The 71,189-nt window shown below is 46.0% G+C and overlaps 2 protein-coding genes across 3 annotated transcripts in view; both read right to left on the reverse strand.

Moving 5' to 3' along the window:
- Positions 1–4,283: 4,283 nt before the first annotated feature.
- Slc6a4 (solute carrier family 6 (neurotransmitter transporter), member 4) lies at positions 4,284–39,902 on the reverse strand. Of its 2 annotated transcripts, XM_013016387.1 has the most exons (15): positions 39,875–39,902; positions 30,996–31,174; positions 30,741–30,917; positions 27,737–27,871; positions 25,453–25,672; positions 22,845–22,983; positions 22,073–22,207; positions 21,177–21,280; positions 18,369–18,496; positions 16,428–16,540; positions 15,723–15,854; positions 14,193–14,292; positions 12,607–12,707; positions 8,498–8,665; positions 4,284–4,865 (listed from the first exon to the last, which is right to left on the reverse strand). In XM_013016387.1, exons 2-15 carry the CDS (start codon positions 31,081–31,083, stop codon positions 4,791–4,793), a joined length of 1,815 nt encoding a protein of 604 aa, XP_012871841.1. In that variant the 5' UTR covers positions 31,084–31,174; positions 39,875–39,902; the 3' UTR covers positions 4,284–4,790. The 2 variants fall into 2 exon arrangements, with proteins under 2 accessions (XP_012871841.1, XP_012871840.1); XM_013016386.1 differs by having other exon boundaries at positions 30,741–31,174.
- A 16,913-nt stretch (positions 39,903–56,815) lies between these two features.
- Blmh (bleomycin hydrolase) overlaps positions 56,816–71,189 on the reverse strand; it is a 49,417-nt gene continuing 35,043 nt past the window's right edge. The window contains exon 12 of the mRNA XM_013016549.1: positions 56,816–57,760. Coding sequence (XP_012872003.1) covers positions 57,609–57,760 — 152 coding nt within the window. The 3' untranslated portion in view covers positions 56,816–57,608. The remainder of the gene's footprint in view (positions 57,761–71,189) is intronic.

Below are 71,189 nucleotides of genomic sequence, written 5' to 3' on the forward strand. Positions count from 1 at the left end.
TGGGATCAGATTTGTGGTACAGATTCTCAGGTTTCAGCCTGCTGAGGAGCTAGGATTATAGGCATGAACCACTAGCATCTAGCTTTATAATTTAAATGCTTGAAAGAATGCTTTCTAGCAAACCTGAAGTCCTGAGTTCAGTCCCCAGTATAATAATTAATTTATTGCCATTGGAGAAATAATTGAAAGATAAAGTCCTTAACTTTATTTTTCAGATACCCATATTTAACATTGCACTGTTTGCTTTTTTTCTTTGTCAGCCATGGGGCTTGAACTTGGGGCCTGGGCACTGTCCCTGAGCTCTTTAGCTCAAGACTAGCGCTCTAGCACTTTGAGCCACAGAACCACTTCTAGTTTTCTGGTAGTTAATTGGAGATAAGGGTTTCATCGACTTTCCTGCCTGGACTGGCTTCAAACTGCCATCTTCAGATCTCAGCTTCCTGAGTAACTAGGATTACAGGTGTGAGCCACCAACACCCAGCAGCACTCAAGGAAAAGTACACTTTTAATTTTAGAGGGTAAAAGTAATGTTTCAAATACACTTCACTTATCGTTTAGCATAAAGATGAGCTATCGATAAATACTTGTCATTTAGATTGTCAGTGTTTGTAAGTTAGCTACTATAGTTATGAATTATCTACTATAACTGGTGTAGAACTGAAGGACTGATAACATGTATTCTCTCCTGCAAATAAATTTTTCTTAGTATACATTAAACTTTATTTCTGATGAGATAATCCACCAATTCACCATGTCTCCAAACTCTGATTGGCCAGTGAAGAAAATCTACTTTTGATGTTTTTTTTAGGTAATAACTAGCATTGGTGGCAGAGCAGCTTGATACAGATTTTATGATGTGAGAATTTATCAGAAATTGCACCCAGCATTCTAATTGAAGTATATTGTGAATCATTTCCAACAAAAGAGCCTTTTAGAGATGTGTTCTCACTAACTTTTACCATATTACACCTCTGAAGTAGATAGTAAATCCAGGTGTGAGCCACCACACCCTGCTATAAGTTTCATTTTCAATATGCTTCTCAAGCAAATTTTTTGGTGCTAGTCCTTGGGCTTGAACTCAGGAATTAGGCTCTGTCCCTGAGCCTCTTTGTGCTCAAGGCTAGCATCCTACTACCTGAGCAATAGAACCACTTCCAGCTTTTTCTGAGTAGTTTATTGGAGATAAGAGTCTCATAGACTTTTCTGTCCTGGCTGGCTTTGAGCCACAATCCTCAGGTCTCAGACTCCTGAATAGCTAGGATTACAGGTGTGAGCCACCAGCGCTTGGCTTCTCAAACAATTTCTAAGCTCGTTTTCCTAGTTGATGGGCTTTCCTTTAATTCTTCTTGCACTTTAAGATACGTGAATACAGGCTGGGAAGATGGCTTAGTGGTAGAGTGCTTTCTTAGCATGCATGAAGCATTGGGTTCAATTCCTCAGCATCACAGAAACAAAAAAAAGCCAGAAGTGGAACTGTGATTTAAGTGGTACAGTGCTAGCCTTGAGCAACAGAAGCTCAAGGGAAGTGCCCAGGCCCTGAGTTCAAGCCCCAGGACTAGCAAGGAAAAAAAAAAGATACATGAACTCCATGATGAATTTAAAACATTCAAACTCTTCCTCAGGAAATGATTCTTTTTCTTTTATGTGTTGGTTTATGAATACAGAGACATGCTAATAAAGAAACCAGGGTACCACTGGGTTGCTGAGCACCAAATAATGTAAGGTAAGTCATTGATCGCATTCCACAATGTTAAGCTTTGCTTTGATGGTGCAACTGATAGTACGTTTAAGGTTAATCTTTCCGGGCTGGGAAGGGGGCTCAGTGGTAGAGCACTTGCCTTCATGCCTGAGGCCCTGGGTTCGATTCCTCAGCACCACATAAGAAAAAAGAAAAAAGCCAGAAGTGGCACTGTGGTTCAAGTGGTAGAGCGCTAGCCTTGAGCTGAAGAGCTGAGGGACAGCGCCCAGGCCCAGAGTTCAGGTCCCACGACCGGACCCAAAAAAAAAAAAGGTTAATCTTTCCTACTTAGTAGAAAAAAAATGATTCTAATTGCAGAAAAATATAGCCTCTCCTAAGAGAGGAAAGCAAGTTAAATGAGAAGTCATACACCAGCTTTGAGATTGGTAGATCAGACTAGCACACTTAGTGAGAATAAGAGGGTGAGTAACTTTTTGCCTTATTTAGTGATTCTATTACTTGATTTTGGAGTTTTGTTGAAGATGGTCTTGTCAAGATCTTTGCATTCATCTGCAGATGAGGAAGCCAGGACAATGAATTTGGGCCATGTATTCTAGCTAAGTTTACCGCTAAAGGATGAATTATTTGGACTGTGTTGTATATCAATAGAGGAAACAACTTCTTATAGCTGAATTGCCCAGGAAATACTTGCCTTGTAACTTTCCTGTTTCTTGTTGGTCCCCCACATAACATGCTTGGGATTGAATCTAGAGCCACAGTTATACTCAGCAGTTTTGTACCACTGAGCTACTTTCCAAACTCATCTTTGTTAGGTATTACTCATAAAATCACAAGAAAAAATTAACCTCTTAATTTCATACTTCAATTCCATTTCTAGTTTTTAGGTGTATATAAATGATACATTAGATATAAAAATTTCAAAAGATTGTTTTGAGATCTGCTTTAAATCTCCTCTTAAATTAATCCTTAAAAACCCACAGTGGTATTGATAAATAAGTTCAAATAAATGTGAACTATTCAGAACAAATAGGTATTTTTTTTCAATGTATAATTTTGGTATACTTAAACTTGTCTAGATCCTGAAATCAAACTCCAGTACTGCCAAAACAAATAAAAGGGAATCTTAGGCCATGTATAATGGTGGTACACACCTGTTATCCCAGCTACTTGAGAAGTGAATATAAGAGGATGGAGATTCAAGGTCAGTCTGGGAAAAAGTGAGACCTTATCTCAAATACAAGTTGGGAGTGGTAGTGCATGCCTGGAATCCTAAGATACTTGGGAGCAGAGGTAGGAAGATTGTGGGCTGAGGTTTACCAAGGCAAATGTGAGACTATCTGAGAAACTAAAAAAGAAAGGACTGGGACTTGGTGGCTCAAATGGTAGACTGCTTTCCTAGCAAGTATGAAGCCATGAATTCAAAACCCCAGTACTAGGGTGGGGGGAAAGAATCTTGAAAGAATATAGTGTATGAATGTTTATAAAGATAGTTCTATGTTTATATACTGCCACTGATACAACTTCTCTTTTTAGCTAACTAAGCAAAGCAACAGGAAGGAAAGAACAAAGATAAAGTGATATGGTGCCAGATGATTAAGATCTTTTCTTGTTTTTTTGGGGGGGTTCCGGTCGTGGGGCCTGAACTCTGGGCCTGGGCGCTGTCCCTCAGCTCTTCAGCTTAAGGCTAGCACTCTACCACTTGAGCCACAGCACCACTTCCTGCTTTTTTCTTTTTGCTTATGTGGTGCTGAGGAATCGAACCCAGGGCTTCATGCATGCAAGGCAAGCGCTCTACCACTGAACCACCTTCCCAGCCCCAGATTAAGACCTTTTGTCTTTGAGTTTATTCTCTTTAAGAGTTTGACAAGTCTCACACTACAAGGTAAAATTTGCTTCTCTTACCTAAGCATCATAGTTACAAGCCAGCAAAGGCCAGATTTCCTTATCTGAATTCCTAAGGGCTTTACATGCAATGAATGGTCACTCATTTAATGCACCATTCTCAATAGCCTTACTTATATTCAGTCTTGAAAATCATCTGAACTCACAATCATGACCACCAGGAAAAGGCAAAATGGAGGGAAGGTCATTTAAAGCTAACTCAAGGCATTCCGATTGAGACTCTTGGTTTTGGCCATATACCGGATCTGTACACTTCAGTGCTAAGAGAAAACTGGATTAACCCTCTGCACAAAATAAATTAACCTAAACAGTTAAACTCAGTCATTTGAGGTAGAGCTTAAACGAGACAGCCAGCAAAACACTGAAGTTTCAGGTGTTCACAATCCATCTTAAAAGGAGTTCACAGCCAAGCCAGATTTGCCTGTGGAATCTTATCCTGATGTTTAGGGGAAAGGAGAGGGAAAAAGGAAGCTGTGTGGGTTGAAGTAGTGCCACTGGCAAAGGAAAAGGTAGCATATAGTATGCTGTGGTTAATTGTCCTCTCCAGATAACACACATGCACATTTGAGTAGATAGAACTCATTAATGTAAGAAAAAATAGAGGAAAGTCATAGTTTGTAACAGGCCCAAAGTAGTGGGATTGAAATAAGAACACACATACACAAAAGCTCACACATACACATTATTTTTTCAATTTAGCTTTTTACATCTTTCCTGATTCCACAGCAGCACATGGGTTAGAAGGTTCTAATAGATTCCAGCTATAGTATTCTATGCTACTCGGAAAATATATGGCTAGCAAGACAACATCCCTGTTTTGTTTTGTTTTCATTTTTCTGTAGATAGTGAAGCAAATGGGTGGTAGGTAACAATGATCATACCAAAAAATGATACAGGAGACTTTCACTAACTATTCTAAACTAATCTTAACTGATGTGTAGGTATTTTCATCACCTCCTTCCCCACCTCCTCACATATCCAGGCCAGTTCAGCTGGGTCACAGTCCAATATAGGAGTATGTCCGGCAGATTTCATGGAAGAAGTGGCTGAAAGCCACAAAAATCTGGGCACCATAGTCTTCTAGGACTGTGTCTCTGTGAAGAAGGTCCTTTTTATCATCAGGCTTTGCTGGAAACTTGTTCATTTAGGGAGGAGAAGACTGTACTCTTCAGAGCTGGACTGGTGTGTGTTACACAGCATTCAATCGGATGTCCCCACAGGGAATTTCTGTTGGTGTTTCTGGAGTAATACTTTTAATAATGCGCTGTTGGGAAGAAAATACAATGTTACCAATATTAACTACAAAAATATTTCCACATTATGTTAAAGCTTAAATAGTATTTTAATGACTTTTTGTGGTTCTGGGGATTTAACTTAGGACCTCAAACTTGCTAGGAATGTGCTGTACCACTTGAACCATGCTTCTAGTCTTTTTGCTTATAGTTTTTATTTTAGATAGGGTCTTATACTTTAGCTTGGACCAACCTAGACCATGATCTTCCTACCTCTGCCTCCTGAGTAGCTGGGTTTCGGGTTTGTTCCCAATGGCATTTAATTATAAGATGAGTAAAAATACCGTATGATACTAATGGAAGGAAATTAGCCTTCAGTAGAACCTCTGCTGCCCTATAGCATGTCTTTGCTGTTTGAGAAAGAGCATTTTTTTTCTAGATAAAGTAAGTAGGTTCCTCATGGCCACACAGGGCTTAGAAAACAGAGTAGATACTGGATTTTGTGCCCCACATCTCTCGGTCTGATTCCTAGTGCCCTGATGCAAACTACAGCTACAGGGCCCAGTGCCATTACAATGACCAGGATATTACTAATGCAATGAATCCTCCCTCCTATGAAGACTGCAGGAAATTTGAAGAAAGATGCAACCATTTAAATCACCATTTCTGAAGCAGTCTCACACTGATGTAATACTATCACAGAGAAGCAGTTGAGTTTTTTTTTTTTTTGTCAGTCGTGGGCCTGAACTCTGGGCGTGGGTGCTGTCCCTCAGCTCTTCAGCTCAAGGGTAGCGCTCTACCACTTGAACCACAGCACCACTTCGGCTTTTTCTGCTTATGTGGTACTGAGGAATCGAACCCAGGGCCTCATGCATGGGAGGCAAGCACTCTACCACTGAGTTACCGTCTCAGCCTGCAGTTGAGAATTTTTATTGGCAGAGTAGTATGAAGCAGCTCATGGATTTGGAGGAGGAAAAATAGCAGTTCTGCAGAGGCTTAAAAAAAACCTTACTATCTGGGCGCTGGTGGCTCACGCCTGTAATCCTAGCTACTCAGGAGGTTGAGATCTGAGGATCACGATTCAAAACCCGGGCAGGAAAGTCTGTGACACTCTTATCTCCAATAAACCACTAGAAAACTGGAAGTGGTAGTGTGGCTCAAGCGGTAGAGCGCTCACCTTGAGCTGAAGAGCACAGGGACAGCGCCCAGGCCCAGAGTTCAAGCCCCATGACCAACCCCCCCCAAAAAAACCAGAAAAACCCTTACTAGGGCTGGGAAGGTGGCTCAGTGGTAGAGTGCTTGCATGCATGAAGCCCTGGGTTTGATTCCTCAGCACCACATAAGCAGAAAAAAATGGAAATGGAGCTGTGGCTCAAGTGGTAGAGCGCTAGCCTTGAGCTGAAGAGCTGAGGGACAGCACCCAGGCCCAGAGTTCAAGCCCCATAACTGACACACAAAAAAAATTTAAAAAGAAAAGAAAAACCCTTACTAAAATTCTTTTTCTTTTTTTTTGCTAGTACTGGGGTTTGAACTCAGGGCCTGGGTGCCATCCCTGAACCTCTTTGTGCTCAAGGCTAGCACTCTACCACTTGAGCCACAGTGCCACTTCCAGCTTTTTTTTTTAATAGTTTATTGGAGATCTCACGGGGACTTTTCTTCCCAAGCTGGCTTTGAACGGAGATCCTCAGATCTCAGCCTCCTGATTGTTACAGGTGTGAGCCACTGGCATCTGGAGCTACTGTACTTTATATTCTGGATTGAAAACATTACATAGTACACTTCAAGTCTTTATGGCTATTTTCTTTTTCTGGGAATTTATTCCTTAAAGAATAGGGTCTGCTGGGCACCAGTGGCACATGCCTGTAATCCTTGCTACTCAGGAGGCTGAGATCTGAGGATCGAGATCCAAAGCCAGCCCGGGCAGGAAAGTCCATAAGACTCTTATCTCCAATTAACCACTAGAAAACCAGAAGTGGCACTGTGGCTCAAGTAGTAGAGTGCTTGCCTTGAGCTGAAGAGCACAGCGACAGCGCCCAAGCCCAGAGTTCAAATCATGCTGGATCAGCTGTTGATATTCTATAGGACTACCACTTTTACAACAATCTTTAAGAGATCTGGCAGTCCAGTGAACACTTTTTAAATATGAGGAGACCAAGGCCTAGAAGTGGAGAGTGACTCGCCAAGGCTGACTGTGGCCTACCTTTAGTCCTCGTTGACAGGCAAAATCATTTCTGGTAACCCACTGCTCCCCATCTGGTGGCCAATGGTGAGCATGGCCCCACCCTCTTATCTCTACTGCCAAAATCTTGCAGCTCTGTTATTTAAAATACCTTTGGATAACAGTCCCTTGTTACCAACTGGAGGAATTTGCAAAAGCTGACTAAAGATTAGTGTCATAATTAACCTAATTAGAGTCCCACCTCAGACCCTGAACCCTGGACCATCTCAGCTGCCATAAAGTACAACTTGAAAGAAGGAATTTAGTAACTCTGGGTTTGAGAGTGAATTACAAGCAACACCAAGGCCCAGTGCTCTTTGTAAAGAACAAGGTCATGTTAGAAATTAGTGAGAGCTAATTCTTTCACTATTAACTCTTTTCAACTATTTGGAAAAAGAAATGAATACCATTGTTCTCATATTTCACAAAATGAGTAATATTAATGTAATTATCTCATGTCTGAGTTTTGCTTATTATACCCCACAGACTAGATCACCAGGATTTTCAGGCATTATAGAGTACCTTCTGACTTTCTGCCCTTTGTTTTTGAGCTCTTCTACAAAAATACCCCACTACAGATTTCACAACTAGACAAGCCACATGCCACATGAACCTTTTTTTACTCTGTTAATGTGAAGGATAATACCGCTGTGAATCTAGTGGCTGAGCCACTAACTCTGGCAGCATGGATGGAAAATGACTACTATTCTATCCCTGACCTTTTGCACCAATTTCTGTATGGCAAACTCTAGACATGAAGATTAGAAGGAAACTACTCTTGTGAAAAGAACACTGGGACCCCAAGTTCTGTAATGTGTTTTCTCAGACAAATCACTGAATAAGGGCATTTTGAACAGGATTATTCCCAGCCTCAGGTCCCCATTTGCCTCACAAGGTATTTTAATAACAAATAAGATAATCTACAGGAAGATTCTTTGGAAAGGATGCATTTTTATACAAATTTTAAGGTCCTATTATTAAATTATTTATAAAAAACATTCATTACAGAAATGATCTTTTTATCCTGGCAAAAGATTTATTCCAATGTCTTGAACTAAAACTAAGTTATATGTAACATCTTTATTTTGTGATGGTTTTCAAAATAATGTTGCAGTCAGCAAAGTGGCTGTCTGCTAAGTTTGCAAAGCTAAACACAGCCCAAACTGAATGCCTCAGCAAACCCAACAGATCAGTTCATTCTTTTGTCGCTGAAATTGGGAGATGCTTTAAATGATGGCTGGGGAAATGCTTTAAATGATGGCTGCACTAGTTGTATAGGTGAACAAAAATGTGTAAGTTTGAGAGTCTTCTGGTGAGTTTCATGTATGTTAATCTTTTGAATAGGACATAAAAGAATTGTCTGTGCCCAAAATACTTACCAGCATGAACACACACACACACATACCCATACACACTCTTACACTATATCGACTAACTAGCACCTACCTCCTTAACTGTCCCTGGAGTGGTGATTAGCCGGTATGTTATGTATATGGGGACACAGATGACAGATGAGGTTCCTATGCAGTAACCCAGGATGACACTCCAGTGAGGATAATTATATTGGAAAAGTCGTAGCTGAGGTGGGCTCATCAAAAAACTGCAAATGATGAACTAAGAAATTCCAAGAAACATTACAAAATCTTCACTATATCCATGCAGATACATACCATAAATAACATCTGCGAAAGCTGAGATACTATTGGCATACCTCCTAGATGATTCAGGATTATCAACATCTATACCAAGGTGCCTTTCTTGGTTTTCCTGTTGATCTCATACCTCAGGGCTTATAGCAAGGAGGTTAGAGCTAAAATCAGGGAAATGGCAGCACCCTCTTTAGCATTACCTCTGGCAAGGAGAGACTGGTATCCATTGGGGGATGGTCAGCAAAGGAATGAACTCTTTTGTATTCTTTTTTTTTTGTCAGTCGTGGGGCCTGAACTCTGGGCCTGGGTGCTGTCCCTGAGTTCTTTAGCTCAAGGCTAGCACTCTACCATGAGCCACAGTGCTATTTCCAGCTTTTTCTGCTTATGTGGTACTGAGGAATTGAACCCAGGGCCTCATGCATGCAAGGCAAGCACTCTACCACTGAGCCACCTTCCCAGCCCCAATTCTGTTGTTTTCATATCTCTGTTGTTTTCATATTTCTGCATTTCTCAATTGTGACTGGCTTTGGTCAGATGGAAGGTGCTTTATATCCAAGAGTGATGATAAGGTTCTTCAAATCCCAGGAGGACTCAAGCTCCTGAGAATGTCTCTTCCCCTCTTTGCTTTCTACACTCAGCACCTTAGCCTGGGATTTCAACAAGGATGGCCTACAAAGAGGCATCTGAGCAAGGACCTTCTGTCTGTCCACATGAAAGGAATTATGGAAGGAAAAAAAAAGCAGCTTGATAGACTTTTCATGTGAAATTTTTGATGAAGAAAAATTTTACAATGTGTTCTCAACACCCAATTTATGAGTTTCAGTTTGGTTTCCAGAGATTGTAAATATCAGTTTTTTGCCTAGTTACCACTGTGCTAAAGTCATTATTGATTTAATTTTATTATTTCATGGGCATAAAAAAAGACAGTAATGTAAATTAACTGTGTGGTTAAACATCTATTTATATCTTTTTTTTCTTTGTCTGCAGGTAATAAAATGGGAAATGGTTCAACACACATTCATATTCTGAGCAGAGTTATCCTAAGTCTGGAAGGAGGCCTTGGAAACAGGAGTTGGGTCAATAGCCAGCCGTTCTCCTGCCCAGTCTCATCTACTAAGGAAGGTAATGTGGGAACAAAGAACAATAGGGTGTGGTTAGGAGCCAGCCTCACCAGAACTTAGTTCCTCTTGATGTCAAGTGTGCAAAATCCACTTTCCTCAAGGAGGGATCAAACTTCAGAAACCCCCTTCATCCCACTCACATAGCCCAGCCTCTCCTTGCTCATACACAATATTTTCTGTTTTTGTAACTTGGCTTCAGTGAAAAAGAATATTTTTAGTAAGTTACACATTGTTTACCTAAAGCAGCCTTAAAAAGCCCAGAGCAAGGGATCTGTTATATAAATGTGGAGGGGAGTAAAGCAAACATCATGGGAACTATGAGCAATGTCCCGATACCCAAATCCATATATGGGTCCTGCCTAGGTAAAGGGACTCTTGGACAATGCACTATCAGAAATGAAAATGTCCAAAGCCATGGGACTAGAATGTAGGAGAGGTAGGTAAATGAAACCTCAGAAACAATATGTAAGAGAAGTCAAAATTTCAGAAACTAAGGTAATACCTTAGTACAATCTATAAGAGATGGATCTGACAGGGCTAGATTATTGGGAGACAAGAGACAACTGACCCTGTACAGGGTCAGTTCCTGTATTTGGTAAAATACTGTTCATCAAGAATCTTTTACTTTTTTAAGAAGTGGAGATTTGGGGATCATAGTTTGAAACTCGTGCAGACATGTAAGTTCTTAAGACTCCATCTCACTAATGGCTGAGCCCAGGAGCATAAAGCCTGTTATTCCAGCAACAGTGAAAACACTATGGCTATATGGCTATATATACTATCACTGAGATAACAGGCACACACAGGGAAGCACCAATAGGAGAATGGCAGCTCAGGCTGGCCTGGCACAAAGCAAGACTCTGCTTTGAAGATAGCCAACACACACAAAAAAGGTGTGGATCAAGTGGTTATGGGGTCTATTGTGCAAACTCAAGGCTCTGAGTTTAACCCTCAGTACCACACATACACACAGTTTTTTGACACTTTTTTTTGTGCCAGTCCTGGGGTTTGAACTCAGGGCCTGGGCGCTGTCCCTAAGCTTTTTTTTTTTTGCCCCGGGTGAGTGCCTTACTTGTCTCATCCCACTCTGTGCCCTGGACACCATTCTCTCAGTGTGAGGACTGCAAAAGTAAACAAACATGCTTCTACCCTCAAGGAATTAATCCAGCTCCCTTCTTCCTTTGAAAAACAAATGAAAGAGTTTAAGTAGATTATCAAGAAGCACTGCTTTTAATATGAAATAATAACCTGTTTATGTCAGGACTTTGGCTTCTGGCAATGGTAGCCAGGCAATTCAGTTCAAAGCTCTTGCTGAAACTTGTAGATCAGATAGATAGATAGATAGATAGATAGATAGATAGATAGATAGATAGATAGATAGATAGATAGATAGAGCCAGGCAAGGGAAACTGGGGCAGAAGGATTGCCTGGGCTCAAGTTCAAGACCAGCACAGGTAACACAGACCCCACCCAAAATAGTTGATTTTACTTAAGAGTATCTGCAAGCTGCTAAAGTACTAGACCAAGATTTAAGGAAATTCTGGAGCCTAGTGTTTACACTTGTGCCCTGGGAATGTGTCTTGCTTGGTGCATATATTGGTTTGATTTTAAAAGCCTCTTAAGTCTAGGAAAATGGAAGTCAGGAGGAGTTTCTGGGGTAGGGAGAGACATGAATTGTCACAGACATGAGAAGAAATGTGAGTACAAAAAGATACGAAAAATATAAAGAGCTGTCTCAAAATCAAAATACAATGCAAATGGCTCTTTTGAAAGGAAGAAGGGGTAGCCATATGGTAAAAAGAGGTCCTGACACAAAGTGGGATGTTCTCACAAGCTTTCTGGTTCTAAAAGATCAGCATCCCCTCCAAAAAAGAATTACAGATAAATGAAACAACTGAAGAGTTTTCTCTGTTGATGCATACAATGTGGGTTTTCCAGGATACCTTAGTGCACACTGTCAGTCAGCAAGCATTATTCATCTTTGGACAAAGGTGTCTTCATGTGGATACCAGGTAAGATAAAGTGAATATTAAAAACACCTTGACAAATGGACTAACCCAGGTCCAGGTCCTTTGGCAACAGGTGGATTCTCCTTTTGATTTGGACCTATGCTTGAGGGGCCTCTTCAAGAAGACGCATACAGTATGCATGGAAATGTCTCAGTGAAACCCCCTTGTATAACAAATGGATAATAATGGATGCTAATAAAAGCATGTATGTGAAAATAAAACATGAAATTGCTAAGACTCTTCTCGGGAGCAGCATAATCTCTCCTTTATCTTAGTTCTTTCTTGCTATGTGACTTTAATGTCACTAAGCCTCAATTTCCTTAAATGTAAAATCAGAGTATTAGCATTGTAACTACTTCACAGAATTATCATAAGGATTAAAAGAGCAGTACATTTAAAGCAAAGTCCACCCTCGTAGTTAGTGTTCCATAAATTGTATTTATCATTATTAGGCAATAAGTGATGATGTACTAATGTGACTGAAGCCAAGACTGTTCTGAGGTATTAGATGTCAGAAGAGGAGTTTCTGAAGTGCTGACCTCTTTCTGTTTCTTGACATGGTTTGGACTACATAGTAGTACTTAGTTTATAAAACACCTTTGAGATCTATACTTATGAAAGGGAGGTGCTCTGTAGTTGTTCACCCAAGAGTTCCTGCAGTTCTTAGGGCAGGTCTGTATATATGTTCTGTATATATGTTATATATGATACATTTTTTAAATGTGTCTGGAGGCAATTATTTCCCTAGACCACAAAGGAGATAAGAAATAACTCACCAGTAGAAACAGAGGGCTGATGGCTACCCAACAGATCCTCCAGAACCATCCAGGGCTGAAACCAAGCATTTCTTTCACGTCACTGCAGAACTGAGTGATGCCTAAAATCATCCCAAAGAGACACTAAGTGATATTCTCCCCCACTTCTCAGAGCTAGTCAGAATCACTGGGATCAGCACTGGGAATGACTAGGAGGAAGGCAGTTGAAATTCCTGAACTGAACATGTATAATAGCTCTAAAATGTCTTCACCTGAGTGGTTCAAGGACACACAGCTATGTACTTTTATAGCAAGCAAAGCTCATGGTGGACATTTGGAAAGAGACTTGAAGTTCCCCCCACCTCCCATTGTGCCTACACTGTCTTAAGATCTCAGCATAGACTTGATTTTACTGCTATTACAGGAAAGAGTTGAATTTTATTTAGTAATGATGAGCCAGCCCAGCAGATATCAACTTTGACCCTACTCTGTAAACTTTCAAGGGAAATTTTTAACCACAATATTGTCTGTTCATATACCAGATCAAGGTTCTTCTATAAAAAGTTACTGTCCCAGAAGTGAGAACTTCCACCAACAGACACGAAACTGCAAAAGAGAAAGTGCTCTGTGGTTGTTTCCTTGACAGTCCCCGGGGCTTCTAGGGGCAAATCTGCTGTGCATTTTGTACTTTGAACTTTGTTCTCTGAACTGCTGACCAGGTGAGGATTTCTTTTTAAAAAAACTAGGCCCATGTGCAATTCACACGAGCCCTTTCCTCTTGTTCATGTGTAATAACTACTACATTAAAGCTGTTTTATTATCCTAGAAAATGGGAAAACAAATTCATTTTTAGAATGAGCTAATTGATTTTTCTTTTCCTAGCACTGGGGAATGAGCCCAGGCCCTTGAGCTTGCTAGACTAGTGCTCTGCCACTTGGCCTCACCCATTGGAGAGATACATCTCTGAACTGGTGGTCTTTGTTTTAATGACCTCCTTCCTCCCCTAGCCATACCAACAGGGTCTTGGCACCTCATTCAGTGGGCCCACATCTGCTTACTTCCTGTACACCTGGTGGTTTCATCCTCATCAAAGCTCATTCCAGGACTAGAGGCATGAATTGGGGAGTTTACTGACAGATAACACTAAGAACATTTTTGCCTCTTGGTTAGAAGATAAGTGACTAAGCTTTGTCTCAAGGGCTCTGGAGGGAGCTCTTACTTGACATACTTAACAATAGGATATTGTACCTCAAGATGCATTCACTGTTCACTAATTCCGTGTTGTCTCTGATTCTTAGAGCCCATCTGGATCTTAAAACACTACTGTAGATAATCTAAACAAACTACATTAGCTGCCCCTACTGGTAAGCATTCATCTTCAGACCTGAAAGAAGTGTCTTCCCCCCAGAGCACAGGCAACCTACTCTATGGAGCACAGAGAAAAAGAAGACAATTCTGAAGAAAGTACTCAGCTGGCATTTTGCATGGCCCTTCAGGAAGTTCAGGAGGTCCACTGCCCTTTCCTTCTGTCTGAGAAATTAGTCCTTCTCTCTGTAAAAGCTGCAGGTAGGATAGAAAGATCTCCACTGGCAGGAGACAGAACTTACCATAGAACCAGGACACAGCGACTGCTTCTATAAGCGCGACAGTGAGTACCGCAGGCCCTGTGGCATACTCCTCCAGCAGCTTCACCACGTAGGCCCCTCCCTGGGAACCACATCACAGATTTGGTTATGGACCCTCTGAGGCACTGCCTCTACTTGCCACCGAGGCTGCAAAAGCTTCTGAACCGAGAGTAATGCTAGGAAATTATCAGCTTGGACCCAGTCTTATGTTCTCTACTGCCTGCCTCTTGGAGTGGCCTTTGAAAGTGGGCTAGGTTTCGCCTCACCAGACTCCTTTGCTTGGAGTACTTTTTAATTTTTTTAGTGGTGCTAAGGATGGGACCCAGGGTCTGGTACACATGAAGCAAGTGCTCCGCCACTGAGCAACTCAGCCCCAGAGCACATCTTTCTTGTTTCCTCTTCCCAAGTTTTAAGAGGCATACTCCAAAGGGCCTCTGGATCTATTTTCAACTTTGTAAAATTAGTGACCACCATCACTGTGGAGAGCTCCCCACCTATAAACACTAAACCTGGGAGAGCCCATGATGCCAGACACATTGACTGCTTTGATCATAGTTTTGCTTTCTATCCCAACTCCTGTTGGGTTCTACATAGCCCCTGGTCAACTCTGCTGACACTCCAGAGCCATTGGATCATGGTTTAAAGAGGTGTATCTGCAAAATCTGCCTGAGTTAGGACATAAGCTTAGGAGCTCAGTGGATACTATCTGATACATACTTTCCCATATTTACCTCAGCTATCAAAAAAAATGGCTGAAGAAGGTCTGACTTCTTTATCATTGAAAGTTCTAGAGGAGACTAGGTAGCATTACGCACATAAGATGCCAGCCTCAGCCAGGTGCCAATGGATCATCCTGTAATCCTAGCTACTCAGGAGGCTGAGATCTGAGGATCTTGGTTTGAAGTCAGCCCAGGCAGGAAAGTCCATGAGATTCTTAGCTCCAATAAACTACTGAGGAAAAGCTCAATGTAGCACTGTGGGTCAAATAGAAAAGCACTAGCCTTGAGAAAAACAATCTCAGGGACAACGTCCAGGACCTTAGTTCAAGTCCCAGGAGCAGCACACGCACACAAAAAAATATGTCAGCCTTCAAATGTTCTGCAGATCAAAACATCAGGGCAACATTCTGAAAGCAGTCCTAAAGAATGGAAATAGACTGGAAATGTAAATCCTAGTTTTTCTCCAAGCATTTTGCCAAGCCTGAAATATAATTGGATCTATATTAAAATGTTAAGAGTCCAGATACCATACACAGATTCTACAAATGGATGCTATCAGACACAACTTGTCTTCTCCTTGGTGATGAACTTTCTTTATCCCCAGTGCTGGGGATTCAACTCTACCACTTAGAGACATCCCCCAGCCCATGACAAATGTCATAATGCCAACAGCAATCTCCCTACACACTTCTTTAGGCCCAAACAAGGGCACTCTGTGATGACAAAAGGAAAACATTTTTTAGCATGGTCTTGCCTTTGAGGCCAAGTCAAAGCCAAGTGTGCTGGTACTTACAAAAGTTAAGGTCATCAAAGATCCAAAGAAACACGTTATGACCACAATGAGCACAAACCACTCCCGGCGCTTGGCCCAGATGTGTGGAAACTCATCCAGCACAGCTGTGATCACCCCTTCCAAGCCTGCAAACTGAGAATACATGCCAAGAGTTACAGGGGAAGCTTTAGGACAAGTCTCTGCCTCAGACAGTAAACAGAAGGAAAGGAAAGATTGCTGAGTGATCAGTCAAGCTGATCATCCCTAGTTCTGCTATTCATGAACACATCTGAAAGCACTAAGGATATCTAGGGAAGAAAACATAGCACAGGGACAGAACTTTAGTGTATAAGGTCTCTTGGGGAGACTGGTTCTGCTAGAAAGGTCAACACCTGGTTTCTCCACACAAATAAGTACAAGGCATTGAGCTGAGTGCTGGCCAGAGCATAAAAGTGCCATCACCTGGTCAAGGGTTAACACAATGAGGAATTCACAATACTGAACCCTTCACCTGTGCCAGGAATTTTCCCTGCATTTTCCTAATAGTGACACTGCTGTCCTAGGAGAAATAGGTGCCATTGCCCAGGAGTGTACCAGAGTGTGGGAAGCAGCAAAAAGGAGCAGCCAATACTGCCGAGAGGGCCAGAGTAGGAGAGATCAATCCATCTTCCTCCTCCTCTTTTCCTCCTCCTCCTTCCAGAAGCCAGTTTCCCTCCATTCACTCACCGTGCTGTCCAAGCCCAGTGTGATTAACATGAGGAAGAAGATGATGGCAAAGAATGTAGCTGCTGGCATGTTGGCTATGGCCTCTGCATATGTGATGAAGAGGAGGCTGGGACCTGAGACAAAGAAGAGGGTGAGGCAGTTGCTAAGATCTTTCCCACAAAGATGTTAAAGAATAAAACAACTACACCAAAAACTGCAGTCCTCTTCACATGACCTTCACCATGAATTGAAATTTGATGGCTACTAAGCACTTCCTCACCTCATCATCCTGGAAGGGAAGAATGAAAATGGTGTGCCCCTAGCCAGGTGCCGATGGCTCACACCTGTAATCCTAGCTACTCAGGAGGCTGAGATCTGAGGATCATGGTTCAAAGCCAGCCTGGGCAGGAAAAGCCCGTGAAACTCTTATCTCCAATAAACCACCAGAAAGCCAGAAGTGGCGCTATAGCTCAAGTGGTAGAGCACTAGCCTTGAGCTGAAGAGCTGAGGGACAGCACTCAGGCCCAGAGTTCAAGCCCCATGACCGACAAAAAAAGAAAGAAAGAAAGAAAATGGTGTGCCCTTGGTTAACATGAGGATGGGAACAAAATCCTGAGACTAGCAAAGCAGTACAAAGTTTCTACTATGTGACAATTTGGTAACTTAGTTTCAGGGCCAGGATTGTAATGTCCTACAGCTTTTTTTTTTTTTCCAGTCAGTCGTGGGGCCTGAACCCTGGGCCTGGGTGCTATCGGTCAGCTATTCAACTCTAAGGCTAGCACTCTACCATTTGAGCCATGGTGCCACTTCCAGCTTTTTCTGCTTATGTGGTGCTGAAGAATCGAACCCAGGGCCTCATGCATGCAAGGCAAGCACTCTACCAATGAGCCACCTTCCCAGCCCTGTCCCATAGCTTTTAAGTCACTGCTAATGTTGTCCCTGCTCTAAAACAGTAGGAAAGGGAACAAATGTCCTTTATTTTCAAGTTCCTTTGTGAATGACAAGTTTTCATGGGCTAGGTAGTGATGCCTTGGAGTATGGTGTTGATCAAAACAGGCCAAACCAGGCATCTGCGCCACATGCCTGTAATCCTAGCTACTCAGGGGGCTGAGTAGCCTGGGAAGGAAAGTCTATGAGACTCTTACAGACAATTAATCACCAAAAAGCCAGAAGGGAGTTGTAGCTCAAATGGTAGAGCACTAGTCTTGAGCACAAAATCTCAGGGACAGCATGTAGGCCCTGATTTCAAATCTAGGATCAGGACCCGATTTTTTAGAAATCAAGCTAAATCCACAAGTATATTTATGAGAAAGTGCTGGAATGTCACTAGATCTTTTCAATGTGTATCATGCTTTTTATTTATATATGAAGACCTACAATAAATAAGAGGCCACATCAGCAATGGGCAGTATTCAGGATTAGTGATTACTTGTCTAAAAGACTGGACCATCACAAGATTATCACAGCACCCACTCTCTGTTTTTGTTTGTTGTGCTGGTTCTGGGGCTGGAATTTGGGGCCTGGGCTCTATTCCTGAGGTTTTGTGCTCAAGCCTAGCGCTCTATCACTTAGCCACAACGCTATTTCTGGCTCTTTAGTGGTTAAATGGAGATAAGAGTCTCACAAACTTTTCTGCCAGGGCTGGCTTCAAACTATGATGCTCAGATCTCAGCCTCCTGAGTAGCTAGGATTATAGGCGTGAGCCACCTGCACCTAGTTACATTCTCACTGGTTTTAAAGCTATCATCAAAGTCATATTTTCAAGTCCATCATGCGTTGAAGGCCCCAGCACTAGGCTCAAGGGAACTACCCTATTCAATACATGGAGACGGTTGAGATCTCTAAACCATCAAGTTTCTCCCAAATATGAAAATTTAAAGGGTCAATTAGAAATGATTCAGAAGCTAGATATTTCTAGAGACACCAAACATAGCCACTCAGTAAACAGAGCCTGAGCCTTACCTGCATCTTTGGCCACCTCAGATACATCTTCATTCCTCATCTCAGCCATATATCCGAGCACCGTGAAGATGACAAATCCCGAAACGAAACTGGTCATGCAGTTTACCATACTGGTCACCAGGGCATCTCTAAAGCAGAAAACCCAAGAAGTCTGAAACAGTTTTGGGATGGAGATTCTAAGTACCTGTCTGCCTGCCCTGTTGAAGACAGACTTCCATGGCTCAAAGGAACCTCTAGTCTGCTCTGATACTCTTCTTTCTCAAAAAAAAAAAATTCCCCAAGGCTTGAAGCACAAATGCTATGACCACCATCCATTGTGTGAGGAGAGTATCAGGTACAAGGGTTTTAGGAGGCATGAAACAACATAGAACAGATTGTTCTATGGCAGACAGGTGAGGCACTGCTCCGGAGTAGTGTGCAGGCTGGAGTGGGGGCCAGGACCAGGCCTTGGCATCACATTTGTGAAGTCTTCGGTTTTGGATTTGGACATCTACTGATCAAGTTACAGGATGCCCATGCAGATACTCTGACACATGTGTGTGTGTGTGTGCGTGCGTGCGTGCGTGTGTGTGTGTGTGTGTGTGCGTGTGTGTGTGGTGAGGCTTGGTTTCAGGGCTTTCTCACTCAAAGCTGAAACTCTAGCACTTGAGCCACAGTCCACTTCCAGCTTTTCAGTCTGGATTTGAATCTTGATCCTCAGATAGCCTCTTAAATAGCTAGGATTATAGGCAGGAGCCAGTGGTGCCTGCCCTGCCTCCATTTTTTAAAAATAATTCTCAGGCTGGAGATGGGTCTCAAGTGGTAGAGCACCCATCTAGCAAGTACAAGGCTCTGAGTCCAATCAGAACTGCAAAAAAATAGCACAAATGAATAGCACAAAGTGAGTATTGGACATCACCATCTATGATAGGACACTAAAGTCTAAAGGTGATGAGTAACAAGTCATTATTAGAGCAGCGTTCATTAAAATGTGTTAAGAACCAGGTGCTGGTGGCTCACACCTGTAATCCTAGCTACTCAAGAGGCTGAGATCTGAGGATTGGGGTTCAAAGTAAGCCTGAACAGAAAAGTCTGTGAGATTCATGTCCAATTAACAACAGAAGTGGCAATGTGGCTCAAAGCTGTGGTAGAGCACTAGCCTTGAGTTGAAAAAGCTCAGAGATAGCACCCAGGCCCTGAGTTCAAGCCCTATGACCACCACCACCACAACTACCAATAATAATAATCTTAAGTGTAGCGGTGGCTCACACCTGTCACCCTAGCTACTCAGGAGGCTGAGATCTGAGGATTACAGTTTGAAGCCAGCCTAGGGAAGGAAAGTCTGCATTACTCTTATTTCCAGTAAACCACAAAAAGCTGGGAATGGTGCTATGGCTCAAGTGATAGAGTGCTAGCCTTGAGCAAAAAAGCTCAGTGAAAGCTGGGCGCTCACGCCTGTAATCCTAGCTACTCAGGAGGCTGAGATCTGAGGATCACGGTTCAAAGCCAGCCTGGGCAGAAAAGTCTGTGAGACTCTGATCTCCAATAAACCACTAGAAAACCAGAAGTGGCGCTGTGGCTCAAGAGGTAGAGTGCTCGCCTTGAGCTGAAGAGCTGAGGGACAGTGCCCAGGCCTAGAGTTCAAGCCCCATGACCGACAAAAAAAAAAGCTCAGTGACAGAGCTCAGGCCCAGATTTCAAGCCTTAGGACTAGCACCAATCAGAAGCATGATTTTTCTAATTATGACATGTTAGCTGAAATAATTCAATCATACTTTTTTTGTTGTTGTTGTTGGTTGTGGTGCTTGAACTCTGGGCTTGGGCGCTGTCCCTGTGCTCTTCAGCTCAAGGCTAGCACTCTACTGCTTGAGCCACAGCGCCACTTCCGGTTTTCTAGTGGTTTATTGGAGATAAGAGTCTCATGGACTTTCTTGCCTGGGCTGGCTTTGAACCATAATCCTCAGATCTCAGCCTCCTGAGTAGCTAGGATTACAGGCATGAGCCACTGGCACCCAGCTCAATCACACTTTTGTATAAACAAGTCAACACATAATTTTGTAAACATATTAACTCGTTAAGCTTAAATATTTAGTTCTATGTTGTAATATTTATAAACCTACTGTAGAATTTTTAATTAGGGGGGCTGGAAGGTGGCTCAGTGGTAGATTGCTTGCCTCACATTCATGAGGCCCTGGGTTTGATTCCTCAGTATCACATAAACACAAAAGGCTAGAAGTGGCACTGTGGCTCAAGTGGTAGAGCGTTAGCCTTAAGCTGAAGAGCTCAGGGACAGTGCCTAGGACCAACCAAAAAAGAAAAAAAAAGAATTTTTAATTAGCATCAATGAGTGTATGAGAGTATGCCATTTAATATGTCCATTTATGCATAAAATATATCTTGACCAGTCATTCTCACTGTCATTCTCTCTTCTTTCCTCTTGCTCTTTCCAAATCAGTCTCATTGAGTTTATTTACCTAGGTGTCTACTACATAAGGCTGTTATGAGTATATTCACCCTCCTTCCCCCACTGTTACCTGCCACCTCCCACTAGGACCCAGAATTCCTTAATTACTAGTTTTACAGACTGGGACCCTTACAAAACAGAAGTGGCCTGGGACCTCTGTTAACCTATTAGTGGCCTGTGTTATGGCTTGAGTGAGCTCTATGGGCATGGGTGAATAGCCAGGGGCTGGTAGCACCCCCGGGGGTGAACCTGGTTGGCCAGAACCCAGCCAGGTTTAAGGCTGTCAGTTTAATCACTTTCTTCCAAACTAGCTGGCTTTTGCTTGCTCCACTTCCAAACTTCAGTTGGGGGCCTCAGATACTCACTGATAACAGTTGTTGTTGAACTTGTTGTAACTGGCAAAAGCTAGGAGGACCCCAAAGCCTGGCCCAAGAGAGAAGAAGATCTGAGCAGCAGCATCCACCCATACCTGGAACACAGCAGAGCAAAGGACATGAGGGCAAGGGGCAAGAGCCAGACCAGCACTGGGCACCAGCAGGCCAGTACCTCTCATGCTTCCATGTGACAAAATATAGGACAAACCCCATCTTTTCAAGACTCAGTCTAGAGATAGACAACATAGCCAGTGAAATATATGTAATTTCTCTATCTTTTAGACATAAGTCCATCCAGTAGCCTCCAGTGTATTTTTGTTGTTGGTTGTGGATCTTGAACTCAGAGCATGGGCACTGTCCCTGAGCTGCTTTTGCTCAAGGCTAGCACTCTACCACTTGAGCACCATTTCTGGCTTTTTCTGTTTATGTAAAACTGAGGAATTGAACCCAAGGCTTTATGAATGCTAAGCAAGCATTCTACCACTATGCCACATTCCCAACCGTGTGTGTGTGTGTGTGTGTGTGTGTTTGAATTCAGGGTCTATCATGATTAATCGGTTTGTTTGCTCACAGCTAGAGCTTCCCAACTTGAGCCATGCCTTTAGTCTGGCATTTTGCTAGTTAACTGGAGATGGAATCTTGACTTTTCTGGCCAGTCCTGGCTTCAAACCATGATCCTCCAGGTCTCAGCCTGTTGACTTACTGGCATTACAAGCATAAGGCACTTGCACTCTGCTCAACTATACTTTTCATACTTATATTTGTAGTTAAAGTATCATTACAGACTTCACAGTGAATTTCAGTTGTTCCTACTGTCCTCTTTGAAGGAGAAAGAGCTAGCTCATCTAGTAAATGCCGGGTGCATGCAGTTTCCTTCAGTATCTTACCCCTGTCTCTAGGAGTTTCTGCCAATTGGGTTTCAAGTAGAAGACAACACCCCTCCAGGCTCCAGGAAGGGTGGCACCCCTCACCAGAAGGACAGAAAGAATGATGTAAGGGAAGGTGGCTGTCACCCACACCACCTGTAAGGAAGTAGAAGGGAAACACAGGTTATCACCACACTATTCCAGGGACAGCAAGGAAGGGAAATGGGTATATGTAGAGGCTTCTACTCCTGAAGACCTCTGGGAAAGAAATACACTTTATTTTTCTTCCCCCAGTCATTTTAGGAGGAAATATGTGGCAGAAAGTTAACTGGCTTCAGAATCACATGGATAGGAATCTGATTTAACCAGTACTACCTTCCTCTAAGCCAAGACAGTCTGGCTTACATGTATAAGGCAGGGACAGTTAAGTAGCAGGAAGTACGTTAGCCAATATAGATCAAGCATGGGCATGGCCCACAATGGTTTCTCAGAAAATTACTGCCACTGCTAGTAACTGTGACTCTACCAGTAGGTTAAAGGGATTTTTAACAACAACAAAAGTTGCATAAGTTTTTAAATGTAAAGTTGCTGTGTCACACCCCTTACTTACATGCCCATACAAGTAAATGGGATTGGCCCATTTCTGAGCTCTTCAAACAGATGTAGAGGAAGAGTATGTTTAGTGTTGATGAAAACAATCCCCTAACTAGTATCTGTATAGATACTGGGTTCTGAGTTAGAGCTCTCCCATGGGGCCCTTGGACAGGCTTGGATCAGCAGCCAGAGTCCTCACCTTGCCAGATGTTTTGACACCTTTCCAGATGCTGAAGTAGATAATAGTGAAGATGAGCATGATGCAGAGGGCCAGCTGCCAGCTGATGCCCCCTAGGTCCTGGAGTCCCTTAGAGCGGTGGATCTGCAGGACATGGCGTCTAGAGTGACAAAGGAAAGCCTATGAGAGAATCTGGACAGGGACCTGAGCACATCTGATATGTGACACCTCCAGCAAGTTTGCCAAGAAAGAAGGGGACACTGCTGCAACAACCAAGCAGTCACTAATCCTCAACAAGGGCGACAGTGGGCCCCACTGACCCTGAAGGGGAAAGCAGTGCATTCAGCCAACAACCTCAGAAGCGCACCCAGCCCACAGGCTGACTTCCTGCTTCCACCTGGGTCACCTAGCACCTGAATGTGATGACCAACATGACTGCCTTTCCCGTACATGAGGACATTGTGGGGGGCGGGGGGAGGAGGTGAGGAGGAGTACTGGGGCTTGAACTCAGGGCCTCATGTACTCCTTGAGCTTTTTCAATCAAGGCTGACACTCTACCACTTGAGCCACAGCTCCACTTCCGGCTTTTTGCTGGTTAATTGGAGATAAGAGTCTCTTGGCCTTTTCAGCTCAGGCTTTCAAACCATGGTTGTCAGAGCTTAGCCTCTGAGTAGCTACAATTACAGATGTGAACCATCAGCACCTGGCATATATGATGACTTATTTGGGCCTCTTCCCTCACATCAAAGTAGCTCTGTCTTTAGGCTACCATTGCCTAAAATTCCTGCATTAAAAAAATTACTAGTGGGGCTGGGAAGGTGGTTCAGTGGTAGATTGCTTGCCTTGTATGCATGAGGCTCTGGGTTTGATTCCTCAGTACCACATAAACAGAAAAAGCCAGAAGTGGTACTGTGGCTCAAGTGGTAGAGTGCTAGCCTTGAACTGAAGAGCTGAGGGTCAGAGTTCAGGCCCCAGAACCGACCAAAAAAAAAAAAAATACTACTGGTGCCAGGCACCTGTGGCTCACGCCTGCAATCCTAGCTACTCAGGATGCTGAGATCTGAGTATCATAGTTCAAAGCCAGCCCAGGCAGGAAAGTCTGAGACTCCAATTAACCACCAGAAAACCACAAATGGCACTTAGCTCAAGTGGTAAAGCGTGTACCTTTAGCTGAAGAGCTTAAGAGTTTAGGGACAGTGCCCAGGCCCAGAGTTCAAGCCCCACAACTGACCAAAAAAAAAAAAAAATACTACTGGTAAGCTGGGTGCTGGTGGCTCGTGCCTATAATACTACCTACTTAGGAGGTTGAGATCTGAGGATCATGATTTGAAGCTAGTCCAGTCAGGAAAGTCTGTGAGTCTCTTATTTCCAATTAACCAAGAGAAAATCAGAAGTGGAGCTGTGACTCAAAGTGCTAGAGCACTAGCTTTGAGCAAAAAAACTCAGGCATTGGGGCTGGGAAGGTGGCTCAGTGGTAGAGTGCTTGCCTTGTATACATGAGGCCCTGGGTTCAATTCCTCAGCACCACATAAGCAGGAAAAAAAAGCCGGAAGTGGTGCTGTGGCTCAAGTGATAGAGTGCTAGCCTTGAGCTGAATTGCTGAGGAACAGCGCCCAGGCCCAGAGTTCAGGCCTGACGACCAGACCCAAAAAGAAAAAAACAAAAAACAACAACAACAACAAAAAACTCAGGCACAGTATCTAGGCCAAGTTCAAGCCCCACGACTGACCAAACAAAAAATAAAACAGCCAATCAATCTATTGGCCCCTAGGGAGGAATATTGATCCACTTAGTCAAAGGGATGATAATATAAAACTATCAAAAGCCATACTTTTGAAAAGCATTTGTGTCCATCTAAAACAGTTGGCATTTCAGAAAAGAAACTACTGGCCAGGGGGTTGTAGCTCAGTGGTAGAGTGCCCCCCTAGCATGTGCAAGATGCTGGGACAGATCTGCAGCATGGCAACCTGTATGCACACATGTATACTATGTACATGTATGCACAAGGGCCTTTATTGTAAACATACACGTGTGTGTGTATACACATTTTGGATTATTGTACAAGCAGTTGGCTCGGAGGAGAAGCAGGATGAAGGGTAGACTTGATAGAGGAGAGGTATTTTGGAAAGTGAAGGTAAGGGTTTGGTAGGACAGGGTGCAGCAGCCTGGCCTGGCACACATGAGAGGAGGGCTAGATCAGAGATTATTCAAGGTAGTTTCCCAACTCCAGAACCTGCAGGAGCCAGCTCTGCCACCTCCTCATTCATATTTGCTCCCCCATCCCTAACAACCTCATTATTATTATTATTATTATTATTATTTTGTCGATTGTGGGACCTGAACTCTAGTCCTGGGTGCTGTCCTTCAGCTCTTCAGCTCAAGGCTACTGCTCTACCACTTGAGCCACAGTGCCACTTCCGGTTTTTTCTGCTTATGTGGTGCTGAGGAATTGAACCCGGGGCCTCATGCATGTATGGCAAGCGTCTACCACTGAGCCACCTTCCCAGCCCACAACTTCATTATTTCAGAAACCCACCAGCAGAGCTGTGAAGACCTTAGCCCCTGCCTCCTTCCTAAGATGGTACGGCTGTCCCTTAACAGACCACCCCCTTTCCTCACGTGCACTTACGTGTAAAATTCTTCGGCGGGGGATGTGGAATGGAGTGTCCAGGTGATGTTGTCCTCCGAGAAGTAGTTGGTGCAGTTGCCAGTGTTCCAGGAGTTCTTGCAGCTGGTCCAGGGTAGCTGGTCCGTGAAGGAGGAGATGAGGTAGTAGAGTGCCCAGGCCATGATGGTATTGTAGTAGGAGGCAATGTAGAAGGCAATGATGCAGATGGCATAGCCAATTCCTAGGCAGGGAGTGAGAGGGGCCAAGTTCAAAGGGCAGCCCAATAGTGAAAGGCCACCAGAAAATTCATAGCCCAGGTAAGGGGCAAAACTGGTTACTGTTGCTGGGTATAGTTGCTCAAGCCAAAAATCCTTAGCAGGCAGAGATGTGAGGATGTTTTGCAGTTCAAGGCCAGTCCAAGTCAGCAATTGGGGGAAGAATGTCCTCAAGACTCTGGGTGAGGTGGTGTGTGCCTGTCATCACAGCAACACAGGGAAGCTCGGATAGAAGATCCTGCTATGGATTGATTCAGGCATAAAGCACGACCTTATCTCAAAGATAACTATCACTGCCTGGCGCCAGTGGCTCAAGCCTGTAATCTCAGCTACTCAAGAGGCTAAGATCTGAGGATCACAGTTCAAAGCTAGCCTGGGCAGGAAAGTGCATGGAACTCTTATCTACAGTAAACTACCAGAAAACTGGAAGTGGCGCTGTGGCTCAAGAGGTAGAGCACTAGCCTTGAGCTGAAGAGCTGAGGGACAGCGCCCAGGCCCAGAGTTCAAGCCCCATGACAGACAATAAATAAATAAATAACCATCACTGAGCTGAGCGCCAGTGGATCATGTTTGTAATTCTACTCAGGAGGCTGAGTACTGTGGTAGAGGTTTGAAGCAAGACTGAACAGGAAACTCCATGAGATTCTTTTTTTTTTTTTTGGTCGGTCGTGGGGCTTTAACTCCAGGCCTGAGCACTGTCCCTCAGCTCTTCAGCTCAAGGCTAGCACTCTACCACTTGAGCTATACCGTCACTTCCATCCATGAGATTCTTATCTCTGATTAACTAGCAAGAAGCCAGAAGTGGAGATGTGGCTCAAGCAGTAGATTACTAATCTTGAGCAAAAAGGCCAAAGATAGCTGGGCACTGTTGGCTCATACCTATAATCCTGGCTACTCAGGAGGCTGAGATCTGAGGATCACAGTTCAAAGCCAGCCCAGGCAGGAAAATCTGTGAGACTCTTATCTCCAATTAACCACCAGAAAACCAGAAGTGGTGCTGTGGCTCATGCGGTAGAGTGCTCACCTTGAGCTGAAGAGCTGAGGGACAGTGCCCAAGACCAGAGTTCAAGCCCCATGACCAAAAAAATTAAAAAAGAAAAAGAAAAAAGGCTCAAAGATACCACCTACGTCCTGAGATCCAGTCCCAGCATGGCACACACAAAAAGGGGCTGGTAGAGTGACTCAAGTAGTAGAGTGTCTGTGTAGAAAGCATAGGCCTCTGAGCTCAAACATCAGTACATAAAAAAAAAGATGGTTATTGCTATGCATTTAATTCCCCAAGGGCCTTAATAGGGACATGGAGAGTGCCAATGCAGGTTACTCATATGTATATTTATAAATATTTAAGTTGCATGAGTGTTTTGATGCTTTACACTTTTAAATTGCTATTTGTTCACTTACTCTATGTCTTAACAATTTCATACCATGTGAGTAGTCAAAAACTCAAGTTATCCAGGTGTCAGTGGCTCACACCTGTAATCTGAGCTATTCAGGAGGCTGAGATCTGAGGATCCTGGTTTGAAGCCAGCCTGGGCAGACAAATCTGAGAAAGATTTATCTCCAATTAACCAGGAGGTGGAGGTGTGGCTCAAGTGACAGAGCACCAGCCTTAAGCAAAAAAGCTAAGGGAGAGCATAAGGTCTAGTACTGGCCCCAGTACTGGCCCAAAAGAAAGAAGAAGAAAAAAAGACTCAAAACTGGGAGCTGGTGGCTCATGCCTGTAATCCTAGCTACTCAGGAAGCTGAGATCTGAAGATTGAGGTTCAAAGCCAGCCTGGGCAGGAAAGACTGAGAGACTCCTATCTCCAATAAACCATGAGAAAACCGGAAGTGGCACGGTAGCTCAAGTGGTAGAGCACTCGCCTTGAGCTGAAGAGCTGAGGGACAGCGCCCAGGCCCAGAGTTCAAGCCCCACGACCGACAAAAAAAAAAAAAAAAAGACTCAAGTTATTGCCCGGAGATACCAAAGAGATCCCAGCTCCCACCATAGATGAGCATCCCCTCCTCACCCACCCAAACCCTTCAGTTACCTTTGAAAATTGGGCAGATTTTCCTCCATATAGAAATGCATCCATTTCGGTGGTACTGGCCCAGTGCAAGCTCCATGTAAAACAGTGGGATCCCCCCGAAAATCGCCATGATGGTATAGGGGAGGAGGAATGCCCCTGAGGTAGATGAAAAACAATTTCACTCCCTGCCCATGTTGTTCTACAGGTCACCCCAACTGATCCTGGGCATGAGGAATTACACAGAGAACCACAGAGCCACCTGACATGCAAGCATCACATGGCCACCCTGTGCTATGTGACGACACTCTGTCCCTGGTCTTAGTGCTTTGCTCAGAAGTCACAGTAGATAGAGCTCCACAGGGAAATCAAGGTTTCACAGGGACTGCAAGCAAATGGAAAGAGCTGGACTGGAAGAAAACAGCACAAGCACTGGCATCATCACCCTTTCTGGCCACTTGGAAAAGCCTGGGCTACTTCCCCTTGAACCTTGACTTCCTAAACCTAGCCACATGTTACAACCACTGGTGAGCCTAGAAACTCATCCCAGGTTCCAGGTTCTACTGCAGATCATCCAGGAACAAATGCAATATGAGCTAATTTTTAGGCTCCTGAGTGATCCTGATAGAATTGGTACAGAACGTTGAGCACAGATCACCTGCAATGATCTACCCAGCTGAGGCCTGCTATGAGTCAGGGAGCTGGATCTCCACATACTAGTACTGACTCCCAGACACTTGATCACCGATACTTGCCTATGTGTCCATAACGCCACTGAGCCAGAAATGACCCCTCACATTCTACCTTTGGGAACATGACTGAAACAAGAAAGCACAAAGCAGCTGGGCACTGGTGGCTTACACCTGTAATCCTAGCTATTCAGGAGTTTGAGAGCTGAGGATCGCGTTTCAAAGTCAGCCCAGGCAAGAAAGTCCATGACACTCTCCAAATAACCATCAGAAACCTGGGTACTGTGGCTCAAGTGGTAGAGCACTGGCCTTGAGCTGAAGAGCTGAGGGACAGCACCCAGGCCCTGAGTTCAGCCCTATGACTGGAAGAAAAAAAAAAAGCACAAAGCTATTAAATAGCTGAAAATGCTGAAGTCTCCTGGCCCTTGGCTGAGGTGCATCTGGAAATGCTAGGCTGAGGTCTAATTACCTACAGCTGAGTTTTAGCACCAAGAGTTTCCCTCCTATACAATGCTTTTGGTCTTAAAAAACTAAAAGTCAGTATGACTGGGAAAGGTCCACACAAAATTTAATTGCCTTGGGAACACATGGCTTGAGAATTAGACCTTATGTTTCTGTGGTAGTCTTTATGAAAACCAACTAGCGCTATCAGCTTTATAGTAGGGAATAGCACCGCAGACTTAATGCTTAGGGCTAAAGGTGAGTCCTATAGAGCTAAGGGGAAATGACTTCTGCATTTCTTGGGCAGGAAGTCCTTGCAACCACAAAAACAGATGTACTTAAGATATAGCAAACCAGCTAGGTGCTGGCAGCTTATGCCTGTACTCCTCATTACTCAGGAGGCTGAGATCTAAGGATCATGGTTCAAAGCTAGCCCAGGCACAAGAAAGGCAGTGAAACTCTTCAATTACCTACTAGAAAACCAGAAGTGGAGATGTAGCTCAAAGTGGTAGAACAATAGCCTTGAGAGCAAGAGCTCAAGGACAGCACCCAGGCCCTGAGTTCAAGCCCTACAACAACAACAACAACAACACAAAAACCTGGACAACTGTCAGTCCATGGAAGAAAGAATGACACAAGTGATTTGAAAATCATTTCTTCATGACCTTTTCTTGTTCTAATAACTAATCCAATATCAACCCAGAGAGACAAGGGAGAGGGTCCATATATTCTCCTTCCTCTCCCTGCTTCCCAAGCCCATACCTACAGTCTGCTATGATTTTTTAACATCTATAAGGTCTTTAGGGTTACAAAAAAGATCTAAGTACAGTCTCTGACCTCAAAAGTCTAATTCTCAACTGGATACTGGTGGCTGTAATCCTAGCTACTCAGGAGGCTGAGATCTGAGGAGCGAGGTTCAAAGCCAGCCCAGGCAGAAAAGTCCGTGAGACTCCTATCTCTAATAAACCACTAGAAAACTGGAAGTGGTGCTATGGCTCAAGTGGTAGAGCGCTCACCTTGAGCTAAAGAGCACAGGGATAGTGCCCAAGCCCAGAGTTCAAGCCCCACGACCGACAAAAAATAAAAATAAAATCTAATTCTCATAGGAGATATGAGTATATCCAAGTATGTTTGGGGGTTGGCATTAATTGTGCCAGCCTATTAACCTAAAAGATTCCAGACCTAAGTTGACATCATTCTTTGATCTCACATAATCCAAATGCCCAAGAAGATCTGGAGCCCTAGAGCTACTTCCTAATTGTTCCTTATGCAAACCTGACCTTCCAGACTCTTTTTTTTTGGTCAGTCGTGGTACCTGAACTCAGGGCCTGGGTGCTGTCCCTCAACTCTTCAGCTCAAGGCTAGTGCTCTACCACTTGAGCCACAGCGCCACTTCTGGCTTTTTCTGCTTATGTGGTGCTGAGGAATCAAACCCAGGGCCTCATGCATGCAAGGCAAGCACTCTACCACTGAGCCACCTTCCCAGCCCGACCTTCCAGACTCTTGTGGGCAGAAGCTGCCATTAGGAATGAAGGCGCTCTCAGCCCAGTGCAGTGGCTGGCCATTCCCTGGCTTCTGGCTCAGTGGCAGATGGAGTGTGGAAGGGGAAGGATGAGAAGGAGGCCCTCCAGCAAATCAAACACTAATGGTGCTGGTAACCCGAATGAGCCTGGGAGGGCTCCCATCCAGTTCAAACCAGAAAGACTCAGACATGTTGATCTAAGCTTTGGACTTACTGGAGATCTGCCTCTTAGCTGAATGTAGAAAGTCTAAGCAGTCACATTTCTACACTTATCTAGGATAACAAAGATTTTAATTGTCTTTTTGGCCTCCTACAAGGATCTACAGCCCAGCCCCAGGTCAGAGCCCCCACGCCACACATGGCCCGTGATACTGACCCCCTCCATTCTGGTAACATATGTAAGGAAAGCGCCAGATGTTGCCTAGGTCCACAGCATAGCCGATGACAGAGAGGAGGAAATCCATCTTCTTGCCCCAGGTCTCCCTTTCTCCTTGATGAACCTCAGCCACTAGGGTGGTGGTGGCAGCTGGGATCGAGTGCCGAGTGTCATCGCCTGCACTGGGGTTGGGAACTGCTGAATACCCATTAGATATTTGGCTGGACTCTGCTTGGTCCCCTGGGGTGGGGATACCTTTCTGTAGAACACCGTTTTCCTGACAATCCTCTCCATCCTTGCAAGCTGACAGCACCTTCTGAGAATTCAAGGGTGTGGTCTCCATCCTGCTGGCTAAGATGCCAAGGACCTAGACTAGTCCTTGGTGCTTGGCTTTGAGGATCTCCTTGGAGATTTAGGGTACTGGATCAAGAACTCTGTTAGAAAGGGACCAAGAAATACATCAACTCATCACACATCTTTGCTGACATTAACTATAAATGTACCTGTTATATTTGAGCCAGCCTATTTGCTGGAGTAAAAAAAAAAAAATCAATTGAATCTTTCACCTAAACCATGTGTAAAAACACACCCAAGGGGGGCTGGGAAAGTGGCTCAGTGGTAAAGCGCTTGCCTTGCATGCCTGAGGCCCTGGGTTCGATTCCTCAGCACCATATAAGCAAAAAAAAAAAGCCGGAAGTGGTGCTGTGGCTCAAGTGGTAGAGTGTTAGCCCTGAGCTGAAGAGCTGAGGGACAGCGCCCAGACCCAGAGTTCAGGCCCCACGACTGGACCCAAAAAAAAAAAGACCACTCAAGGGGACTGAGAAGGTGGCTCAGTGGTAGAGTGCTTGCCTAGCATGCATAAAGCCCTGGGCTTGATTCCTCCATACCACATAAACAGAAAAAGCTGAAAGTGGCGCTGTGGCTCAAGTGGTAGAGTGCTAGCCTTGAGCAAAAGAAGCTCAGGGATAGTTCCCAGGCCCTGAGTTCAAAAACAAAAACAAGAACAATAACACACTAAAGTAATTTGGAAAGAAAACAATAAAACAAAAATAGACTGCAGCTCACCAAGTTGTACAAACTACTGAAGAACAAGTACTTGCTTAAGAGTACATTGAGAAGCTCCCTTCAGAGACTCTCAGGGCAGTGTCAGCACACAAGAGCCCCAGAGCTTCCTGCCCTCAACACTGAACTGGGAAAACAAGTTTCTTATGGCTACAGTCCTCTCTCTGTCATTTAACCTGAACCCCCAAGTTAGAGTTTACATAAATGACAGTTATGGTCTAAAAAGGATAGGAACAGAGGTTCCAGGACACCCTCCTAGCTGCCCCCAGATGTGTTCAGTCTACATGTACCCTCCTCTGCAGACCTCACCCTAATATAACCATCACCACCACCCCCACCAGCTGCTTCTGTGGGAAGCCACTGGTTACCGTGCTGGAGATGGGTCCAGGGGCACTCATCTGGAGAGCTGTGAGAAGAGTGTGGGCTACTGCCTGGTGACGCTGTCCTACATGTCCCCACGGGGAAGGCTGGGCTCCAGTTGCAGGGCTCTCATTTCATGGTCCCAGACTCCAGTACAGAGAAGCCTGCTCTGCTCTCTGGATGGAGCGCTGAGATTTCTACACGTGGAGAAGAAATCTGAGCCCTTTCGGACTTTAAACCTATGACTTGATGTCATAAACTTGCAAGCAAAGACTTTCCAGCTCAGTTCTTCTGGGCCTAAAGTTTTCAAACTTCTGAAAACAGTGAAAGAGTTGTTTCTCCTTAGTTAAGATCACGGTAAACACTACTTACAATGGCAAAGACCTCACCGCAGACAGCTCTTCAGCCCCAACAGCAGGCAGGCTCATGTCCCCTCCCTACTTGGGGTTTTCAGGGACTTGAACTTAACTCTTTACATATAGCAATGTGAAAACAAACACAAGTTTAGGGATTGAGGATGTGGCTCAGCATTTGCTGAGCTTCTGTGAAATCCTGGGTTAGATCCTTCCCCAGCACCTCACAAACAAAAACAAAAGCAAGACTGAGTGGTAAAACCAGAATACAAAAATGGAAGCTTCACACTAATGACCATGAATGTAAATATTGGCCAGGATTGGACAGGAACCCCAGGAGACGACAGGAATGAGGGTTTGGTGTTCTTTTCTCCTGTAAAGTGGAAATAAAAACTTTAAAAGGATTGATGCCAAAAAATATCTGCAACCACAAGACATAAATCAGCTCTATGTCTCACACACACACACACACACACACACCTTCCCTGACAGCCTGATTTGTGTACGTGTGTGTGTGTGTGTGTGTGTGTGTGTGTGTGACAGGTTCTGGGTTCTACCTTGCCCAGCTGTGTGGCCCCCAACATCTGCAAACTCAAGAATACAAACACAAGTGAGGAGATGAGCTTGTGACTCAGAAATCTAGTTCTCACCTGGGAGCAGTCCTCTAGCTTCCCTACTTCCTTGGTACCTCAGCTTCTTCCTTCACTCCCTTCCCTTCAGTGCTGTTGACTGAACCAAGAGCTTGCCCTTGCAGCCAAGTGCTCTCCCACTGAGCTGAACCCTGCGCAGTAGGCTTTTAAAACCACCCATATTCTCGCCCCAGCAAGTTACAATTTATCAGGCCAAGGTAATTTTTTTTATACTAAGAGAGGAAGACAAAGGATGAGAAAGGGAGAGAGCGCGAGACAGCAACAAGAAGAGTTGGGGAGAGGGAGAATGAGCAAGCAAGAGAAAAAGAAGCCAGGATGTCAGTATATTTAAATACAAAAACTAAGTTAAACCTGAGTGTGGCAGTCTGTGGTTGTGCTGTGAGATGCGGTACTCCCTCTGGCTGAAATACTAAACACTGAAGAACAGAAGACCACAGTTTGTAGGGACAGTGACCTTCCCAGACAGCCTGCCTAGGACCTGGCCCCTTCATTTGCTCTTTCTTCATCTCCCGGAAGGTCCTGTGAGACGTTTCTCACGTTCCCCACTGCCATGTTCCTCTCACACTGGGAGGGAAAAGGTGAACCATCCCCTAAGCTCCAGCCCCAGGGAGAGGAGGAAAGTCAGCCACAGCCTGACTCATTCCCCACCCCTCAGTAGCTGAACCATTGTTCTAGATTTCATTTATTTTCTCTCCTGGGGCGTCCAGCAGAGAGGAAGAAAACAAGTTTGAGTTGGTGGATTAGGGGGTGGGAGAGCAATGTGTATTTCCCACAGTTCTCTGAGTTTCAGGACCCCCCCTCGTCCCCCTACCTGATCTCCATTTCCTGGCAACTGAGTGGCTCCTGAATAGTAGCTCCTACTATTCTCTATTTTTGTTCTGAGCCATTACTAAAGTCTGGTTTCTTAAAATATCCCCTAGCACTTTTCACCTTGATTTAAATTTTATTTATTTATTTATTTATTTTTGCCAGTTGTGGGGCCTGAACTCTGGGCCTGGGTGCTGTCCCTCAGCTCTTCAGCTCAAGGCTAGCGCTCTACCACTTGAGCCACAGCACCACTTGCAGCTTTTTCTGCATATGTGGTGCTGAGGAATCAAGCCCAGGGCCTCATGCATGCAAGGCAAGTGCTCTACCACTGAGCCACCTTCCCAGCCCGATTTAAATTTATTTATTTTAATTTTGCTGGGTGCTGGGTGGCTCACGCTTGTAATCCTAGCTAATCAGGAGGCTGAGGTCTGAGAATTGAAAGTTCAAAGCCAGCCTAAGGCAGGAAGTCTATGAGACTCACATCACCAATTAATTAGGGAAAAGCTAAAGGTGGAGCTGTGTCACAAGTGATGAAGTTATAGCCTTGAGTGAAAAAGCATAGGGACAGTGCCCAGGCGTTGAGTTCAAGCCCCAGGACCAGCACAAAACATTAACTCAATTAAATTATACTAGTATCCCTCAGGTAACCCATATTAGGTTGCTTCTCCCCAAGATTTGATCTCTTTCTGTGCCTTGTCCTTGGTTACAGCCTCTCAAAACCACTGAACAGGTTGTCTTTCTCCAATTCACTCTTCTGCCCCTCCCAGTGAAAGGAAATCTCCTCCCAGTTATGAATCTGCAGGGTGGGGCGCGGCTGGGCTCCTTTCTGCCTTCAGGGTCTTACCTGACACCCTGACTCCTTTCCCACTTTCCTGATTCTACAGAGTTCTCCCTGGGTATTTCACGGAGCTCAGCAAGCTGGAGAGCAAGCTGGCCCAAGTACACGTTGTTAAGGTGGATTTCTGAGCATTCTCTCTTGAAACCTTTCTTCTTGCAGTTATTTTTATCCTGCTGGGTAGAAAGATGACAACGAGGTCAATTTTACAACTGTCACCTTCCCTAGGCAGTCTTTGAGTTTGTCTAGGGGGAAAAAAAAACACAAAAGAACCTGGAAGCCTTTCTTTGCACCTTGTGTGTTGTTGCAGGCTAAGCAGTGATAGGTGTGTGTCATGTCATGTACCTACCCCAGCCCTGCTGGGGGTGACAGCTGGAAATCTCCCAATATCCCACACCTGAGGGGCTGCATGGAGGTAGAGTTGTCATCTCACTCCTATCTCTGGTCTAATTCTTTCCACTGTCACTCCCCTAGTAAAAAACAGAATTGTTTGGGGGCAGGGATCTAGGATCTAGTTCAGGGTAGGGAAATGGTCTCATGTGTGATCCATCCTCATGCTGTTAAAAAAAAAAGAAAAAGAAAGAAAAAAAGAAAAAGGAAAGGAAAAAGAAGAAAAAAATGTTTCTATTTAAACTTCTGGTCAAATCTCCATTCCTCTTTCCACAAACTGTCTCTGTAGCCAGGGGAACCAGAATCTGAAGCAAGAAGTAATTACGACAATTAGTCACAAAACCACATGGCTGTTTGGAAGTGCCCCTGACTCTACTTGTCTGTGTGATGCCGATTAGCACATTTCTAAGTAAAAACACTACTGAACCATGGGTACTTTGACACTAGGTGACAAGATCAAAGTGACTTCACTTTTCAAGTCACCCCATTTCCACTTTCCAAAACAAAACAAAACCTCAGCATGTATTAGTGCTTGAGCACCGAGTTAAGATTAATTACAGGTCATCAAGCCTGTAATTTGCATTCTCTGTGCAGAAGCAAGAGTCTAAATGTCCCCCAACACGAACCAAGGATGGTAAGAATGCTGGAACTCCAGTACAATAATCTTGGTGCCGTCATCTTCATCGAAGCTGATAGCCCACCGAGGCACAAACTCCAGGCACAAAGCTATGTCATGTCCTCTTGCCTTAAAGACAGGCTCCATCCTGCTGCCTCTGTGGAGTTCACAGCTCCAGGCCAAAACCTGAGGCATACTCAAGCAAGGAGGCCATGCTTGGGCACTACCACACAGGACCTGGTTGTGTGTGGGGTTCTCACTAACCCATCACGTATTCCCACCCACCCATCCCTTAATGATTCAATGGCACAGAACAGGTCACAGGTTCAAGAGTTGACTTGATCATCCCTCCTAGGCACCACTGTGAAACATGCTGGCTGGCATCAGCTGAGCTGCCCGCCATGGGGACCTTCGTTTGCCTCTCAGAGCCATAAGGGACTTGGGATACAAACAAGAGGGATAGAGTCTCACTTCTGTTTTAGACACGGATGGTGTGCATCAACCCCACTCTGACAGCCATCCCCTTATGCAAAGGATTCCTTGGGTGAGAGAAACTGATTTAGGGAGAAGAAAATTGTATAGGATAAAAAGTGCTGGGTAGTTTGGGCCAGTAACTGAGAGAAAGAAAAAAAAAATCTCAGTTCACAACTTTCTCAGCCAGCTTCTCTTGTGCAGAGTGCAAGCTGGAGGAGTAGCAGCCCAGATGGGTCCAGATCACGCCCAAAGCTGGCAAAAGTACAATGGATTATTTAAACCTTCATAAAAAGAAATGGATTTGGCATAAACAGGCATGAGTAGTCCTCATCCAGGGAGAATGAACAGCCAAGCCTATACTGCAAGAGTTCTGGGCTATTTGGGGCAAGTTGTTTAACATCTCTTGAGCCTCCATTTCTACCTGTTGAAGAGCAAATCATGGGGCTGGGAATGTGGCTCAGGGGTAGAGTGCTTCCCAGCATGCATGAAGCCCTGGGTTTGATTCCTCAGTACCACGTACACAGAAAAAACTGGAAGTGGCACTGTGACACAAGTGGTAGAGTGTTAGCCTTGAGCAAAAGAAGCTCAGGGACAGTGACCAGGTCCTGAATTCAAGCCCCAGGACTGGTAGAAAGAAAAAAAAAAAGAGCCTCTTGTAGGAGTTAAATAAGAGCCTGCCAAATGCTGAACTCAAAATGTTGAGCACATGGAAAACACCAATAAAATAGCATGAGTAGCATGAGTCGCTTCAATTCCACCACACATGCTGCCAATCCTGAGCACATGGAAAATACCAATAAAATAGCATGAGTCGCTTCAATCCCACCACACATGCTGCCAATCCTGCCTCCTACATCACCCTACAGGCAGGAAACTGAGGCCCACAGGACTTGCAACTTAAGTGACTCAGCTGGGGCCTCACTGGCTTTATGCCTTTCAAACAGGGGATTGAGTTTACCAGGAAACCATAGACCCCTGGGTTTATTCTCCCAGGGATTCGAATTCAAGATCCATGAGGAGCCCAGACATCAGCTTTTTCTTGGTGGGGGGAGGGGGTGTGCTAGAGTTAGAACTCATGGCCTCGGCCTGCTACCTAGGCATTCTTACCACTGAACCATGCCTCCATTCCTATTTTTGCTGGTTATCTTTGAGACAAGTTTTCACTTCCTGCCTAGGATAAGAAGTTTGTGCTGCTAGGCACCGATGGCTCATGCTTATAACCCTAGCTACTCAGGAGGCTGAGATCTGAGGATTGTGGTTCAAAGCCAGCTCGGGTAGGAAAGTCCATAAGACTCTTATCTCCAACAAACCACCAGAAAACTTGAAGTGGCACTGTGGCTCAAGTGATAGAGCACTCACCTTGAGCTGAAGAGCTCAGGGACAGCATCCAGGCCCAGAGTTCAAGCCCCATGACAGAAGAAGAAAGAAGAAGAAGAAAAGAAAAGAAAAAGAAGCAGCAGCAGCAGCATGTGCCACCTTGTCCGGCTCTCCCTTGAGAAGAGGGGCATGCAAACTTTTCTGCCCAGGCTGGCCTTCAACTGCAACACTCTCAATATCAGCCTGCCAAGTGGCTAGGATTACAGGTATGAGCCTTGGGTACCTAATTGGGCCTCCACTTTTCAACAAGCACTCCAGGGCAAGTGGAGAATGTGCTACAACATGCTAGAACATTCCCACTTTACATCCTCTGAGGCCTGTCTTAAGTTCCTCTTACCACCACAGCCCTGGAGGAATCTTCCTATGCAAGATAGCATTACATGTCTCACATCACTGATTTTCACGTGTCCCTAGTTAGCCTCCTATGAATATCTGCTTCATGTCATCCTGGATACAGGGGCCATGGCTTACACATCTCTGTGTAGCAGTTGTTTTGTTTTTGGTTTTTGTCCATCATGGGGCTTGAACTGAGGGCCTGGGATCTGCCTCTGAGCTCTTTTGCTCAAGGCTAGCACTCAATCACTTTGAGCCACAGCACCACTTCTTGTTTTCTGGTGGTTTACTGGAGATAAGCGTGTCATGAACTTTCCTGCTTGGGCTGGCTTTGAATTGTGATCCTCAGATCTCAGCCTCTTGAGTAGTTAGGATTACAAGAGTGAGCCACCAGCACCACTGTGTATCAGTTCTTGCAGCTTGGCGTATATGCTTCACTGCCTGTCCCAGGTTGGGCCTAGGATCCGTCTTTTCCTGTCAATCAACTCTAGCCCAGGTGAGGAGCTTCTTCCTCCCTCAGGTATGTCAGAGAGGCCAGGGGCCATCCTCAGGATGCACCACCCCCATCAGGAAGATGGGGAGGGGGGGAGGGCTGTCCCTGCAGTGATTTCAGCAGATTATGGTCTGGAAAAACCTGGCAGGTTGAGGATTAAAAAACAAACCTAGGTTAGGTGCTGGTGGTTCACGCCTGTAATCCTAGCTACCCAAGAGGATCGGGGTTTGAAGCCAGTCCAGGTAGGAACAGAAAAGTCAGTGAGACTCATCTCTAATTAACCACCAAAAAAGCTAGAGGTAGAGCTGTGGCTTAAGTGCTAGAGCACCAGTCTTGTGCATAAAAAAAGCTTAGGTTCTGGGTTCAAGTCCCAGAACATGCCTAGAAAAAAAGAGAGAAAGAGAAAAGAAAGGGAGAGGAGAGGAAGGAAGGAGGGGGAGAGGAGAGAGAAAGAAGGAAGGGAGGGAGGAAGGGAGGGAGGAAGGAAGGAAGGAAGGAGGGAGGGAGAGAGGGAGGGAGGGAGAGAGGGAGACAAAATTACCCCTCTGGGTGAAGGAACGTTCCAGCATCCAGTCGGATGCAGGGCAGTGGGGCTGTTCCTGGAACATGGGTTGGGGTAGACTAGGTGGGGTTATGATTTGGTAGCAGGAAGTCCACAGGCATTTTTGAAATTGCACACCTGGCCTGGAGTTGATGTCACCCCCACTTGACCTCTGCCTTCCTGATTAATGAGTGTGTGTGTGTGTATGTGTCTGTGTGTGTGCATGTGTGTGTGTGTGTGCGCGTGTGTGTGTGTGTATTTAACCAGTTTGTATTAAACCCAGAGTTGCCTTCCTCAGATCTGAACTTCTTTCTGGAACTAGCCTGGTTCAGGTCCCCAGCAATAAACTAATTTATTCTCTCTGTAAAAAGTGGTCTGGGTCTTTGCTGGTCTGCACTGCTGTAAGACAGGAAGGGAAGGAAGACTAGCCCAGGCTGTCTTTAAACTTTGAGACAAGTACAGGCTCGCCCTTCCACAGTCTGTGTTCCCAATGTCCACGCAAGTCAGCTGTGTGCGAGTGGGAATATATTTACTACCCCACAAGTAAATAAATGAAAACATATCTTTTACTTTTTTTTTTTGCTAGTCCCTGAGCTTCATTTGCTCAAGGCTAGCACTCTACCACTTGAGCCACTGCACCACTTCCAGCTTTTTCTGTATTTGTGGTACTAAGGAATTGAACTCAGGGCCTTGCACAAGCTAGATGAACACTGTCACTGAGCCCCATACCCCAGCCATGGCTGTTGTCTTGTGAACACTCCTTTATTGTTATGATAATCCATGTGATGCTTTAAACAGGTAAATACAAAACACAAGGGGGCATTCTGAAACATAGCTGCTTACCCAGTGCGGTGAGTTATGCCTGTAATCCCAGCACTCAGGAGTCAGGAGTTCAAGGCCAGCTTGGGCAAATGAGTCCCTACCTTAAAACAAAAAAGAAACAGTGTTTTCTTAACTATGAGTACATTATGAGAGTAGTTCTTTGTGAACCAGTCATGATTAGATACACAGATGGACCCAACAAAGGAAGAAAAGGAATGGAAAAGAAAACCTGTTCCTAGGGCCAGGCATTGGTGGCTCACGCCTGTAATCCTAGCCTGAGGATTACAGTTTAAAGCCAGCCAAAGCAGGAAAGTCTAGGAGACTCATCTCCAGAAAACTAGAAGTAGTACTACTGTGGTTCAATTGGTAGAGCACTTATCTAGGCCCTGAGTTCAAGCCCTAGGACTGACAAGAAAGAAAGAAAGAAAAAAAAAGCAAGCAAACAAGCAAAGAGAAAGAAAGAATACCCAGTACAGGGGGAGAGAATTGCTTGTTTGTGGCCCCTGGACAAGGAGGACCAGAGACACGGGAGGAAGGGATATGAAGTGAGTCTGGGGGCATTAGACACAATCTAGGTGTGGCAGGAAGTAGAGAAAAAAAAGAGAAAACCACTTACTAGAAGAGAGGGTCCCTTCAGAGTGAAGGGCTATGGAGACCACCTGGGGCCACCTCTTTAGCCACTCAATGCATGATGATTGCAACGCTGTTGCTTAGCCAGTGGAGGCTGATAGCAGGAGGATCAGAGTTTGAGACCAGCTAGGGAAAAAACTTCCTGAGATTCCATTTCAACAAGGAGCTGGGCATGGCGGTGTGTACCTGCTGTCCAAGCTATGAGGGAGGTGTCCATAGGAGGCTCATACTCCAAGCCAGCCACATAAAAAGCGAGACCCTTTTTGAAAAATAATGAAAGCAGAAAGGGCTGGAGGGGAGTGCCTAGCAAGCACGAGGACCTGAGTTCAAATCCCAGTGCTGCCAATAAAGTGAAAAAGAAATTCTGAAATGCATTGTAGTGAGCCATACCGTTAAGGGAACATTGGCAAGAACTCAGCTCGCCCTCACCTGGCACCCACCAAGTTGTCAGTTCTGTCCTCTTGCACAAGAGGCATGGCTGATCCCTAAGACTCGACAGTTTCAGAAAGTAACCCCAATAGAGCTTGCCTAGTATGGCTGAGATATTGAGTTCCATCCCCACCACCACAAAAACAGTAACTCCATCAGTGGAAGAAGACATGGCCCCAGAGAGCAAGTTTGACATGAGCTACATATTGGATCATGGCGGACACATCCCCAGAGTACTAACAGGCAGTGGTGAGAGGAGGACACCCCTGTTCTTAGAAGGCACAAGGGGAATGTCCACGCTTCTACCAAAAAAAAAAGCCACATACACTGACATACATTGTATAATCACAGTCATGAGCTCATCTGTAACAACTGATCGGTCACCTTTTATTTGTTCCATCTGCAAGCCTTAGATGTGTGTATAATTCATTTATCAAAAAATCCTGGCATTGGTGGCTCACACCTGTAATCCTCACTACTCAGGAAGGAAGAGGAGCTCTAAGGATCGTGGCTCAAAACCAGTCGAGGGCAGGAAAAGTCTGTGAGATTCTGATTGCCAATTAACCAGCAAAAAAAAACTGGAAGTGGAGCTGTGGCTCAAGCGTTAGAGCATCAGCTTTGAGTAAAAAAGCAAAGGGGCCCAAACCCTGACTTCAATCCCCTGTACAACGTGTGTGTGTGCGCATGCACGCATGCACGCATGCACACACACACACACACACACACACAAAACATGGAGAAGAAACATAGTTCAGACAAATACTGGAAAACCTCTGTTTGGTCTGATTCCTGGTGACTCCCCAGAACAGCTTAGCTTGTGGTCTCCCTGTTCCTCTCCCACCAACCCATCTCCTTTCCTCTGAACAAGGGGGCAGTTTTAAAGCTGTCAGGACCACCACAAGCCAGGGGAGAGAAAAGTTCTCAAGGGCAGGAACACCAAATTATAGACCCTGCTGTGACCTGAGACTCATGGGAAAACTAGAGCAAGCCACCATGCTCCAGCTCCAGACCTCCATGATCCTTCCAGTCTCCCAGTCCCTGATTCTAGGACATTTCATTGAAGGGGGGAAAATTCCCTTAAAGAAATACATTTAGGAGCTGGGAAGGTGGCTCAGTGGTAGAGCGCTTGCCTTGCATACTCGAGGCCCTGGGTTCGATTCCTCAGCACCACATAAGCAAAAAGAAAAAAGCCGGAAGTGGTGCTGTGGCTCAAGTGGTAGAGCGCTAGCCTTGAGCTGAAGAGCTGAGGGACAGCGCCCAGGCCCAGAGTTCAAGCCCCATGACTGACAAAAATAAATAAATAAATTAATTAATTAAAAAAATACATCTATGTGGGTACTGGTGGCTCATGTAATCCTAATCAGAAGGCTAGGATCTAAGGATCATAGTTCAAAGCCAGCCTGTGCAGGAAAGCCTGTGAGACTCTTTATCTCCAATAAACCACCAGAAAACCAGAGGTGAAGCTGTGGTTCAAAGTGGTAGAGTACTAGCATTGAGCAAAAACTCAGGAATAGTGCCCATGCCTGCAGTCCAAGCAAGCCCTAAGACTGACAAAACAAAAACCAAAGATATTTAGTTAGCATGGACACATGACAATATAAAATTCTCCCTCTTTCTCCAAAAAATGCCCCAAAAGGTCACACAAAAACCTAAGGGAGCCAGGCATGTGGCTCACACCTGTAATCCTAGCTACTCAGGAGGCTGAGATCTGAAGACTGCAGTTCAAAACCAGCCCAGGTAGGAAAGTCTATGAGACCTTTTTTTTTGGGGGGGGTCCGGTTGTGGGGCCTGAACTGTGGGCCTGGGCGCTGTCCCTCAGCTCTTCAGCTCAAGGCTAGCACTCTACCACTGAGCCACCTTTCCAGCCCCTCTATGAGACTCTTATCTCCAATAAACCACCAGAAAACCAGAAGTGGTGCTGTGGCTCAAATGATAGAGCACTAGCCTTGAGCTGAAGAGCTGAGGGACAGTGCCTAGCCCTGAGTTCAAGCCCATCATGACCACAAAAAATAAAATAAAACAAAATAAACCTAAGGGACAAAGGCTCCCTGACTTGGCTCCTGCTGGCTGCCCACCCAGCAGAACATCCAGCTGGCTCTTTACCGAGCACACTGTGAAATGCTTCAGGCAAATAATGTCATGAAGAACTGGACCTCAGGACCCCGTGTGTCCTGTGTCAGTGCCTGGGGCCCTGGGGCCTCACCTCCATGCTGACCAGGGTGCAGTCCAGGAGCATCTGGGATTGATGGAGGTCCATTCAGTCATGAAGCCAAATAGTCTATGGCTTTTATATTACTGAGACAATCCTTTGGTGCCCTTGGGTGAAAGCAAGGGAGCCACCACCCTGAACAGGTCCCAGGGGAGCCGAGGGATCCATGAAAGCAATAAAGGCCGTGGAAAGGGCCCTCCCCCTCCCCCCACCGTCCTTATCTCTAGTCATTCAGTCACCTTGTTAAGACACAGGGCTGCAAAAACACTTGCTCAGTGTAAGAGTGTGTTTGTAACATTCAACAAATGTTCATTCATCTTCCCAGTCACCAGAGCTAAAAAAAAAAAAAAAAGAAAAGAAAAAAGAAAAAGGCTAGCTGAAGAGAATGTCTCCTGCAGGGACATACTCACAGACTGATATTTTGGAACACAAAGTCACAGGTTGCTCTGCCTAGAAATACAGGGGCCCTGCTGGCCCTTCTGGGCCTGTGCCCACCCTAGTGATGATTCTCACTGCTCTGACAGAAGCAGTGATTCCAGGTCTCTTTCAAAGCTTAGTTTCATTCACTTTCTTAGAAAACTGTTCCTTTCTTTCCTTAGGATACAACTGATGGCAATGAATAAGGAGCTGAGAAGGGAACTGAGCTGCATCTGAGCTCCTACAGAGCACCAAGAGACTGGGAACAAGCTGGGTTGCTGTTGGCTGGGTGTGGATGAAGCACAGGGTTTAACTCACACGTGTCTGAGTGTGCAGCAGAAGACCCTGCAGAGTCCAAGCCCGCAGGCATGTCTGCACCATCATTACAGCTTGGATAAAAGTTTCGTGAACTTTTCTGCTGGGGCTAGCTTTCAACTGCAGTCCTGAAATCTCAGCCTCCTGACTAGCTAGGATTACAGGCGTGAGCCACTACCCTCTCCCCTCCCCCCATCAGCTTGGATTTTGGAAAGGTCAGGAACACCACCATCACAAGGTGAGTTGGAGAGAGCTTGGACACGTTATGTAGGCTGCCCTCCTCCCCCTCTTTGCAACTGAGGATGATGATACCCAGAGGAGTTGGTAGGTTACTTTGAGTAGTTAAGGTCCCTGTTACCCTCTCAAAATAAAATAATTGGCCATGGGGCATCTTGAAGAAAGGAGTCGAGTCATGACCACATCCTGTTGATTCAGGGGCCAAAGGAAAGCTCAACTTCTGCAGGAATGCCTGTCCCCTGTGGCTCTCCAACTGTACAACTCCAGACAGAGAAGAGATGGCCTCGAATTGGCCTCACTTGTGGAATTAGTCTATGTTCCTCTTGGGTGAGGGCATCCACAGGAGTTTCCAAGCCTGATTTAGAGAGAGCCCAACCCATGCTCCTCCCTCCCTCCCTCCAACCAGCCACTGGTGGATCTGGGAAACTTGCCCATGCCCCCGCCAAGTTTTGTCAAAATGCTGGGATGACTCTTAAAAAATCCCCCAAAGTGGCATTATTTCTGAGGACTTGCAGATGCCACTAAAACATCAACATTATTCTAGCCCTTGCCCGCCCTTCCTCCCTTCTTTCCTTCCTTTGTCGTGGGGCCTGAACTCTGGGCCTGGGCGCTGTCTCTCAGCTCTTCAGCTCAAGGCAAGCGCTCTACCACTTGAGCCACAGTACCACTTCCGGTTTTCTGAGTGGTTTATTGGAGATAAGAGTCTCAGGGTCTGTTTTGCCTGGGTTGGCTTTGAACCATGATCCTCAGATCTCAGCCTCTGGAGTAGCTAGGATCACAGGCATGAGCCACCAGTGCCCGACTGCCCTTTCTTTCTTAACCAGGTGCCCGAGATGGAAAGAAAAGGGTTTACATCTGGGCTGGGCGCTTTCTCTCAGGGAAAGGGGGAGGGAGAGAGAAAAAGAGGGAGGGTGGGAGAGAGGAAGGGGAGGGAGGGAGAAGGGGAGAAGGGGGAGAGGAGAGTCTGGAGCTTAAACTCAGGGCCTGGTGGTTTCTTTGCTTTTTTTGGTCCCCTCCCTTCTGAGGCAGGCATTCTACCATTTGAGCCACACCTCTACTTCCAGCTTTCTGTTGGAAGAGTCTCAGATTTTCCTTGGGGCTGGCTCCGAAATGTACTCTTAGCTCTTCAGTAGTTAGGATTACAGGCATGAGCCAGCGGCACCTGGCTGCTTGAGGGCCTTTTGACTCACTGAGAAGGGTTGCGGTAGGCTCTTCTCACGTTTCAGGGAAAGGAAGGGGAAAACTACGCTCCAGTCAGGGGTGGGTGTGTTCTTGGTATTCACAAGGCCTTACGTTAAATCCCACAATTTCCAAAACAAAAACCAGTAAATGTACTCGAACTGCAGGAGACCCGGCCTGTCCTCCTCGTTGGAAAAGCTGGACCTCTGGCCAGCAGGAACTCACAACAGCAAGTGGGAGACAGTAGACAGAGTCGGAGCCGCGGGGATTCCTCACACCACTCACCCAGACTGGAAAGGCCTCTGAGCTCCCCCTGCTTCATTAAACACAAATCCCAATGTTGCCTTCCTAAGACATTTTTCCTATGTAACTGAAGGCAAAATACATTAAATATTTGATCCCGTCTTACTCTGATGAGTTAGCAGGCTCATAAATAATCTATTGACCTGGTTCACTTTTTTCCTGGACAAAATTGATCATAAAAATACACACAAGCGTCTGTGAGTGTCTGCCTCTTAGAAATTCCTTAGATCACCCCCCCCCTCCGCCACCCCAAACAGGAAAAGACAAGGTTCAGTGTGCAAAACGCGATGGCTTTTCAGGCTGGCCCGCTCCGGAGGGCGGCTGCCGGACCCGCACGCGGGAGCCGCCGCGCATCCACTCGGAATGGGCCGCGGGTATTCGCGACTCTCCCAGCGCACGGAGTCTCGGCCCACTTACGATCTCTCTAGATAACCTGGGTATTTGTGTCAACCCGAATTCTCCCTGCTTGCACGAAGCCACGGGGCGCGCGAAGCCAGCAGCACACACACACCCCGCACCGGCCCCAAAGCAACTTTTGCCCAAGTGCAACACAACACTCGACCGAAGCCTCTCGAAACCGAGTCCTCCTCCCTCTAGTCCTGGCGAGGATGGGGAAGGAGTGAGGGTGGACTCTGGCAAAGCTCCCCCACCCTTACCTCCAGGCAACTAAAAGAAACCTCCAAAGCACGCCAGCACCGCAGCGCCCCCACACCCCAACCTCCCGACCCTAGTACGCTCCCCAGCCGCCGCGGGGCTGCCGTGGCACCGGCTCTTTACGGCGGGCGGCGCAGCCCCGGCTGCCCGGTGAGAGAGGAGAGAAAGAGGGGAAGGCCAGGAGGGCTGGGACCTGCAAAGACGCGGGGGGTTAGACGCGCGCAGGACGCGGACCCACCTGCGGGGGGGGGAGCTGGGCAGGCGCCCGCACCCTCGCGCCCTCGAGGCACCCGGGCGGCCGCTGCGTGCGCGGAGCCGGCGCCCGCCCGCCCGCGCCGCACTATTTGTACTCTCGGCCCCTCACATGGTCTGATCTCTAGATAGCCGCCGCCGCCAAAGAGCTCTTCAAGAATTTTTTGCGTCACTCGGGTCCAATAAACTTTAGTTTCCGTGCGCCGGCAGCGCGGGGCGTTCCGTGGGGCGCGGGAGGGGGCGGTGGAGCAGGGGCGTGGGGGCGGGACACGCGCACCCGGCGTGGTGGAAGCCCCCCGCCCGCACCCCCGCGCGCGCGCGCACACACACACACACGCACGACACGGTGCAGCTGCAAACCGGCCGGACAGGGCACGGGCAGGGCGCAGGATCCAACTTCTCTGCTCTTGACTCGGGGGTGGGGCGGGGAGAGGCTCCCCCACATTGATAGGTGACTCCCCACCCGGGACACCCCACCACCACGGCGCGCACCCCGCCTTGTATTCAGATCCTGCTCAATCACCTCCCCCAGGCGATCGCTACGGATCACTTTGGACCACAGACCACCACCCTCCACCTCCCACCCCCGCCTTCACCCTGGTCCCGACACACCCCGCCTTCTTTCCTCCCCGGCCCGGGTCTCCGCCGCGGGGAGCCACAGGGCCGGGTCCCATCCCTCCACTTCCGCGTCCTCGTCCTCCGAGCCTCCCGCAGCTGCACACCGTAATCGGGAAGAATGAATGAATGGAGGACGCTCTCATTTTGTTCCCCGGCCCCGGTGCACTCCAAGTTTACGCGGAGAGCCGCGTGCGGATCTGCGGAAACGCTCAAGCCCTGGCGGCGCCCGGAAACCAAGCTCCAGCCCCAGGGCCCAAACATCTCCAGGGCTTCCTTCTGACCCCATTGTTTTGAACCTAGTGCCTCGTGTAGTCTGGCTCGTTTCTTTAGGAGCTAACAACGGAATGTAATGTTAGGAAGTTCGGTGTTCTCTGAAAGGCCAGGATTACAAAGAAAAGTGAAAGAGAATATTGATGGAGTCTTTGCATTAGGCTGTCGCTGAGGTCAGGGCCTGGGCTGACCCAGTCTGCTTCTCTTCACAGGTGTCCGGGGAAGAGGGTGGTAGCCCACTTGAGGCTTAGAAAGGAAGGCGCGAGGACCCAGTTGGCGGCTCCTTTTGTATGTACCTGGGGCAGTGGAAACCGGACGGCAGCGCTGAGCCGAGCCGGCGCCCGCGCGGGGACTGAGCTGGGGAACCGGCCGCAGGTGTGGGCGGTGCCCCGCGGGAGGGATCGGTGCGGGGTTTGGGCGCCACCTAGTCGCCAGGGCGGGAACTGCAAGAAGAGCCGGGAAGCATCCCGGGAGCGCGCAGGTGCCGGGAGAGCCAAGAGAGGCTGAGATCCCGGGCAGTCTTGAGTATTGCATGCCTGGCCCAAAGCCTGGGGGTAGGGTGGGGGGGAACAGAGCCCTGGCCGGGGGTGGGGTGGGGTGGGGACGGCAGGGCCCTCGCTGGAAGCCTCCTTCTCAGATCAGATCAACACATCTTTCAGTGGTTGTGTAGACCGGGGACTGCACACATCCAAGGCAGTTTGGAAGAGGGGCAGGGCTGATATCGGGGATATCAGGGATATCGGGGATGAGTGACTTTGGCACCAGCCTGGGCCTTTCTATGCTCTTTGTCCTCCTGTGCTGCTGCCCAGGTCCTCCTGACACCGCCCTCCTCGGTGGGCACTGTGCGACTGGATGGGACAATCTCTCCTGGGTGGGTTTGTGCGCTCATAACCCCAGCCCCCAGCCTTCCCTTTGGGGACCTTTCTGCCAGATAGCTGCTAACAATGTTTCCCTCTGCTGATTGGGGGAAAGGGTCCCTCCCATGCTCCCTTCAGCTGGGACACCCAGGTCACCTCCTTCCTCTCCTTTTGTTTACTGGCTGAGGGGCTCAGAAATACATCTCACAGATGCACCCTTCTTTTCTTCCCTGCTGCCACCCTGACCAGTGAGCACAAAATTGATCCAGGTGGCCATCCTTTCCAAGTGTCATCCCTTCCTCCTGCCCCTAACACTAGCTCCTTCCTCCAGCACTGTGCTCCCGTGATGGTCCAGATTCCCGTGGCCACAGTGCCCTGCCCAGCCGCAGCATCTCTCCCCATCATGAGATCCCCTCTTCCCAGGTCTGTCCTGGCGCCCGATGCTGCTGCCCAGAGAGCTTCACCGGATGGCTTTGGAAGTCTGCCCTGTGTCCATGCAGCCCCTTCCTGGCCTGAGCACAACTGCAGCTAAGCCCCAAGGAGACAAGCAGGCAGCCAGAGGGAGAGGCAGGAGGAAAGGTGTTTCCAGGACAGGATGTACAGCTGCCACAAGCACCGACAAGCACGGGCTGTGCGTACCGAGGGAGCCGAGATGCATGCCAGAAACCCGGTGAGGAAGGGCATGGCCTGACACACAGTGTGGGTGTGTGGGGAAGGTGATGGAGAGGTCTAAGGTGCTGATGGGCCCAGCATGGTGGGAGGAGGCGTTCAGGGGACCTTGGTGAGGAGTGCTTCTGCTCCCCAGCTCCAGTGCGGAGACAGTGGAGCTGAGGGCCTTGCGGTGTGATTACAGAATTCGGAGCTTGTGGAAATGTGCTTATGCTCTGCCTCCACTGTTTGTATTATCCCCACCTTTGGTCCTCAGCTCCACTCAGACTTGAGCTCCTCCCAGCCCTGGAGTTCCCTGGCCACTCCCTCTCTCCGCCCAGACCCACCTGAACTCCCACCTACCTCACTTCCTGCCCCCAGACTCTCCTGCTACCTGGACCGTGAAGGTGCCTAGTGCTCCCTCTTGGAAGAAAGATGGCTCTTCTAATAAGCCTTATAATAATCTTTCTCCTGCGCCTGCCTGCCTCTGCGTGGTCCCCTGGGATGGATGTGAGGGATCCTTCATCTACCACCCAAACCTAGCTAACTTAAAACTCTCTGCACTCAGTGATGATGACCACAGAAACTCAACCCGGCTGAAGCCACTTGAATGTAAGCCTCCCCCTCTGGAAGTCCTCCATGCCATCTGTCTGTCCAGCATCTGCTGTTTGCATAGTGACAGAAGACCAAAGCCTCCATGTTCTTGTGGTCTTCTTGGGCCCAGCAAGGAGCAGTGGCATCTCATCTTTACAAGGATCTCCTTGAGCCATCCCCACTCCCACTTTCCCCTAGACAAGGGTGGCTGTGGTCCCTGCATGCAACCATGTTCACAGGCTCTTTGAGTCTGGATTTACTGCCCTGGGAACCCTGGGCTCATCCCTACTGGGGTCCCTGTAGCAGTGGCCTCTGGCAGGCCCCCTGGTCCAGATGAAGACTTGTAAAGGGATTCTGGGGAAGGGTCCCTTGGGAGTGCTGGCAGGATGGGTGGCCATGCTGGGGTGTGGGAAAGGAACACAAAGATCAGGGTCAGCCCCAAGGAAGGCAGGAAACACTTGGTAGAGAAATTCTGTCTTGGTCAGCTTTGCTGAAGGGAAGGAAGGAGGAAGGAAGGGAGGGAGGAACAGAGGGAAGGAGGAAGAAAAGATTTTTTTAAAAAGGAATGAGAGATCCCATGCCTCCCACAAATCAGGGAATATCTCCAGAGGAGTGCTGGGCCCAGCTTTACTTATGCTGCAGACACGTTTCCTTCCCGAATGAGGCCAAATAACTCATCACCCATGTCATTTTTATCTTCACTGCTCACATAAAAAATATTTAGAGGAAGTGGCGCTGTAGCTCAAGTGGTAGAGCGCTTGCCTTGAGCTGAAGAGCTGAGGGACAGCGCCCAGGCCCAGAGTTCAAGCCCCATGACCGACAAAAAAAAAAAAAATATTTAGAGGCCAGGCATTGGTGGCTCATGCCTGTAATTCTAGCTACTCAGGAAGCTGAGATCTGAGGGTCACACTTCAAAGCCAGCTGGGAAAGGAAGTCCTTGAGCCTCTTCTCTCCAATTAACCAACTAAAAACCGGAAGTGGAGTTGTGGTTCAAAGTGGTAGAGCACTAGCCTTGAGCAGAAGAGCTCAGGACCAGCACCCAGGCTTGACTTCAAGCCCTATGACTATATATATATATATGTATATATATATTTTTTTTCATATCTAGTAAGGATGCTGTGAGACGAGGTTAAATCCAGTGCTCTGCTGGGCACTGGTGGTTCACACCTGTCTGTAATCCTAGCTACTCAGGATGCTGAGATCTTTGCAGTTCAAAGCCAGCCAGGAAAGCCTATGAGACTCTTATCTCCAATTAACCAAAAGAAAACCAGAGGTGGTGCTGTGGCTCAAGTGGTAGAGTGCTTGCCTTGAGCTGAAGAGCTGAGGGACAGTGCCCAGACCCAGAGTTCAGGCCCCACGACCGACCAAAAGTAAAAAAAAAAAAAAAAAAAAAAATCCAGTAATCTGCTCAGATTCCATGTGTTGAAAGCTGTAGGCCTTTGCTCTAGCTTTGAAGATCATTTTCTCCTCTATCCAATTTCCATTTTCTTTTCTTTTCCTTTTTATTTTGTCGGTCGTGGGGCCTGAACTCTGGGCCCTGGGTGCTGTCCCTCAGCTCTTCGGCTCAAGGCTCGTGCTCTACCACTTGAGCCAAGCACCACTTCTGGCTTTTTCTGCTTACGTGGTGCTGAGGAATCGAACCCAGGGCCTCAGGCATGCAAGGCAAGCACTCTACCACTGAGCCACCTTCCCAGCCCCTACCAATTTGCATTTTCGATCTCATGCTTGAGATGATAGAACAACCCCCTCCTTGGCACACAAAGACTCTTGTTCTCCAGCCTGGAGTTTGAGGTCCTGGGTGTCTCTGTGTTTGGGGACTTGCCTCTGGTTTCCTAGGTAGAGTGGCTACTCTGGTCAGAACCCAGTTTCCAACCAGTCAACATTTCTTTATCCCTCTTCCATTTCAAGCCCTTTAACAACTTAACTTCATGCTATAAAGTGGTATAAGGTCATCTTTTTTAATAGCTTCTTCTTCAAACTACATGACATATTTAGTTAGAAAGCAAGAGATTGTTTTAACCCTCAGAAGTCCTAAAACAATTTGGTACAAGTTGAAGCACTCAGAACTGGTTTTCATAGTAAGAGCTACCATTTATTGAGCACCTACTACATGTGCTATATGCATTATCACTATCTTTTGTCTTTTATCTTTATCTTTTGTATATATGTATGTTTGTATGTATGGATGTACGGATATGTCACAATGAAATCCTCCTCACTGTACCACTATTAAATGCTAAAAAGAAAACAGATTTGGGGGCTGGGGATGTGCCTGCCTCCTAGCAAGTGCAGGTCCTATGTTCAAACTCCAACACAAAAGGAAGAAAGGAAAAAAAAAAGGACAGAGGAAGTTGGGAAGGATAAGGCTTAGCAAAGTGTGGTAGTGTTTGCCTGTAATCTCAGGTACTTGGTGCTCCAGCAGGGGGCTGGGAAGGTGGCTTAGTGGTAGAGTGCTTGCCTAACATGTATGAAGCCCTGGGTTGGATTCCTCAGTACCATATAAACAGAAAAAGCTGGAAGTGGAAAAGAAGCTCAGAGACAGTGCCAATGCCCTGAGATCAAGTCCCAGGACTGGCAAAACAAAACAAAATAAAAGCCGGGCGTCTGTGGCTCATGCCTGTAATCTTAGCTACTTAGGAGGTTGAGATCTGAGGATCACAGTTCAAAGCCAGCCCGGGTATGAAAGTCCGTGAGACTCTTATCTCCAACAATCACCAGAAAACCAGAAATGGTGCCGTGGCCCAAGTGGTAGAGCACTCACCTTGAGCTGAAAAGCGCAGGGACTGCGCCCAACACAGTGCCCAAGCCTCACAACTGACCAAAAAAAAAGAGAGAGAACAAAACCAACAGGCCCGGAGATGTGACTAAGTAGTAGACTAAACTGCCTAGAGTTCAATCCCTAGCACCACACAGACACAAAAAAGAAACCAAACAAACAGAAACTAAGAAAAGGGATTCAAGTAGTGAGAAAGCAATGTAGACCCGGGGTACTTTTCTCCCTGCCTCCTCTTCTCTGCTTTATAGAACCGGAAGATCCACAGGGATGTTATTTTTATTCCACTTGGCTCTACCAAGCCACTGTCATGGAAGCAGACTTTGGAACTATGTATAAACTTTCAATTGATTACAGCTGTCAGCAGGTTGGACACATTCAATCAGTCAGCCTCCCAATATTTACTGCAAGCCAGGCACAGGGGATCCCGGGGTGGGGTGGGGTGGGGTGGGGAGCCAGAGTTCCTGCCTGTGGGGACCTGGCATGGAGTGCTCACTTGGGAGATAGGAGGTAAGAAACATATCCATGCCTAATTCCAGGAAGCCAGAGGGCTGTGAAGAAAATGGACCCCAGTAAGGAGGGGAAGGAAGTGGGAATTAGGGAGGGAACTGGCGACTTAGGTGATCAGGATGGCAAGAAGCACGTGGAGGGGGGCTTCCCTCCCTAACTCTTACTCCACGTAACTGCAGCCTGAGGGGCTGTGTTCTGAATGAAACCCAAGAAACTCTCTGGCCAGTTTATGCCTCCTTTCTATCTCTCTGTACCACAGGCCCCAAGGAGTAAGAAACATCTTGCAATTAAAGTTCTGAACAAGTTGTCCTAAATGAGAGGGCTTGTCTGGAGTTACTTTCAAAACACCCAATTTAAATGACTAACAGCTGCAGTTGGCAGCCACGGTCACCCCACCAAAGAACAGGAATTACGTGGCCTGTTGCTGCCACGATGACCTGAATGTGGGTTCCACTATCTAGCTTTGACTTTGGGACATACAGTCAGCATGACTGTACGTGTCTCAAGAGAAGGCCCAGGGCTTGGGACCTTCCAGACTGAGTCACCAACTTTGCCTTCAGGTTACACTGTAAGGAGAGACAATCCCGTGCCTTTCACTTCCCAGCTCACCTGACTTCCAGGAAACGCAGCACCATTCGTGTCTCCTCCCCAATTGGATGCAGATTCTCGAGTTTTGTCTTTTTCATTCTTTTGAGAAGGACTCTCACCACATAGCAAAGGCTAGTCTCCACTGCCTTGGAATACTGGGTTCATGTACTACCATGTCCGGCTGGATCCTGATTTTGTTTGAAAAATGCCTTTTCTCTTGTATGTGTGTGCACACTGATCCGCACAAAAAACCCAGTGCTGAACTCAGGGCGGCTCACACTTGCTGAGCTTTTTTTTGTTCAAGGCTGGTTCTCATAACATTTGAGCCACACCTCCACTTCCAACTTTTTGCTGATTAGTTTCTCAGATTTGTCTGCTAGGGCTGGCTCTGAACCATAATCCTCAGATCTCAATCTCCTGAGTAGCTAGAATAATGAGTGCGAGCCACCAGAACCTGGCTTGAAAAATGACTTCTATTAAGTATTTTTATTTACCAAGATTATCTATCAATCTATATCTATCTATCACTGGATTTGGTTTAAGACTTTTCTATCCCTGCTTATGGGTGAGATCTGCTTTTTTCCCCCCACTAGCCTTATGAAAGTTGTTTGAGATTTATATAAGAATTCTTTTTTTGGGGGGGGGTCTGGTCGTGGGGCCTGAACTCTGGGCCTGGGCGCTGTCCCTCAGCTCTTCAGCTCAAGGCTAGCACTCCACCACTTGAGCCACAGCACCACTTCTGGCTTTTTTCTTATGTGGTGCTGAGGAATCGAACCCAGGGCCTCAAGCATGCAAGGCAAGTGCTCTACCACTGAGCCACCTTTCCAGCCCCTATATAAGAATTCTTTAGGCCAAAATTTTTTTTTTTGGGTCCAGTCATGGTCCTGAACTCTGGGCCTGGGCGCTGTCCCTCAGCTCTTCAGCTCAAGGCTAGCGCTCTACCACTTGAGCCACAGCGCCACTTCCGGCTTTTTTCTTTTTGCTTATGTGGTGCTGAGGAATCGAACCCAGGGCCTCATGCATGCAAGGCAAGCACTCTACCACTGAGCTACCTTCCCAGCCCCTAATTTTTTTTTTTTTTAGGTCCAGTCATGGGGCCTGAACTCTGGGCCTGGCCGCTGTCCCTCAGCTCTTCAGCTCAAGGCCAGCGCTCTACCACTTGAGCCAACAGCACCACTTCCAGCTTTTTTCTTTTTGCTTATGTGGTGCTGAGGAATCGAACCCAGGGCCTCAGGCATGCAAGGCAAGCGCTCTACCACTGAGCCACCTTCCCAGCCCTCAAGTTTCTTTCATGAAAGAAACTGAATCTCCTCTCAGGGTCTAGGGGTCCCGCATGGCTGAGCGCATTCAGGATGTGCATGCGCAGTTCCCTGAGGCTCTCAGGTGTGGCCTCTCTTCCCAACCCCTACATCATAACCTGAAGCTTGCTCGGACTCCCAAGACATGTCTCACGTAGGTTGATGTGTGTGTGAGAGGTGCCACCCCTCGGCCCAGGGGAGAAAAGGTCCTAACAGATGTTCACGTTTTCAGGGACTTTTTTTTTTTCTTTTGTAGGTCATATGGCTGTGTGAACTTAGAGCCCGGGTGCTGTCCTTGAGCTTTTTTGCTCAAAACTAGTGCTCTACACTTTGAGCCATAACTCATTTTCTGGTGGTTAATTGGAGATAAAAGAGTCTCATGGACTTTCTTGCCTGAGCTGGCTTCAAACCTTGATCCTCATATCTCAGCCTCCTGAGTAGCTAGTCTACATACTAGACAAAATATATTGATGTAGCCAGGCACTGGTGGCTCATGCCTGTAATCCTAGATACTCAGGAGGCTGAGATCTGAGGATCACAATTCAAAGCCAGCCCAGGCAGGAAAGTCTGTGAAACTTTTTTGTTGTTGTTGGTCGTGGGGCTTGGGCGCTGTCCCTCAGCTCTTGAGCTCAAGGCAAGCACTCTACCGCTTGAGCTACAGCACCACTCTGGTTTTCTAGTGGTTTTAAAGAGTCTCATGGACTTTCCTGCCCAGGCTGGCTTTGAACCTCGATCCTCAGATCTCAGCCTCCCTGAGTAGCTAGGATAATAGGCGTGAGCCACTGGGGCCCAGCTTTGTGAGACTCTTATCCAGAAAACTGAAAGTGGTGCTCTGGCAAGTGGTAGAGCGCTAGCCTTCAGATGAAGAGCACTGGGACAGTGCCCAGGACCAGAGTTCAAGCCCCATAATTGATTCCCCCCACCCCCCAAATATATTGATGTGATAATATAAATGTGTTTATCTTCTTCCTGAATGACACAGGGAACTTAGGATGGTAATTCAAATCACCTAATTATTAGCTACTCTCATGTATTTATTTTAGTAATCTTTTGAGCTCAGCAAGGCTTATTGAGTCACTTTTTTATAGATCCTACTCACCCCACTCTTTGCTGTGTCGATACATTTCAAACCCCTCCATATTGGATCATTTCCCTTTTTGGGGGGCAAACTAATTTTTTTCTGAAAGCATCTTTTGTTTCATTCTTGTTCTGGAAAGGTGGTTTTGTTAGTATATAATTTTGTTGAGTATACAATTTTAGTTTTTTTTTTCCTCCTTGACTGGTACCAGAACTTGAACTCAGGGCCTCATGCTCACTCTGTTTGCTTTCTAGGTTGGTTTGCTATCATTTGTGCCTCAGCCTTTTTGCTGGTTGTTTTGGAGACGGGAGTTTTGTGGACTTCTCTGCCCAGGCTGGCTTCCAACTGTGATCCTCTTGATATCAGCCTCCTGAGTAGCTAGAATTACAGGAATGAGCTCCAAGAGCCAGCTTCTTTCTCATAGCAATTTAAAGATATATTTCATTGTCTTCTGGTATGTATAGTTACTGATGGAAAGTTAGCTGTCAATCTGTCAATCTATTTGTCTTCACTTTGGGGATAATTAGTCTTTTCTGGATGTATTTATGGTCTGTGACCTTCACCATGATGTGTCCAGAAATGGAGAAATGGATTTATCTTGCTTAGAACAAGATTACTTGAATATAAACACTTTGCTGAAAGACTGAACCTTCATCTTGGAAAGTGCCATAAGAAAATATGCCTTGCAGGACTGGGGAGATACCTCGGAAGTCAGAGTAGCAGGGGGCAAGGGCACCAATGGAAATGCTCCTTAGGAACTCTGCTTATTTGTGTTCAATGGGTTGGAGACTGGTCTCAGTAGAATCCATGCTCTCCAATCCCATCCTAAGGGGAGGCCCAACTGAGCCTCACCTACCACACCTGTGAGGACCTGGGGTCTGGGAAGAAAAATCCAGTGGAATGGCAGGCCCCAGGCCCTCTGAGATTTGGTGCCTGAAAGTCCTTGGCAGAAGCCAGTGAGGACCAGTGTAGGCTGGGAAGGATGAGATGCCCTCCAGAGGAGCTAAAACAGGTAAGCCCTGAACCCCCTGCTGAACTCCAGCTACCGGGTTGTTCTCATCTGTTGCTAAACACTTCTCAGACAGATCAAATAAGCCAATGTATTCTCATTTAGCAAAGTGTTTTATTCAAAAGCTTCTCAGCACCATCTAGTTGTCAGAAAGAATGAATATCACCTTCTCCTGCACACCCAACCCCAATGCAGAGGCAGAGGTTAAGCCACTTGGCGAGAGCCCCATGATTATAACTGAGACCGTGATAAGGTTTTGGTTTTCTCTCACCCACTTTCTCTAAGCCTCTATTTAACCTGCAAGCAAAGCTGCGCCCCACAGTTCAGAGCAACAGGAAGGAATCATGTCAGACCTGATCAACCTCCCATTCTTGGGTTACCAGAGGCACATGAAATTACCTTGAAAAAACTGAATTTAGTGACTGCCATCTAGGAAGGACAGCGATCTGTGAGGAAGCATGCAGTTTTCGAGAGCTAAATCTTAGCCAACCCTCTCCCACACTACTCTAGGAACAGAGCACGAAGTCCATTTTCTCTCCATACTCCTCAACTGCTCATCTTTTTCTGTCTTATTACAATAGACACCGATGACCCTTTTGACAGTTAAAACAAACAATTACATCTGATTAAACGCTAAGAGATCCTGAGCTGTTGGAGATGAGTAGATAATATTGACCTGATCTTTCCCTTTTTTTCCTTTATGAATATTTTGTTTCACCGTAAAGTACTCTTCCCCGAAGAGGTTCCTGGAGGAGACTGGAAATCCAAGAGTCTGACGGTGTTTTTGGGCACACACTGCCACTCATGACACTTTGGCTTCAGTCCCTGGATCTGTCCTCGGCAGCTATGTCAGGCCCCAGGGGAGGAGGGAAGAGCCGGAGGCAGTATCACTCCGCCAAAGCCCCCATCGGGTCCCACGCTGGCAAGACAATGGGCTCCTGTTCTAACACAGCTAGCACCTCTTCAGGGACGTGCTTCTTGTCCACCACCACCTCGTAGACAAACTCCGAGAACCACTCATCAGTCATGCACAGGTAACCTGAAGAAGAGAACAGAGGCCTTGTGAGTCCAGAGAACGTGGCGTCCTTTGTGAGAGTGCATCTGTACAGCTTCCCACCTGTTAATATTGTTTAATCCAATGTTTCTGGGCAATTCTGTGACGCACACAGGACAGACATGGCTCTATTTTTGGCAAGTAGGCTCACAATACTAAGTGAACTCAGGTCACCCAGAGCAAGTTCACAGCAGACGTGTGGCTTGTTCACACAGCCACCCCTGAGAGATAACAGGCATGCTTGCTGGTCCCTGTTACCCTGCCCACCCTTGGTATAACTGCTGCTCTCTTCCTCTGTTGTATTCCCACAGCAACCAGCTAAGCTGGGACCATGCCACTTTCCCAGGTAGCCACGCATTTGCAGCTGCTACTGTGTGAGTCAGAGGTCACCCTGTCCTCACTGCCCTGGGAGACGCAGACAGCTTTTCTTCCATCCTTCTCAGGAAGGCTCTAAGATGTAGGGATTCCTCGAGGAAGAAACTGTGCCATATGTTATACACTTGGCCACTCTTCTCTGAAAGGGTTTGTGTAAACCAGAGTCTGAGCTGTGCATTTCCTACTGCCCCAGAGGGCTGCCCTGGAGCACCAAGCCCACACATTCACACTCTTAAAATTATTAAAGATCCCAAAGGCTGCTTATGTGTGTTACAACTATTGATATTTATCATATTAGGAATTAAGGGTGGCCGGATGCTAGTGGAAAGCCAGCCTGGGCAGTAAAGTCCATGAGACTCTTAGCTCCAATTAACTAGTAATAAAAGCTCAAATTAGAGCTGTTACTAAAGTGTTAAGAGTACTGGCCTTGAGCAAAAAAGAGCTCAAAGACAGCACCTGGGCCTCAAGTTTAAGCCCCCAAACTAGCATTAAAAAGACCAACATTAGGGGCTGGGAAGGTGGCTCAGTGGCAGAGCGCTTGCCTTGCATGCCTGAGGCCCTGGGTTCAATTCCTCAGCACCACATAAGCAAAAAGAAAAAAGCCGGAAGTGGCGCTGTGGCTCAAGTGGTAGAGCGCTAGCCTTGAGCTGAAGAGCTGAGGGACAGAGCCCAGGTCCAGAGTTCAGGCCCCATGACTGGACCAAAAAAAAAAATAAAATGAAATAAAAAGAAAAGAAAAAAAGAAAGGAAGAAAATTAAAAGAAATTAAGGGTTAAAATAAAAGGGTTGGGGGGCTGGGAAGGTAGCTCAGGGGTAGAGTGCTTGCCTTGCATGCATGAGGCCCTGGGTTCGATTCCTCAACACCACATAAACAGAAAAAGCCGGAAGTGGCGCTGTGGCTCCAGTGGTAGAGTGCTAGCCTTGAGCTGAAGAGCTCGGGGACAGTGCCCAGACCCAGAGTTCAGGCCCATGACTGGCAAAAAAAAAAAGGGTTGGGAACATGGCTAAAGTGGTTAAAGAGCTTGCCCAGTAAAGCACCAAGTCCTAAGTTCAACCCTAGTACTGCTCCCCCTCCCCAAATTAAAAATCAACTTGCTTTAGAATAAGATTAATACAAATAGTATGTATGTGGGTGTGGGTGTGTTGTGTGTGCACACTGGTCCTGACATTTGAACTCAATGCTCTAGGTGAGGTCTCTGAGCTTTTTATTTATGCTCAAGGCTAGTGCTCTAACACTTAGCAACAGCTCCATTTATAGCTTTTTTTAGTAGTTAACTGGAGTTAAGAGTCTCATGGACTTTCCTTTGGGCTGGCACTTGAGCCACAGCTCCACTTCTGGCTTTTGGGGGGTAGTTAATTGGGTAAGTCACTTGACTCTCCTGCCCAGGCTGGCCTTGAACCATGATCCTCCAATCTTAGCCTCCTGAGTAGCAAGGATTACAGGCATGAGCCCCTAGCATCCAACCCACAAATAGTATGGTTTTTAAATTTTTTTTTTGCCGGGGGGAATGGGATATTACAGTCTCTAAAAAAAAAAAAATCTGTGTTTCAGTGAAGTAGACAAAGAACATCTGTTTACATAGTATGTTGTTAGTGAAAGGAAAACCCTGCATAACCTGTAAAAAGGTACTGGGGATCCACAGGGGTCCTCAGTCTACACTTTGGAAACTGCTACTCTTAAGAATGATTTAAATAATTAAAAGGCAACATGGTGGTAAGCCTACCTTTGTAAGACACATGGCATGACTGGACGTAATTTAACATGAAGACACAACTGCTTCACAGGGGCCATGTATGCTCAACCTGCCTTTTGCCTCTGACAGCTCATTTTAACCACAATACATGTGTCTTCAAGACAAAATGCCACAACAAGCATTCAAGTGCAACCAGGCACACAGCTCAGTGGTGGGACACCTGCACGGCATGCGGCAGGAGACCCTAGGTCCCATCTCAGTACCGCAAGGGTGAGCAGTGCCACAGGGCTCTGACCACATCTTGTTGCCTCCTGTGCACTGCTCCTTTCAGAGGTGGACTCAGGAAGGAAAGAACGGGGCAGTGTTGGCCTATGCTACTTCAGGGCTGTCTCTGGCTTTGCTTGGGTCAGTCACTTAATAACCTGAACGTCACCTATACCAGTGCCACAGTTCTGCAATTCTAGCCACCAAAGCTTTGCCATCTGAAGGGCTAACTAGTATAACCAGTGTCATTTCTTGCTGCACTTTTTCAAAAGGAGGCGTGAGTGAGCAGGAGCCCAAACTGTTCCTCCTCATGCTTTCTGAGTTTCAGTCCTCACCACAATGTAGTGGTGAATGCCTTCATCCCAGAGCAACTCTGGGCAGTAAGGCAGGGAGTGGACAGAGGCAGACTCATGTAATAAAGTTCTGTGTCCTTATAACAATACTATCACCATGCAATCAAATGAGTCTTCAGAGAAGGCTCAGAGAAAATGGACAATAACTATATCTATACTATCTTGTTCTAAAAGCAGATCAGATTAAGTCCTCACAAATTAAATCTCCTATCAATTGTAATCCACCCATTCCATGTCCCTGCCAAGAGGACCTGCCTTGATTAGTGTCTCTCTTCAGGATATGAGTTCTTTGGGGCCCACAAAAACCTCACAATCTAGTTGGCTGGCAAGTAATTGTACTCTGAGCACATAATGGGCTGTGGCTCTGTAAGTGTTGACATGATGTCTGGGAGTTTGACTGGGAAGATTGGGATCAGTGTGTCTGAAAGTCAGGAGGGCAGTGGAGGAGGGCCAGGGCACCCTCACAGCCAGCACACTGGCAGCCATTGTGATTAGAGGAAAGCTGCAACTCTAGGGCCCTAAGCTCTCTCGCCACTAGAGAAAAGCCAGAAGGAAAAGAAAATAAATGTAAAAACAGATAATTAGAAAGTCAACGTTAGAAAACAAAGTGAAGTCTGGTACCGGTAGCTCATGCCTGTAGTCCTAACTATTCAGGAGGCTGAGATCTGTAAGTCAAGGTTCAAAGCTAGCAGTGACAGGAAAGCCTATGGAACTTATCTTCAATAAACTACCAGAAAGACCTGGAAGTATAGCTGTGGCTTAAGTGATAAGAGCACTAGCTTTGAGTAAAAAAAAGTTCAGAGAGCGCGCCCCGGCTTTCAGTTCAAGCCCAGGACTGGCACCAAAAAGAAGTGAAAGAGCAGAAATTGCCTGTACTGAGAGAACTGTGTCTGTGGACACAGCTATGGACGGCGAGGCGGGCCCTCAGACACAAGAGCTGCCAGTGGCGACTGGAAGGGAAGGAAGAGCTTCCCTGAGTTTTCTGAAAACTTGCCAGAGATCTGAGATTTAAATCTCTCAGACTATGGTGACAAATATTATCATTTATTACTTGGAAGAAGTATTTTATATTTTTGTTGTCTTTGTTTTATGAGGTATTTCATCTCACTTCTGATTTGTGGGTAATTATTTTATTTTCAAATCTGTAAGACAAAAATATTGTCAAGTTGTCCATGATGGTATCCCAGCACTCAGGAAGCTAAGGATGGAGGATTGTGAGTTGGAGGACAGCTTGGGCTATATGTAGTAAGACCTTGCCTCAGAAAGGCCTTAAAAGATCTTAAAAGAAAAGACCAAGTTATCTGTCCTGTCTGGGAAATCTGCTTAGCAGCTCAGACCTAAAGAAGCCGAACTGACAGACTTCATTAAGATACCACCAATCTTTCACGAATGCCCTAACTCAGGGTTCAGAAAGGCTCCCAGAAAGAAAAAACCTCAGTTGTCTCATGTTCCAAACTTTTTTTTTTGGGGGGGGGGTCAGGTCGTGGAGCCTGAACTGTGGGCCTGGGCGCTGTCCCTCAGCTCTTCAGCTCAAGGCTAGCGCTCTACCACTTGAGCCACAGCGCCACTTCTGGCTTTTTTCTTTTTGTTTATGTGGTGCTGAGGAATCGAACCCAGGGCCTCATGCATGCAAGACAAGCACTCTACCACTGAGCCACCTTCCCAGCCCTCATGTTCTAAACTTTCTATTACACACAGAAAACATCTCAAAGAGCATGAGTCAGTGATGTAAGACAAAGCTGCAAAAATATGTAGCAATGTGCAAAAGTGTAGCTGATGGCTCATGCCTGTAATCCTATCTCCCCAGGAGGCTGAGATCTGAGGATCAAGGTTTGAAGACAGCCCAGATAGAAAAATCTAAGAGACTTGCCAGGCACTGGGTGGCTTACGCTTGTAATCCTAGCTACTCAGGAGGCTGAGGGTTGAGGTTCAAAGCCAGCCTGGGCAGGAAAGTCCATGAGACTCTTATTTCCAATAAACCACCAGAAAACCAGAAGTGGTGCCGTGGCTCAAGTAGTAGAGTGCTAGCCTTGAGCTGAAGAGCTGAGGGACAGCACTCAAGCCCAGAGTTCAAGCCCGATGACTGACATAAAAAAAACAACAACAAAATAAAAACAAAAACAAAAACTAAGACTCAAGGTAGCTCAAGTGGTAGAACACTAGTCATAAGCAAAAAGGTTCTGAGTTCAAGCACCAGTACCAGCATGCAAGTGCATATGCATACACACACACAACCACACACTAACAAATACTCTATAATTGCAACTGATACAAATGCAGATGCACATGAAGAAGTACTAAAAGCAATCACAAAATGGTAATTTTATGCTAGGGGGTATATAGTTTTCTCCCCCAAATTTCTGAAATTTTACATTGCTTTTTGATTACTTATTACCCTAATTAAAAAATTACCCAAATAAATCATGCTTATTATAAAATATTCTAGAAACATGGTAGGAGGAAGAAAAGACAAATATAAATTTGAAAATTATCTACAATCCACCATTGGGATAAATGTTGTTCCAACTTTACATATATGCTTTGCAAAGTTTTACATGTATGTTTAAAAAAAAACACAGGGCCAGGAGCTGGTGGCTCATGCCTGTAATCCTAGCTACTCAGGAGGCTCAGAGGATCTCGGTTCAAAGCCAGCCCAGGCAGGAAAGTCTGTGAGACTCTTATCTCCAATAAACCACTCGAAAACTGGAAGTAGCGCTGTGGCTCAAGCAGTAGAGCACTCGCCTTGAGCTGAAGAGTGCAAGGACAGCGCCCAAGCCCAGAGTTCAGGCCCCACGTCCGACCAAAAAAACCCCCACAAGGCTGTGAAGATGGCTCAGTGATAAAGTGCTTGCCTTGCATGCATGAAGCCCTGGGTTTGATTCCTCAGCACCACATAAGCAGAAAAAGCCGGAAGTGGCGCTATGGCTCAAGTGGTAGAGCACTAGTCTATAGCTGAAGAGATGAGGAACAGCGCCCAGGCCCAGAGTTCAGGACCCACAACTGACAAAAACACAAAACAAAACAAAAAAAAAGAAAACACAAGCTGGGTACCGGTTGCTCATGCCTGTAATCCTAAATACTCAGGAGGCTGAGATATGAGGATCATAGCTCAAAGCCAACCTGGGAGGCCATTCCATGAGACTTTTTTTTTTTTTTTGGGCTTGTGCACTGTCCTTGCACTCTTCAGCTCAAGGTGAGCACTCTACTGCATGAGCCACAGTGCCACTTCTGGTTTTCCAGTGGTTTATTGGAGATAAGAGTCTCACGGACTTTCCTGCCCGGGCTGACTTTGAACTGCCATCCTCAGATCTGAGCCTCCTGAGTAGTTAGGATTATAGGCATGAGCCACCAGCGCCCAGCTCCATGAGACTTATCTCCAATTAACCACCAGAATACCAGAAGTGGTACTGTAGCTCAAGAGTAATTTTGCCTTGAGCTGAAGTGCTGAGGGACAGCACCCAGGCCCAGAGTTCAAGCCCCACAACTGACCACAAAACAAAAACAGAAACAAAAAAACAACCAAAAACAACGCCCCCCCCAAAAAAAATTCCCACAACAATGCACCATATACACTTTCATCACTAAGTACCACACATGCTGCTTTTCCAATTGTTCTTTCCATTTTGATTTTTAAAAAAAATCATAGATGGAAGGCACAGGTCAAGTGGGAAGGCATAAGCCATGAGCAAGAAAGTGTGACAGTGTGAGAGTTCAACCCAGTATTAGTATGCACACATACACATGCGCACACACACACGCTATATGCATCTACATACATATATATGTGTGTGTGTGTACATATGCACAGAGTGGCTCAGTGGTATATCACCTGTCACTATCAAACATGAAGCCATGAGTTCAAACCCCAGAACCTCCAAGGGAAAAAAAAAGCATCACAGCTCATCAGAGGGTGAGAAGGGTATATGACTGTCCCATCCATGGGAGCTCTGTGTTAGGTAAACACAGTCACCTTTCCAGCTGAACTGATCCTATCTTATGATACACACCTCTTAAATTTTCATATTTGGCAGAGAGTGTGTATGAAGAACACTTCATGTGACAGACAAAAAGCACTCTGAATCCTGGGCTCATCCACATCTGTTCTAGTGTATTTATTATAAGCATTATTGTAAGACAACTCATTCATGCAGTCTATTAGAAGGTGGTAAGTGATAATGGAAGGAATGACGTAGCAGTGTTACCAGTGAGTGCTATGGGTGATATTCAGTGTTAAATACAGTAGCCATGAGATCTTCACTGAGAAGATGACACTAGAACAAAAACAACACTGCTGAGAAGGTGAGCCACGGGGAAGCTGGTGAGAAAGCATTCTAAACAGAAAGAACAGTAGGCCTTGCAGTTTATGAACTGCAAGCAGGCTTATAACTTTATATAATTAAAATTTTAAACAAAACAGACCAATTAAAATAATCAAGTTCATGCCATAAGTACAGAATCAAGTATCAGGAGAGCAGCAGCATGATATAAATAGAAGTAGTTAATACACACAGTAGTGTTAATAATAGTCTACACACACACACACACACATACACACACACACACAAACACACTCACTCACAACTGTACTCTGGTCACTGAGACCCAAACTCAGGATCACAAGCTTGCTATACCATTCAAGCCATACCTTCAACCCATTATGTTCTTTATTAATTTTTGATAGGGTCTTACTTTTTTTGCCCATGCACCTGAACTGAGATCCTTCTATTTTATACTATATCATAGCTGGGATGACAGGCATGTACCATCACACCCAGCTTTTTTTTTGGTCAGTCGTGGGGCCTGAACTCTGGGCCTAGGCACTGTCCCTCAGCTCTTCAGCTCAAGGCTAGCGCTCTACCACTTGAGCCACTTCCTGTTTTCTGAGTGGTTTATTGGGGATAAGAGTCTCACAGAGTTTCTTGCCAGGGCTTGCTTTGAACCGTGATCCTCAGATCTCAGCCTTCTGTGTAGCTATGATTACAAGTGTGAGCCACTGACGCCTAGCCAGGTTCCCTTTTTTTTTTTTTTTTGGTCGGTTGTGGGGCTTGGGTGCTGTCCCTGCGCTCTTCAGCGCAAGGCGTAGTGCTCTATCACTTGAGCTACAGTGCCACTTCCGGTTTTCTGGTGGTTTACTGGAGATAAGAGTTTCATGGACTTACTTTCCTGCCCGGGCTGGCTTTGAACCTCGATCCTCAGATCTCAGCCTCCTGAGTAGCTAGTATTACAGGTTTGAGTCACCAGCACCTGGTCCAACATCATTTTATAATGTGTACATGTGCTGACTTACTGCAATACCGTAATAACAAAGAACTGGAAATAATCCAAGTTCTGTTGGTAAGGGGACTGTTTAAATAAACTGGTACATCCAAACAATGGAAGATAAGTCAGTGTAGTAATATGGACATGCACTCATCAGGAAATCCTCCAAGTCAGGCTGTTAAATGAGGTGAGAGAGAGGCAGTGCAGGGTATCAAGTATGCCACAGCTGGTAGGGGAAAAGAAGGAAATACGAATTTGTATGCATAATTCTACTTTTTTTTTTTCAGAATGATACAGCAGAAATCAATAGCAATAGTAACTGAAAGAAGAAAGGAGGGAAGCTTGACATAGAAATCACATCCATTCTCTCCACACCTTTTAGTATTTTTTATTTTTTGTCAGTTGTAGGTATTGAACTCTGGGCCTGAGCTCTTCAGCTCAAGGCAGTTACTCTACCACTTGAGCCACAGCACCACTTCTAGTTTTCTGGTGGTTAATTGGAGATAAGAGTCTCACAGACATTCCTCCTAGGGCTGGCTTTAAACCATGATCCTCAGGTCTCAGCCTCCTAAGTAGCTAGTACTATAGGTGTGAGCCACCGGTGCCTGGCTTCTTTTGGTATTTTGATTTTAACACGATATAATGGTGTTTTTTAAAAAATGTTTTTATCTATGAAGAGAACTGTACTTTAAGCAGTGTGCCTGTGGCTCATACCTCAAAGCCAGCCCGGACAGGAAAGTCCCTAAGACTCTTATCTCCAATTAGTCACATAAAAAGCTGCAAGTGGCACTGCAGCTCAAGTGTAGAACACTGGCCTTGAACAAAAGGAGCTCAGGCACAGCATCTAAGCCCCAGAGTTCTGGGGTGGGGGAGAAAAAAAAGAATTATACTTTAGAAAACATATGTACCAAAGAGGAATAAAACACAGAACAAAACCCTTCACAATGCATTATCATATATTTTCCCTCACTCTGATTTTAAACCTCGTAACACTTTGGGCATTCAGAGTAGGCTTTAGTTGTCTAAAGTCGTACGGCCAGTAAGCCAAGCATACAAGAATCTAGGACTTAACCAACAAATTGGATCTTTTACAGGGCTCAGCTTCCTCCAACAGAGGTCTCAGCAACAAGCCTTGGCTGCCAGGCAGGCAGAGTCTGGCAGGTAGTTACGGCCTCAGCAATAGGTAGCAGCAAGGAATCCAGCTCTGGCACCTGACTAGAACCGTTCTCGCGGCTCACAAATCCCACAACAGCAGTCAGGAACCCAGTTTCTGCGGTGTCTCTTTATGAGCTATTTTGTCTCTTTAAATCAGAGATGCTATTTGTTCTTGGTGCCTGTATTTAAAGACTGGAAAATAGGATGGGCTGGATATTTTAAAAAAGCAAGTCAGAGGAAGGGAACTAAAACAAACACTTGGAATTGTGTGCCATTTGGACAGTGATCTGAGATGAGGCTGCTCCCCACTCCAGAGTAAATAGAAATGTCTGGCTGCAGAGTGAGGGCACATTTATGTTCCTGAACTTTTGCTGATAAAAGAAGAGATACTCAGAGAGCCGGATATTACTGGTGGCCTCTCAGAAACAAAGGCTACAGAAGGTACTATTTCCCTGGTGAAGACACCAGGGAAAATGAGACGTGGTGAGACGGAAAATTTGGTACAGAAGAGGGGTTGTTTGGGTTTCTGTTTTGTATTTTTTTAAGCCACCAAACTCCAATCAAGTTCAGTGAGCAGAAGTGTATCCACCCTGAGAAAATGCCTGCAACTAAGGAACCCAGAACTTACCTGCTCACCTCGGGGCTGGTCTCCTTCCCCTAATGGGGAGTGCAAGTCAGGCAAGTCTAGAGCATGAGTGCACAACCAGACCAGGAGAGGAAAAGTACACATGCATGTGCTGTCTAAGGGTCTATTTTCCCAAGCAACTCAACGATTTCCCTCTGACCCCAACCATTACAACTCCTATTTTCTTTAGGCCTCAGAAGCGCCATGACTGGCAGACCACATTATTTCTTGGTCACACTGCTCTGACTTGTTCAAAGCACCCTCCCATGCCAAGAGTTGCCCTTCTCAGTTATCATTTTCCTGGCTGGCCACAGCTGACAGGAAGCACCAAAGCTAACTCACCCCATAGAAGGGTGAGGTGACCTTGCAGTCACTTGCCATCGGCCTGCTCGTCATCCCATGGGTATTCTGCACTCACTCCTACATTATGTTTCACACATTCAATGGAGACTTGCAGCCTCAACATCCCAGCTTCAACTTCCTGCCCCCACTCTACCAAGCACTTAAAGGAACTAAGTACTAAATGCTGTTGAAATAATACAACAGGACTGTTGGGGTCCCTTCACACCTCCCAAAGTTTTCCCAAACCAGAAATCCAAGCTGATGCCTTCTCCCTTGACACCACTTCTGCCTACTCTGCCACTCTACCCCTCATGTCCCACATTCTCCCTGACACCACAGAGACCTCTGGCTTCTGAGGAGCTTCCTCTATTCCTCACCCTTCTCAATAATTTTGTCTTCAATGTCTCCGTGTCTTCAATGTCGCCCCACTGAAGGGCCCTCTTTGGTTCTTTCTAGCTACATGCCTTCCTTCTTGGAAAAATTATCCCTTCGTTGCATTTCTCGGTCTATTTATCCTTTATCTTACAGTCTGAGGAGCACACCATGATTGCCACGTCTGCCACATAACAGCCCTCTTCAAATCCCTTCCTGTGTCCCAGAAGATTAAGTGTAAATTCCTCTGAGGGTCAAGACACTCCTTCCACCATGGCCTGTGCATGGTTCCCTGCATCCCATCAATAAATGTGAGCTGATGGTACTGCTAATGGTTTCTGCTCAGCATCAGGTTTATTCACCTCCACTGCTTTCTCTCACGAAACTGAGCCCACACTACGGGGTGGGCATCCATCAGTAGCTGTGGAGCAGCATAATGGTCATGGCCAGGTCTGTATGAATTCTTAGAGAGCCTGAGTTAGAACAATGGGGCAGCCCTCCCCTGTGTGTGGCGGGGAGGGGAAGGGAGGGAAGTCCAGTTTTGTATCACCTTGCCCTCATTAGCCTAGAACATCAGCAACAGAAGCAAGAACAGCTAGTATTCTGAGAACTTCTTATGTGTCCAGCAGATACAATCATTATGTATGGTACAAATAAAAAAGCTAGACTCAGATCAATAAAATAGCACAGCCAAGGTGAGAAAGCAGGAGAAATTCCCAGGCAGTCTGACTCCAGATTTTATGTGTAACCCTATCTTTCTTAAACCAATGCAAACATTCCTTGGAGGCAATCTGGTAAAAAACAAAAACAAAACACAGATTCACAGATTCTCCTATAGGTGAAATGCACACAAAACAATCAGACACAAAGGAAGGCCTAAGAAATTGGTCACCAATATAGCACTTATTCTAGCAAGCACAAGGCTTAGAGTTCCGTCTCCAGAACCACAAGCAAACAAACAGTACCATTTGAGAATTCTCCCTGAAGTTGATGCCTGACTATAGGTAATCTCAATAGTGAGTTCCCATCCTCACAATGGTGGCATGGTGGCCTTCTCCAGTTACACTTGAAGGAAGTCCTACTGAAGTAGAAACCATATGCCTCCTCTGTTGTACTCTCATGTTCTATTTTTGCATGAGTCATGTGGACTATTTGGCTAATAAAGATGGACAATGAAAAGTCCTTTTATAGAAGAACTCAGATATCCAGAGTGACATTGTACCCAAGCTTGGAGAGACATGAAATCTCTTTAGGGATAAGGTAACAAGTTTGTATCTTGCTCTCTTCCCAGAAATCAGACACCTCAGTCTTCAGGCTCAATTACATTGCCTGCAATTTACATTATTTGAGCTAGAAATCCAGAAATAAACCTCAAACAGATCCACAGGTAATCATCCTTTGTAAGTCACTTATGCTTTTAAGGAAGCTATTAGATCTTATTTCCTCCCCTATCCCTGATCCTGCCTAAGCCAAGGAAGTGAAAACCTCTCAGTAAGTTTCCATTTCTTCACACCAGCACAGGTATAGCATTGTTCATAGACTATGTTCTATATTTTGAAGTTGAGGGGAGAAATAAATGCACACACTGACATACCTTAGCATTCTTTTGATGCAAGATGCTACGTAACACAAGATCTTGAGCATCTCTGACAGAAAAGAACATATGCACTGAACTCCTTAAACTTCTAAAACAGCATACAGTCTGAACAATGCTTTCACATAGCATTTGACAGCCTTGGAGAGACTAACTATGAGTTCTCAGAAAGATGGAGAAACATGAAAGTATGGTGTTAAACTACTTGTCTCTCTATACGTGCTTCTACAATATAAAGCCATAGAAAGAATATGGTGAGCTTTGTGCTAAGACACACTGGCACTTGAGTGTTGGCTTTTCTGATATGGCTATTTGAGTTTCTTTCCTGATTAATAGCTAATGTGCCCAAGTTTTTCTAACTTCACCAAAAGGTTTCTGCCATAGGAGGAAGTTTACAAATCTTACTAAGATTAAATCAGGAACAAGCAGACTCATTGGTGAGAAAAGATAGAAAATATGACTTAAAAATAATTTCAAGCCAGGCACTGGTGGCTCACACCTGTAATCCTAGCTATTCGGGAGGCTGAGATCTGAGGATTGTGGTTCAAAGCCAGCCTGGGCAGTAAAGTCCATGAGACTCATCTCCAATTAACCACTAGAAAACTGGAAGTAGCGCTGTGTCTCAAGTGGTAGAGCATTCCCTTGAGCTGAAGAGTTCAAGAACAGCACCTAGGGCCAGAGTTCAAGACCCACCACTGACAAAAAAAAAATAATTTCAAGCCAGCTGCTGGTGGCTCATGCTTATGATCATAGCTTCTCAGGAGGCTGAGATCTGAGTATCATGGTTTATGCCAGCCTGGTCAGGAAAGCCAATGAGACTTTTCTTTTTTTTTTGGTCTGGTCGTGGGGCCTGAACTCTGGGCCTGGGTGGTGTCCCTCAGCTCTTCAGCTCAAGGCTAGAGCTCTACCATTTGAGCCACAGCGCCACTTCCGGCTTTTTTTTCTTTTTTCTTTTTTTTTTTTTTTGCTTATGTGGTGCTGAGGAATCGAACCCAGGGCCTCAGGCATGCAAGGCAAGCGCTCTACCACTGAGCCACCTTCTCAGCCCCCAATGAGACTTTTATCTCCAACTAATCACTAGAAAATTAGAAGTAGTGCTGTGGCTCAAAGTGGTAGGGCACTAGCATTGAACGAAAAAGCTCAGGGATAGTGCATAGGCCCTGAGTTCAAGCCTCATGACCTAAATAAACAAACAAATAAATAATTTCAAAAGTTCAGATATCTGAAAGATGTAAAAGAAATTTGCAAAATAAAAAATTCAAAATGAAAAAAATCAAGTTTTTAATAGAAAATATGGTCTCACCCTTATGTAAAAGATTTGTGTTACTTAGCACACTGAGAATGTAGCCTGAACGGCACTGAAAATGTAGACCCAGAGCTA

Source organism: Dipodomys ordii, unplaced genomic scaffold (genome assembly GCF_000151885.1).
Source record: "Dipodomys ordii isolate 6190 unplaced genomic scaffold, Dord_2.0 Scaffold31, whole genome shotgun sequence".
NCBI classification, from domain to species: Eukaryota; Metazoa; Chordata; class Mammalia; order Rodentia; family Heteromyidae; genus Dipodomys; species Dipodomys ordii.

Excerpts from the sequence above, each read along its gene's own strand:
- Slc6a4 (XM_013016386.1), bottom strand. The coding sequence starts at position 31,083 with ATGGAGACCACACCCTTGAATTCTCAGAAGGTGCTGTCAGCTTGCAAG. Across the intron at positions 22,984-25,452 it reads CCCGCCGAAGAATTTTACAC|ACGCCATGTCCTGCAGATCC; the intron begins GTAAGTGCACGT and ends TTGTCACTCTAG. Across the intron at positions 22,208-22,844 it reads GTGTCAAAACATCTGGCAAG|GTGGTGTGGGTGACAGCCAC; the intron begins GTGAGGACTCTG and ends ACTTCCTTACAG.